The sequence below is a fragment of the Vanellus vanellus genome, assembly GCF_965231255.1.
Source record: "Vanellus vanellus genome assembly, chromosome: 22".
NCBI classification, from domain to species: Eukaryota; Metazoa; Chordata; class Aves; order Charadriiformes; family Charadriidae; genus Vanellus; species Vanellus vanellus.
The window spans coordinates 5,105,472-5,176,584 of record NC_138927.1 but is presented as its reverse complement, the minus strand read 5'-3'; the positions used below and the strand labels follow the sequence as shown (position 1 = coordinate 5,176,584).

Here is a 71,113-nt window from a genome sequence, read left to right as displayed (position 1 = left end):
AGGCAAATATAATCCAGGGGGAGTTTTTAAAGGCACCTCAAATTTTTAGTGCACGGATGAAGTTCTAACCTTTCTTGAAAGGAACTAAGGGGAAAAATCAGGACTCAGTGCTTTAATTGTTTTTTTTCTGGTGGGTTTGTACACACAAAGACAACATTGGATCTCTGCCCTGAGCTCTGCTTAGCTCAAATACAGAAATGTGGCAGTTTAAACCTGCTAATGTTTGTTCATACTCTCCAGGCTGAGTTACATGACAGGAGAGTGACTGCTAACATCCAGGTGGGTTGGCCGGGGAGATAAGAGTTATTTCAACCCCAGGAGAGTAACTTTGTCCTTCGCCAAGTAGTTCTGCAGGGAAAGCTTTGGAAGACCCTTTTCTGTATGAGTTTATGACCCAGCCCAAAGCAGAATTGTACGGAAAGCATGGGAACAGCAAGGGATGGCTTGCCGATGCCTTACGTGTTGAGGCATTGCCACCGCAAGGCAGTGTGGATGCTGACCATTACTTAAGGGCTAGTGCCATTACACACTGTATGTTTACGGGTACAGAAGCTTGGACATGGCAAAGGGCAAAGGAAAGTCGGGCTCTGGGGTGTACTGTATACACAGGGGTTGAGGACAAAAAGCAAAAACCACTGGGTTTCCCTCCCCGTTCTGTTTTGGGGCAAGTCACCACACTCTTTCTGAGCGGTATTTCCCCCATTATATAAACAGTGTGTCAGTAAGAAAATTTTAAGAGAAAATAACTTTTTGTTTAAAAGAAGTAAGTGCCAAAGACAAATTCCCATTAATTTTCCCCCTTTTTGAACAAAAATATCTATTTTTTTTTCTTGTTTCCCCATCCTGTGTGCTGTAGATTAGCTATCTTCTGGAGATAATTGGGACTATTTGAGCACTGATTATACGTTTGCTATTGCTCAGTACTATCTGGCATCAGCCATCATTTCTAAAGGGTCTGCACAGGTGCCTTGAACTTGGTAAAGCTAAGTGTCCTTTTTACCTGTTTTCTGTAGTCACTGCAAAACAACGTGAGGGATTACAAAATGCCTAGCTGAATCAACAAACAGCAATAAGTAGCGCTTGACATTGCCGTCCGTAGAAGCCCATTACCTCCTCTAATTAATCCTCACTTCATTAGGCAAAAAGAAGGCCACTCATGGGAGCGTGGGTGTGATGAGGATACAGCCACGGTAACTCCTCTCCCCGCTGCTGTTTGTTGGTTTCTGTGGCCCTGGAGAGACAAACAGACCCGCCCTGAGCGCCTGCGTGGGTTTGGCAATGAGCACATACTGAGCAGAGTACTTTTACCATGGCGTTTTCTCATCAGGAATTAAGTCCATCTCATCCATGGTTGTTCTGGCTTTCTTTAGGCATGGAGAGGAACCCTCTCTCCCTCTGGGGCAGGGGCATGGCAGTGAACCTCCGCCTGGGTGGACACTGCCGCAACCTGTGAGCTCCGGTTTGGGCTGTGCCATTACACAAAGATGCTTCTTGCATCACTCAAGATCCCATTCCCTATCTTCAGTCCACGCCCTCTTCATCCTATTTAATTCTGCCCTTACCCAGCAACAACCATTTAGGCAGAAGACACCCTTCGTCGCACCTCCACTCCCCTATCATAAACGCTAGTTTGAAGAGAGACGGTATTTTGCCTGCATAAAACGTAGAGGGTCGGCGCCTTCCGTTGTCCCTTTCCTTGGATGATTTGACAACCCACACATCTCTGTCATTAAATCTCTCCACGCAAAGCCTGTGGTAAACATCTTTGAGAGGAACGTAGCACAAATCTACTGCAGCTTTCCTCTAGCCCGAGCCCAAAGGAGACCGCTCCGTGCTGGAAGACGGCTCGACCAGAGTGGCAGGATATGTAAAAGCAGCCATTGGCTTGCAATGGGCTGTCTGTTGTGAAAGAGGATTTTTAGCAGACAAACCTGTAGTTATGAAATGAAGTCTGCCTCAAATATAACAGAGGAGGATCATAGAGGCAGTTACTATAATTACTACTAATGATACTTACACTTACCCATACGTTAGTTCCATATAAACCTTTTTTATTCCCTGTGCAAACAATGAATAATTAGCAGCCTCTATCATTGCCTTTCTGAGAGTTACATCATGTTCCCTGGGACAAAGACCATCTCTTTGAACAGCACCTAGCACGGAGATTTCTAGGGCGTTGAGTGTCACTGTAATAAAAGCATGTCAAAATTGCAAGTGAATTCATTAAGATCAGGAGGGACGAGTTATCTGTAGGGCAAAACTGTTCCCAGTAGACCTCTTCATTAGTTTTTTATTGGTAGTGTAATTTTCTAGGGCGTTATTTCACATTATGGAGGAAATCTGTCTTAGGCTTGTTTCTTTTGCCACTGAAAGTGTAAGGCATTTGTTGAGGGGTTCTGATGGAAGACAATTTTGCTGTTTCAGAGGTTTGAAAGGTTTTGACACTCATCTGCAGTTGTTTCCCTATGACGTACCTTTCTCCTACCTCTGTTTTGGCAGTTGCTCAGCCTTATGTGAGTGAAATGTCTCTCCCTCAGCCTCGATGAGGTGTCAGGCATGTGCTTGTGAAAACAGCACACAATTTTTCTTTCCAACATCATTTTTCCTCCAGACAAAATTGGATTTATTGCACAATAAATATGTTCACTATAGCTAAGGTGAGTTGGTGGTTAAAAACAACTGTGGTTTACATCCCTTTTCAGACCACCAAAGCCCAGCCCTCCGGTTTGTGCTGATGCATTACTGCTGACAGCAGTAATTTTTAGTGACAGATACAGAAATGTCCTTAGGGAAAATAGAATAGTGATGGAAGTTTCCTGTGGGAAAAAAGCTTTTTTCTTCTTCTTCTTTTTTTTTTTTTTAAGTGCTTTCACCTTTTCTGTTCTTTGTCTTTAGGGACAGTTTCCTCAGAGGAGTTCAAAAGCTCTTGATCCCATTACTTTCACCATGATTTAAGGTCAGTCTGCATCTTACAAGGAATAATCAGCTTCTTTTAGGATGAAACCTGAAAAATTGGCTGCGCTTTCCAACTGTGTTGGATCTAAATGACAAGCCAGCTGTGGTCTGTATTTGTTGCAATCATTGGCAAGACCACACCTCTGTATGAAACATTGTCTTTTGCATAGCAACTGATACTGTGAGTTAAGCTGGATTGCACAATTTAGACTCTAATCTTGACTGGAAAGATAGCATCAATTCTGAGTCAGAACCATATTTTCCCGTATCTCAGAGACAAGATATTTTTGCACAGCAAATGGCAAAAATTTACATGTATGTAAATATATTTAATCTTGATCCCACTGCTCCTAGTGAGTCCTGGGTCAGGTAAGTCTCCCACTGAATGCAAATCACTGTTTATGTATCGCAGTCTGAACAAAGGCTGGATAGGGCCCCGCTCACAGGATCTCACAATCTAAGTGCAAAGGAAGAATTGCAGTAAACAAAGGGGAGGAGACTCACAGGGGAGGATGAAGGTTACAACACCGGGAGATCCTGAGATTCACCTGTTGTTCTAAACCATTTAGTTGGGTCATAGTCCAGAACCAAATATTTTCATTAAAAAAACATTGCTAGGTGATAGCGTTATACCTACTTACATGATTTGTAAATCACAATCTTGTCAGAGCACGGAAATGACTAAGTAAATAACTGCCCACAGCTCAGGCCATATTTACACGGACAGGCGCATGCAATCATGAACCTCATCTGTCCATACCCTGAGCCAACAAAATATAAAGTTGTTTCAGCCTGGAAGTCCATTAGCCTCATTAACATCACATGAACTTGTGCTAACAAGTAAAACTTGGCACAAATATAAACCACTTTTTTTCTCTGTTTGTCTAATTGATCAGCATAATTTCGTTAAACTCAAAGACAATTTTCTTGGCCTGAATGTAGCTTGAAAATTGTTGCTTTTGAGTCAGACCTAGAAGCGTGTTTGAGTGCCCAAAAGCGTCTCTGTTTTTTCAGCTGCAGCAGCTGGTTTATAAAAGATAATGCCTCTCACTCCAAATCTTTGCCTTGCTTAAGCACACTGTGAAATCCTGGTTCCGCTGCCATCAGCAGGAGTGGTACAGGATAACGCCCCTTGCTGCAAATCTTGCCTTGACTAAACACACTGGGAAATCTTGGTATCGGTAAGAGTTCTGCACTCAGCTTCACAAAGTCAGGATTTCTGCTATGTGGAGAAGTGTACTTTTATGTCACATCATGTCTTTGACCTGAGAATTATTGATCTTTTGAACTGATTTGGCTGTTGATGCCGTTCTCAGAATATGTTCTTTTAAGGAATATGGTGAAAGGGAAGAAAACAATTAATTGATACATTTACTGCCTTGCCTTTGAGTATTTTGCTATAGTAACGGTAACTATTACCTCTTGATAACAAGGTACGTGTATCTTAATGGGAAACTTAATTGCTGTTGTAGTAGTGTCTGCAATCCCAGGACCCCTGTGCCAACTCAGACCAGAAGGCAGTCCCCGTCCTAAAGAGAGTACAGCTATGATGGGATGTGTCATCGGTATGGTCACATTGTTTTCTTGCTTCTCATTTGAAAGAGTATTTAATGATAAAATTCTTGGATTTTGTTTTGATCAGGATAGTGACTAAGATATTCATGCTGCAATTAATACTTGTTTCTTTATATTTGATTATAGTGTGCTTATGAGAAGTATAAGGGTAATGGCACATGTAGCAATCCATTGTTTTGTTTCTAATTGGTGAAGCTGTGCAGAGGAAATGACAAACACTCATGTTGCTGTCCCTCTCTGAGTCTGGATTAAGTTCTCAACTAGTGTAATTGTCTTCTGATACAACTTGTAAGTTGTACTGATTTAAAATACCTCATCACCTAGAACCTGACCTGGGTCTTTTTTCTGGCAACATTTTTAGCAGGATTGCCTAGGATGTTTATTTCTCAGCAGACAGTTTGTTGTGGATCCTGTTATCTAAATATCTGAATCATCCCTGCATTTTTAACAAGCTCACTTCCAAATAAACAAGTGCAGTAGAGGACTGATGTTATCACTGGATAGGATGGAGGTAAAGAGAGTTTTCCTCAAAGTCCTATAGCAAATCTGGGGCAGAGACCCAGAGTTCGGGGTAATGCTGCAATCACCAGCTTTCTCCCTGGCCATAAGGTGCTTTGAACTCTGATCTGAGTGGGAGGAGATGGAACGACTGAGCCCGCTGATCAGGGAATACTACAGTTACTTTAATTGTGACAACTAAGTGCCAGGATTTTGATGAGGTGCAGTGTATTCATTAGAAATTGATGGTTATTACAATTAATAATACACTGAAATTAATTACTGGGAAGAAAAATTATGTCCGTGTTCATCCATCCATGTGAATGACAGTAGAGATGCCTTCTGTGGCACTTTCTTCTCTTGCCATTTGTACCGTTTTCCTGAAGCGACTGGGGTTTCCAGTTAATTCTCAGAAAGACAGTTTAATGTATTTATCTGATACATTTCATTCCCCCCTGCAGCTCCATCTCCAGTCAACAAAGCAGGAGAAAATAACCGCTCAACCACCCCTTAATCCACTAAGAGTAAAGGCAGAGACACTCTGAACTAGCCTGACAGGAATGATGACCGACAGAGCAAGCGGCTGGGGGCCCTGGAGGGAAACCTGCCAAGCTTTGGTCCTATAAACCACCTAATCCCTTTGTATCTGAGTGCCTTTGGAGCTGCTGAAAGTATTACGGGGCAGAAGATGCTGTTGTGCCCATTTGCTAGACTCTGAGTCCTGATGTCTGGGTTTTTAAGCTACTTATTATGAGGGTGCGGGGAGCGATATTACAAAGTCGCTCCGGGCCAGCTTAGGTCTGAGAATAAGATTTCTTGGAAGCTCAGGTTTGTACCACTTCAGGACTGCATCTGCATAGACCATCATTCTTCCGCTGAGAAATGGATTCCTTGCAGGTATCCTCAGCGAGCAGGCACATGTGGTGTGCGTGTAGCCATGCCTGACACCTCGTAAAAATGAGAGTCTATCTGGACATGCTAATTCATTTGAACCAGGCAGGAAAACTGAGGCAGAAGGACTGACCCTATAGGTAAGTGTTGAAAGCTGAAGTACTGGGCAGGAAGGAGATTACTAGAGGAGTTCTTCCAGAACAATTTTTGGGTTCAATCTTATCCATTTTTTATCAGAATAAACAAAAAAGTGTGTACTGATGAAATCTGCTGACTGTCATCCAGACTTTATCATGAAAAGCAGGGGAGGGTCAGGGTGTTCTACAGAAAGAGCGGTGTGACCTTCAGGACCACAGCAGTAGAAAAAAGATGACATTCAAAGTACAAAATGCAAATTCATGCATTAAGGGATTAATAACTAATCAGCTATAAACAGGGAATGTTTAATTTGGAGATAACAAAAGAAGGGAAGGACCTGGGTGTGCTAAGTGATCACAGCAGATCTGTGAGCTATGGGAATTGGGCAGAAGTAAAAGAAAGCCAAATGTGATATTAGGATGCATTGGGGGGAGGAGAGTATTACCAGGGGAGCTAGAGAAGAACAAGTGCCCTTGCACAGAGCCAAGGAAAGCTTCGTCAGCTTCATCAGAAATAATGTCTATAGGTGTGGTCATCAGCGGTCAGTGGAAAGTGGATTGACAGTGGGACAGGTTCAGAGTGGGGGTCCCGGGACAACCAGCCTGCAAGAGTTGGCTCTGTGGCCCAGCAAAGACCATGCCAAATGGGAGTATGATCATTCACTGTAAATATATCAAGGGTGAACATTGCGAAAATTAGAACTATTTCAGAGGAAGGACAATACTGACATAATAATAATTCACTATTTTAAGTGGCCCTGGGTCGATTTAGACTGACAATAAGGAGACAATTCTGCCCACTAGAGATAACACATTTCTGAGACATCCAGCAAACTTCATGCTCTCCCCGTGTCAGTAGATTGGCAGCGTTCAGGAGGAAGAGGAGCCCAGACAGAACCACAGATCCAGCTGCCCAGTCTTTAGCCGCCAAAGGGGGGAATTTAAAATCAGTTCCAAAGACACATTATTTGGCCAGCCAGCATAACAGTATTGGGTAGTCTGCTCCAGCTCAGAGTCAAAACACAATGGTTTGGCCTGCATGTTTCTTTGTGTTTGATATGTTTATCTCTGGTCCTTGGAGAGCATCCCTGTTGATTTGTTAGGAGCTGAGGGCTGGACTCTCATCCAATGTCCTTTTTATTTGATGGCAGTATTGCTGCCTGACTTATCTGTTAGATTTCCTTACCAAATCAAGCCAGTGGCGTGTCCAGTGCAGTATCTTTTTTTTAACATCAGTGGTTGATGCCTGATATTTTTGCGGATGGTGAAACTCCTACAGAATGCACCCAGCTTCTTGAGCAATGCTGTGAATGGGAGGAAAAACTCCTCTGTTGTCCCTAGAGGCCACCAGCTCATGCCCTGAAGCAGGAGGTTTCATTACCCTATTTTTTTCCCTTGGGTTATATGACTGCCAGTGTTATTTGCAGTCATAAAATTTTCCAACTCAAGTTTGAAACCCAGTCAACATTGTTTGTCTCAGTCGCCTTCCTGCAGCTGCAAATTCCTCTGCTCTGCAATGCACTGGACACAGCTATTTCCTTTTAGGGGCCCGCCATATGCTGCCCTTTAATTTCACTCAGAGCCCACTTTTTCCCACAGGTCTGGCTGTGGGTGCTCAGCACCTCGCAGGATGGAGCTCGCTGCTTAGGGATGGCCTTAACGTTAGCAGGACTTCAAAGAGAGGCGCACCAGCACGGATGGGAGTCACAGCTATGGGGCAAATAGCCTCCCCTTAGCAAGTCCAGGCTGGAGGAGCTCTTTGCTGTGCTCATCACCATGGTTCTGGTAGCAAAGAGTGCCGTTTTTGCAATGCCCTCCCATCAGCAGGGCAGCCCCCTTGGGAGCTCTCTGAATCATTTTTCCATAGCACAGGCCAAGGAAATTCAGCTGTATCCCCACATATTTTTGTTTCTCTTTAAATGAACCTTATGCATTCAAAAGTCAGGAAGAGCACTGCAGAAATTGTGGGGTTCAGTTAGTTTTATTTGTTCTTTGATTCTAGATTTATTTCTCCCCAATAAGTAAGGATGAGAACTTCCTTTTTTTTTTTTTTTTTCCTTTCTTTTGTTCTCAAATTACTCAGATTCTTCCAAAATGAGAGGTTTGCAGGCTCTGGGACTATATGAAAGAATATGAAATCTTTTTATTTCAAAGAAAGAATACTATTGAAAGCAAAATCATATACAAAGATGCCCAAGAGTGGCTACTCTGGTAAAAATGGAAAGCACCAGGTGCTTCCGCATGAAATGGGATGTCTAAGCCAGCATTGGCACTCTTTGTAAGAGATGTGACAGGGATGGTCACAAGCTATCCTGTAGTACAAATTTTTCTGGAGTAACCTACATGAAAGGGAAGGCAACAGGATGCTATATAGAAGGAAGAGATCCAGAGATCTAGGAATCCAAAGATTTGCTTCCCATCTGTCTCCTGAGATTCTAGATTTAATAAAGACAGGAACTGAAACTGCTGCATAGCTCTTGTAGTGGCTCCAAGACAAAGACGTGGACCTCAGCGAGAACCACTTAAATTCTCACACGGAGCGTTGACTCTGCAGGGTAGCACCGGAGTGGGAAGAGGCTCCACACTTAATGAAAGGAAGGTGTTCAGTGCGCTGGGGTGGAGGCCAAAGCTGGCTCCCTGGGGATCCCTGCTGCAGAGCTAGAGGTGGTTGTGGGGCCTGCGTCAGCTCCAGCTGATAACGGTAGGAAGGCAATTACACACCTGCCAGTACATCTGTTACAAATAGCTCCAGAGGCTGATTCATGGGTTGGTTTATTTGATGCTTGCCTTTTTTTTTTTTTTTTTTCTTCTCTCTCTCCCCGTTTTTCCCCCCCCCCCCCCTACTGCATTTCTGGCAATAGCAGGGAGGGACTGGCTGAGTTTGCTTGCTTTACTGACGGGAAGGACTGCTTGGTTAGTATATGAGCATCTACTCTTCGAAAACAAAATCTATCAACCATACAGACGTAACATCAGCCACAAAGAATGCACAGAAGCATGTGAAGAACGGTAGATGCAGCAGTCCAGGGCTACCATCATCCTGCAGCAAGAGAAGGTACTTAAAATTTCAGGGCAAGCAGGTAGTTCACAGAGCCCAACAGCTACAGCATCTGAGGGCTGTGGCTGCTTTCCTTCTGCTTGGATCTCCCAGGGAACGACAGCGCAGGCACAGAGTGGGGGTGTTATGCCAAGTAGGTCTGGTGACTGTGGAGAAAAAGTATTTCTGCTCCTCCAACACCCAAGGCTTTGCTTCTTATTGTTTCCCTCTTTGCTGTTGGCAGAGGAGAGCAGAGGGGTTACTGTCGTTCCTCCTGGCTCCAAATAGGATTACAGTTACCTAGGCTGATCCTTGCTGCCAAGCACCAGGTTCACCCACACTCAGATCGCAGGTGGAAAAGTCATTTTCCCCAAGGCCCTCGTGGTAGGAATATGGGGAGGGCTCCACCATAATTTTGAGCACTGGAGCAGGGCTAATGTGGCCTGACCTCTGCTGTCCCACCATCCCAGGCTTTTGCTGTGGCACGGAGATCCTTCTCAAAGATGTTATTGCTGCCATGCAGCTTTGTTAGGGGTGTCAGGATCAGGAGCCATGCTGGTCTGGCATCTGGGGAAGGTCTGAGCCCAAGCTAAAGCAGAGCTGGCAAATCAGACTGAATCTGGCCCTGGTTCTTCCCCTGAAAAACATGTATTCATTGTCAAGGACATGCCATACTTTGTCGGAGCAGACTGTAATGAATGCTAGTGCTAAGGGGGTGTGAAACAGTCAGAGAATCTGGCCTTTTTGTCTTCAGTGCCACGAGCACAAACAGAAATACCTGGGTACAATGTTTTTACTTTCATCAGGACTCTACAGATGTGAAGGGGCCCCTGTTCGATCCTTCGCAGAGATAACTCAGAACATGTAAATAAATCCATCCCTGTCTCTCCAGAGATCCCAACTCAGATGTTGCATGCTGTAAACTCAAGCATTTGTAGCTCTCATTTACATGATCAGATGGGGAAGGGAGGCAGGTTAGTAACAAAGGGCGCAGCTGCCTGCCCCACATACTGTCTCCAAGATCAACAGATTCCTTCACCCCCCGAGGTGCTGGAGTCTTTAATCTAAAGCTCCATGGAGATGCTCCATGCAATTAGTACCTATGCTTATTACTCTGTCTTGCTCCATTCTTACCCCAAAGCTGTCTAGATAAAAGGGAAGACTTTTAAAGCTCAAAGTTTTCTGTGGCAGTTTCCTACTCTGTGCAGTATTACCCCGCCTCTCCTCTCCTTACTCCTTTCTCCGTGGCTCTGAGAATCTCCCAGGTTTGTTTGTGGTTTTTCTTTTTCACAGGAAGTTCAAACTCTCCTTTCCCTTATTAGGATTGTCTGCAATTCCATCTCCTACACATCCATCTTGCCATCCTTTAAACTTCTTTTATTCACACACCTTTCTGCGTCCCGAAGCCCAGGTAGTTATTATCTTTTTCCCCCACTGGGTGGCTGCTTATCTGTTTATTTGCAAAACTGGATGGAGGTCTTCTAAGAGGAGATATTTTCATTTGATTTCCAGCTGTCCTTGCTCCAAAGAGAGACAGAAACTTAGCAGAAGGAAGATTTTGGGAGTTTTTTTTTCCTAGTCCCGACCAGAATCTGAAGACAGTGCGGCAGGAATCAGTAGTGCTTCTTGTTATCTTGGCTCTGCTGCTCTCTCATGCTGCATTCTTGGGCAAGACACTTCATCTTTGAGTCTGTTTTCCCCAGTTATCAATAGACAGAATCAGATGGGTTGGTCTATCTCCCAGGGACGCTGTAATCTTTAATTAGATGGTCCCTGTAGAGTACTTCCAATATGCAGCTTTCTGTGGTAGAGCTAACTGTTATTGTCCAGAGAAAAAAAATATGCTGGAGTAAGTCCTGGCTCTTCCCAAGAGGCTGAGTAAAGGGTATGATATGTGCTGGAGAAGCAACAGAGGGATGGGGATCAATTCTTTTTAACCACAGACTCCTAGGGGCTTTGCATGACTTCTAGTGGGTCTGCAGATGGTAACTGAGAAAAGGAAGCTTATTGTCAGTTGGTTTAAACTGATTATATACAGAAGAATGGAAAATTTATAAAGATTCTTGTCTAAAAAATGTTGGAAACTACTGATGGCTAGAAATGGGTCAACACTGGGGTGGAAGAAGTCAACAAAGACTTGCTCAAACTTTCATGTGAGTTCCTTTGTGACTGTACACCTGTGGGGTATTCTAGGGATGGGTCAGCTCCCAAGAATAATCCGGGAACTAGTGAATTTTAAGGAGCTCTGATTTTAATTCATATAGTTTAGTTTCTGTGGTTTACATCAAAAGACACCAAAATGCTGGGAAAACCTCTGGAGCAGCCACACCTCAGTTTTGAGAAGGGCAGTTCATTCACACCTACTTCAGCACTCTTCCTTTTAAGCTGTATTAATTGTTTTAATAAACAAAACAGTTTTCTTTCTAGAGCATTCTATTCTTTTAGCTGCTAGTCACTTAAGAGGTGTCCCCATGTGCTATGAAATTGTCCTTGCTTTTTCTTTGTCTGACTCCGTTCATAGATTTTCATTGAGTTTGAAATGGGCAAGAAGGAATAGGTTTCTTGGTGTCCAAACGATTCTGTCACTGGCACATTCTCAGAGGCGATCACTGCTCTCAGCTCTCCAAATCCTACAGCTGTACACCCAAATCGGGCAGGTAGCCATGAAAGTAGGGAATGAGGTGGCTAGTTACCTGATTTGCATGCACAAATTGACAGTTTTATGTGCAAATGCAGCTTCTTAGAGATGTAACTGGTTAGGTGTATTTATTTCATTTCTCTTTAAAATATTCCATCAGTTTCTTCTGCCACTTTCACTTGCTGAAAATTAGGGTCAATCCAATTAAGTTGGTGCAGTTGCCTCAATGAAAGCTAGTATGAGCAAGAAGCGAATTGGGTTTGTTGTCTGTGTGATGGTTGTCACTAGAGAAAAAATTGGTGTGCGCTGTGCTGGGATAGTTGACTTTGCTTCATATTTGAGATATTTCCCATCCTAAGTATAGGAAATACTTGAACAAAGTCAACAACAGTGCAGTCAGCACACAGTTCTCTTTAGATGCCACCATTATAGCTGCGTGTTGTGCTGATGAAGTGAATTCCAGATGGAGCTTGGAGAAGTGATGATTAATTTCCAGCAGTTCCAAAGAGGAAATTATACTCGTTAAATCAATCTAGGCGAATTTCAGCTCTTGCATAAAAGACACCCTAATTGCATTGGTGAATTCGGAATGAACTGCAGTACAGCGTGCAGGAAGTTCACACACCCCTTGTACTATCATTAATGATTGCAAAAGAGCCTGAAATGTTTACTCACTCGGCCAATAACATGTTTGTGTTCCCTCTCTTTTTTTTTTTTTTTTTTTTTGACCTTATTTAATTGCAACGGGAAGGGGGCAAGTATATGGCTAAATAACAGCCCCTGTGCTTCAGATCAGCCTCTGATGAAGTGGACTGATGCACTGAATAAACCCTCGGCTGGTGTTGCTGGGTCTCATTGCACCACAGCAGCCGAGCTGGTGTAAAATCTGCTCTTCAGCTCCAGTCGTGACACCAGATCGCTGTAGCTGAAGATCAGTGTCTCGCTCTCTGCTTGGGAATGTCAGTCATGGTTTGTTGTTATTTTCAGTCTGCCCTATTTTGCGCTGTCATTAATCATGGAGAGGTAGATGGGATGGGGACGAGACTGGCAATTCCTTTTGTGGCGATAGTCACGCAGCCGTCGGTGTGTAGTCAGCCTGCGCGCCGCTTTCTTTCCACTGAACCTTTCCTTTCCCAGAAGCGGGGTCAATGAGACATTTAATTTATTAGCTGTGCATGGTGATTTACTGGCATCAAATTAATACGAATTAAATTCACAAGGAGCCTGTGGAGAAGAAAAGCAGCTAAGGAATGAGGCAGCCAAGTCTTTTGTGGGTCTGTGACTCAGCAGGTTGCAATTAGGCCACGTAGGAGAATGGAAGGGGTGGCCACTGTCTCTTCCCATTGCAGAGCCTCGTTGGGTACGGCAGTGGAGCTGCTTCAGGTTGACCACTGGGTGCTTCGTTCAGCCCCTCGTGCTTTGGGCATAGGCTGGGTGAAGATTTTCCAGCAGCCTCTCCTATTTTTTCTTCCCTTTCTCTCTCTCTCTTACAAAATGGCAATACTTATGAAAGGGCTGGGGTGGAGTTTTGTCTGTGTCCAGGCTGAGTGCAGTTAGGTTGTGTGTGGTCCCTGTCACTTTATGGGACTTGGGTAAACACCAATTGCTTTGTTATGTGCTGAATAGGAAAGCTAGCCCCAAATTAACACTAATGTGAGGTCATTTAACCCTTATGGGAGGTCTTTTGAAAAAATCATAATAGGGCCATGCAGGAGTCAGAACAAACCAGTCACAGACCCCAGTGAGGTTTTGTGCAAGATTGACAAAGTGCACTATTATCACGCTGAGAAGGGGTCAAAAATGTAAATACTCAAGAGACCAGCAGAGAGAAACTTTCCTCCTGCTGGGCTGATTATTCCTAAAACAGGTGCTGCTCCCAAATCCCCATGCGATGGCTACAAGCTCCCCATTTTAATCCCGCCGGGTTTCAGGCCAGGAGAATTAAAAGTGAATTGGAGTTGAGATGAGCGTCAGCATCTCTCAATCCAGTGTATTCATTGACATAATGGTTGCTGGGTCAGGGCAGCTCTTCCTGCAATTTCATTGTCCAGCCCTTGAAACAAGAGCTAGTCTTTAATTGCCATTGAAAATAACTGTGTGTGCCTTGTCTGGGACATGTAGCAGCCTGTGAGTGATGGAAGCTCTTACAGGCATGATGCAGACACCGGTGTCCTTCTTTCTCGGGCAGCTATGGGCTAGGGATGGGTGAACATTTCCAGCCTGCCTTGCTCCTCGTCAGTGGGAGCAATAGCCTCTGCTGGTCAAGATGTCTGAAGTGGGAGTGTGTGGGGGAGTTTGCTTTCAAGCAAGGTCCATCCTGGGGGAAAGCTGTGATGACCTATGGGACTAAGCAAATTATCAGAGGGCCACAAACCTTCTGTAATTGGGGACCCTCATTTGCAAGATTTATTAGAGCTGTTGGTCAAGGGACAAAGGTGGGGTTATGGGAGAAAAGCCCAGGGTCAGTGGAGGCCATGGGTGCTCCTGGTGTGTACTGGGTGAGGCAATGGGTGCACACAGGTCCCAGCCAAGGGAGGAGTGTGGACCAGGCTGTTGTGCAGTGGCACAACTGGAAGGTGGGCCCAGATAGCCCTGCTGTAGGGCTATCTGTAGGTCACAGAGTGATGGAAGGAAGAGTGAGAGGGTGTAACACGCTGAGCTGGAGGGAGGGACGTGACTGAAGAAGCCTTGCTGCATGCCATGGAGTGGCAAAAGCAGCAAGGTGGGTGTCCCTTTTATCCCCACTGCCACACAGCGGAGTGTGTGGGGCCGTGGCTCTGCAGGGATTCCTTGTATGACCCTGTGCTGGGCGTTCCCGGTGTGCTGGCCCTGCAAGAGCCTCTGTGGCTGGGAGAACGGGGGTAGGTTGGAAACAGGAGAGCCTCCTTCATGTGACCCACTGTGTGTGGCTTTCGGCTGGCCAGCCCAGAGGTGAAGGCTGTACTGTGCAGATGTGAACAATTTGTGTCTGAATTTTCATGGGGATCTCTGCACTGTGCTGTGTTGCAAAGTAAAGACGTACCTCACAGTGTAGAGAGGTTTTCCCGACTTCATGAGAGTGCTGTGAAGATAAACCATGAGAGTGTGGGGCACTTGATGGGATCAGAGGCCACAGACAGAGCAATCTGGAGCTGCCAGAGCCTTTTCATCTGTGTATTGGCATAGAGAAGAACTGAAGGCTTTAACCAGCTAGCTTTTTACAGTATTAAGCACATTTAAAGTTCCCATATGGTTTATGACCACTTTAAGTCCAAAAGTCAGGAGAGAAAGCTCGGTTACTCATTCCTGGTGAAGACCTGGCCGTACTTCCCTGAGTACCAGTGAGTGCTGGCTCTCTAATTCCAGTCTTCCCGGGATGATTCCCTGGGTTGTTGTTGAGAAATACCTTTCTGCCAAGTAGTCGGCAGGACCGGAAGCTCCAGATACCTTCTCATCTGGAAAGGCAATCAGACAAAATGCCAAGCCCAGGGGGCAAAATTTCAGTCTTGGTGCCAGTCTTGCTTATTACATATCTGGGTTCTGCAGCCTGGTAGACTTTCATCATATAATTTATTTGCTTCTCAACATCCCTGCAGTTATTAAAAGCATCGTACTCACAACTGCCACCCAGGGTTTCTCTAATTAGTACATCTGCCTTTCGGGGCAATTTTGGATTGTTCATTTTACAGCTTGACCTCAGGCAGCGAATGGCCAGAATTCGATCTGGGTTCCTGTTAGCCAGGGGAGCTGCCTGGGGTCTTTAGGACACAGGAGATCACAGGGAGAAAGGATCTGATACTGCAGGGATGGGCTCTGTAGAAATGTCAGCCAAATGTCATGCTCGGGTCAAGGGGGAGAGTCTCCAAATACCCTTGCCTGCATGCTGCCACACAATGCCAGCTTGCACTGCAAGGCTCTGCAAAGGACAGTTTTTCCTTATGTGGAAGAAAAGAACAATCCACAATCCAAAATCTCCCATGGGAAAGCTCACAGTGGCCCTGCACTGCTCTGTTTGGCACTTGTCTACACTCAAAGTTCAACACTGGCTCCAGACAGTTGGCTGGGATCCCCAAATTCATCTCGTATAGGGGGATTAAGTAGCTGGGTGCAAGAAGAACTCCCTAGGTTGAGTTGTCTTCCCCATTTATGGTCCTCCCGCTCCTTCCAAAGCTTGGTTGAGGTGAAGATGCAGTCTAATGCGATTAATCCCATCAGCTGGAATGCAAAGGCAGTGCAGACCTAAGACAAGGAGTAAGCCTATCGCTGCCTGCCTGCTCAGCACCTTCAGGTGCAAGAGCCCGAATGGAGAGGCAGGTAGGCCAGGTGGGAGCCTCATCTCTCGTTTGTCTGACCTTTTCTTCAAGAATGGATGAAATACGTTTAAATTCTTTTTACAAGGCTTTCTCTTATAATTTGGCATCTTTCAGTTGAACCCAGTCTTCGGTTTTGCCCCTCTCCTCTGAGCTCTGAATCTGGTTGCTCCCAGGACTGACCCAGATTGGATCTTTCTAGTTTATCCTAAAATGATTTCATTCCCTGCAGCAAATCAGAGCAGCAGACCCTGATTTCACTGGCAGTGATTAATCCTAAAGCTACTATAGGAGCTCACAGGAAAAAACCTCGCTGTCAAGGTTATAAATCCTTCGGTTCAGATTAAATTGTAACTTCCTTTTTGTGCCTTTTTAGGACTCATCCGTATTTGGGTTTTGGCCACAAGTACCAGTTCCGGCTCCAGTAGAGACACGGTTTATGCTGGTGCAGTATAATTTGTTTGATCTTGTTTCAAACTGGGGTAAAAATGCATTGCTATAAGACACATCTCCACTAGTGGTTTGCGTGGGTGACTAGACACTCAGAGTAGGCAAATTTTTCTAAGACTCGCATAAAATTGCTTGCAGTACGGTCATGGCTGCAAATCCCATGAGAGCCCCGGGGGTGGCATCTGTCCAAGTGCTTAGTGCGGGACTGCCCAAACAGGCCTCCGACGGGAACAGGCACAAAGGTTGTGAGAGGCAAAGATCAGGCACACTGATGTGCAGCGAGCAGCGCTTTGGTCTCCTGCTTTCCATTTCAGTGCCTTAGAGACAAGCCGTGGCCACAGATCCTCCCTGACTGTCAATGACGAGTGCCATTGCTGCTGAGACCCAGTGTCAGAGGTTTGCAGGTACATTTGGTTTGCCATTCTCAAGCAATCGGTGCCTGATATTTGGATGCCGTATAATATTTGTGGGCAAAAAGTGAAAGTATCGGCTTAGAAGGGAGGCTGATTCTCAGATCTTGAAGTAAAAGAGGATTGATTTATTTATTTAACACAGTTAAAGCAACAGTTTGTTTTGTAATAGGTATGTGCCTCTTGCAGGAGGCATTTTCTATGAGGAAGGAAAATCCCCGAGCCCCTAAGGGCCCAGCAGCCCTTAAGTGCTAACTGCTGCCCAAGACGTTCTTGGTGCATCTCTTTAAATGTTGCAAAACTACCCAATATTTTTCCGCTCCACAGAACGACCGGTACCTTGCAGTGAACTTTCTGTTAATCCCCCAACAACAACCTGCCCTGAGAAGAGAGTTCCACCCCTACAGAGGCTGACTAAAAGCCATCTTTAAGCCATCTTATCTCCTGGATTTGCTGTGCAGGCAGGCTCATGGATTTATACATTTGACCTAGATGCTGGGCAATCTAGAAAGGATCTAATAAGTTTGTACAAGGTTTGGTTAGATTTGTTATCTGGGAAGGTGATGCACTGATGTGATTTGAATTTAGGTTTCATTCAAGATGGCAAGATTTTTCACCGTAGATATTGGATTATGGCCTGGCCAGGAAAAGTAAGCAATATGAGCAGGTAGAGTGAGTCAGAATTAAGTGGGCCTTTATTTGGTATCAAATATGATAGACAGGTGCCAGCTAGGAAGCAAAGACAGCTTGCCCACTACCAGAGGGTGGAGTAGATGGGTATCTGTTTTTCTTTCTCTCTCTTCTAGACTTCAGAGCCACAGGGAGGATGTTGGGGAGAGACAATGCTGGTGGAGTTTCAGGTCTCCTCCAAGCTGCCATGTGCGTGCCCGTGTACTGTAGCTCTGGTAGGGAGAGATCAGAGCGGCGCCCAGGTTCCTGACAGCTTTTGGTCTCTGTCAGCAGGAGATGGGCTGTGGTGTGTGGGCTCTGGCAGGTGAAGACCTGCTACCTGGCTGTGATTACCTGCATCCTCACCAGATCACAGCTTCATCCAGGGGTGGGTGCAGCTGCAGTGTGGATGGAGGGGTGCTGTGTAGCTGAGGAGGTGCTGGAGTGACTCGGAAGGTCCTGTGACCCCGTGATAAAGCTTCCCCTACTGTTACTCTGTGCTGGCAGAGTGCCGGTCGCCGAGGAGGAGTGCAGCACCAAAGGGGAGCCAGAGAGCCGCTGACTCCCTCATGCCGTCAGATGAAGATGACATCCTGCAGCAACTCCCTTGTGCTGTGCTTGTACCAGAAGATTGCGTCCAAAAGTTCGAGTTTCCTCTTTCACCAGCCCAGAACTGTAATTTATACAGAAGGCTTCAGCGGTGTCAGCTTTGCTTGGGGTTTGCTGCAACATCCGACACACTGTGGGCTCTGCATATTTGGGAAAGGGGGCTCTCCTTTTTCCTTTGATGACTGCACGTTAGCATGACAAAGCTGGAGCCCTTGGGGAGGGAGCAGGGCCCACACTGGGCCTGTTTGCTGGAGATTTTCAAAGGGAAATCCCTCCCTGCCTGTAAAAAGCTGAGAACTAGAGCTCCAAGTACTGGGTGCTTCTCCCACATGAGGTTGTTCAGAAGTTCGTGCTGCGTTCCCTGTGCAGTATGTATCAGCCAGCGAGACGATAGCGCGGTGACTCACGCAGGGCCTTTGGCAGGGGTTTCCAGTTTTCTCAGTGGAAATGAGATTCAGTTCCCACAGTTGATGTACCAAGCCCCTGCCCAGCCTCACTTCTTCTCCCCTCCCTCCGCGTTTGCCTTTTCATTTGAATGCTTCAGGAGCAGAAGGTGTCTCCAAACCAGGCCTGGGATCTAAGCACGGAATCCCAACTCCAGGGACAATTTTAGAGTCAAATCAAGATTGTGGAGCCAACTTCTTCCTGTTCTCTATAAATAATCAGGCCCAACAGCTGTCTCCTCGAGGTATTGTGAGAAAGTCAGCTCCTGCCAAAGTGCTGAGACAGAGAAAGGCAGGACGACTGTTGCCGTGTGCCAATTCTAGCCGTCCCAAAACATCCCCTGTACCAGTATCCCATGACTGGTTCAGAAGAGTAATGACAGGTGTAGAACAGAAGTGAGAAATAATTAAAATCTGCAGAGTGCTTTGATGATTCCAATACTGACCAGCCTTAGCACTATGTCATGAGCCACGGTCCTGCCAAACACAGGGCTGGCTTGGAAACCACAAGCCAGGTCCCTGGTAGATGTAAGACTGGCTTTAAAATTGCTTAACTTTGTGGGGTGTGTGAGGGAGTTATTTTCATTTCGGTCTCTTCATTCCTGAGCCTATAGGGATTGTGTTTTGAGGCATTTTGCAACAATCATGAAGGACAGAGATTTTTATGTCGAGAAAACTTTCACATGATTATATGATTGCAGGAAGTCAGGCTTTAAAAAGACAACTAAATAAACTAATAACAACAGCAAGTATCAGCAGATTTGTGATGAAACTATGAAAGCTGGCAAACTGGAGACCTTACGAGTTCCAGATGTTACACACAGATAAGTATCTCTGGCCTGAGCTTTTCTAATTACCTACAGAAACTCACTTGTCACGTAAAGATGTCTTTCAAGACTCCCTGAGCAGATTCATTATAGTCCACCAGGACAGACTGATATTAATTCATACTATTTCCTTTTATTATTTGCTACTTAGGATTTACTGAATGAAATCCCATTTCTGTGCTGTGCTTAGATTCAAATCGGAACTGGCATCTCGGCAACTGCATGAACTGAGCAGACACCGGGATCCAAACACTCTTTGTGCTTCAGCTGGAGTCTGAATCTGAGCCCAGTCTCTGCTGCTGGGATCTAACCCGCTGGCTGATAAGGGTAATTTATTCTGAGCAGCCTGGGACACCTCTCCCAGTGACATTTCCATATCTCTGCTCATGAAGGGCTGATTAATGGTGAATGGAGTCAACTGAGGTATCTGAGACCAAACTCATCTCTGCTATAGCGTCACTGGCTGACATCAGATAACTTCCCGAAGGGAGGCAGCTTTGATCAGGCTGCAGCAGTGGGGGAAATGGTTGGGAGCAATACCTGATGTTTTGCATCTGGTCCATTTTAAAATCTCTTTTCATGTTTAAAAATAAGTTTCTCTCAGTGAGGAATCTCAGCACTGTGGTAACTGTGGGCCCAGCCCTCAGCCCCTCCTTGCACTGCTGGCATCATTGACAGCACCTTCTGCTCCTGGTGTGGTAATCACTGGGGAAGAATTCAGCTCCTTGTTTTTTGCAAGAGGAAACGTGCTTTTGTGTTTTGAGTTGTATGTGTGAGACAGTTGATGGAAGTTCCGTGAGTTAGGTATGGCTGAGGAGCTGTAGCATGTGCTCACTGTTGAGTGCTGGGGTTAGAAGACAAAGTCTACTTGGAGCCAATCTGCACTCCCTTTTAAAGAGCACCCAGTTTTCCTCTGTGAAACCTTCCCCTGACTCCTTCCCTGTACATATTTTTTGCTGAATATCACAGGAAGCCTGAACTTGGGCAGCAAATTTGGCTGAAATGAAGAACACCCGTGCTACATCCCCAACCACCTCCCTCCCTCTATAGTCTAAACTGGCACATCCGTTCCCCGCTGTGGGTTTCTTCTGACTGGATTTGGATTGACAGGCATCAGCTAAAGTCAGCTCCAGAGTGAAAGCACAGCACAAGCTCAGATCAGAGCACGCAGAGAGAACAAGTGTGTGTTCCTGGTGTGGAGGTACCAGGGGACTTTGCTGCAGCTTTGCAGACCCTGTAGGACTTCAGTCCTCACAGCTGCCTCACATGGCTTTTTCCAAGGATCCATGGCACTTGGATCCTTCTGTAGCTGAGATAAAGTGAAGCTTCTTCCAGAGAGAGAAGCTGGCTGAGACGTGGGTCATGTTTGTTTATTTAAACTGGAGGTGGCTGCCCCCAAGACTGTTAGTTGGGTCAGTTGTTTGCAACCCAAACTTGTTACTGTGTAAAAACTGGTAGAACTAGATAAAGACAACAGGAATTTTCCTATAGCCCCCTGGGCTACAACAGATAATAACAAACTGGCCTGACTCTATTAAAAACACATTTAAGCATCGGGTCATGTTGTTCAGAGGTACCAGGATCCAGCAGAGCCAGACGGCTTCCCAGATACCCTACAGATAGAGGTATTCACCTAACTGGAAAATGACTGCTGGGAAAGGGTCAGTGAAGGGTTTGTCTCTCTCGCTCGCTGCAGAAGGCCAAATTCTTTTTTTCCTTTTCCTCGTTATTACTATGACAATAGGGCTATAGAGTGACTTCTGTAGCGTCTGTTGTGCTATGTGTTGTACAAACAGAGCAAAAGGGCAGTCCTGCCAGATGAAGAGTTGCAGCCCAGGGAGGTTCCAATTCAGGTTTTTGTTCTGCCTTCCCAAGGAAGAGGCTCTGGGAGGCAGAGGGAGTCTCACTGGGAAAGAGTGTCTGGTCTGGATATCAAAGGTTTCTACAAACTTTATGGCACAAGCTGTATTTTTTGCTGGAAAAGCACCTGAAGCAGCCACATCTCCCTTTGGAGAACAGCGCGCTTTAACCTGCTTCAGGCTGCTTCCTCTTACTGCGTATTAATTGTTGAAGTGTTTTAATAACCTTTGGTCAAAGACAGCTGAAATTCCTGGCACATCACAGGACAACTGGAAAGGATGTTTGACAGCTGTCAGTGGGAAAAGCTGTGTATCCTAAAGGGATAAAAGCCCTTGCTTTGAAGTTTCTTACAAGTTATACAGAAAAGAAGCCAGACTGGGAACAGGGAGTGTGAAATGACTTATCCGAGGTCACACCGCAAATCGGTGGTGGAGGGAGAAATAGGAGCATCAGGGCGGCACGGGCACAGGGCCGTGCTGCACCTTGAGCAGCTCCTCCAGATGCAGACCCAGCTGGCTCCTGACATGGCAGTGGCATCTGAGGGCTGGAGACCCGATGAGTGATGTTGTCCTCAATCATGGAGCTGCTGATCTCTTGCTAACGAAATGCAGCTAATCACAGTCTGCCCCTGGATGTTTAAAGAGGATTTAACAATCCAAACACAAGTGCAACCCTGTTGCCTTAGAGAGGGTGTAGCTGTGAGCAAAATTTGGCCCTCTCTTTTAAACTTTGCAGTTTGTCTTGACTGCTGTGTGCTTTATTTTTAGAGCATCATAAAGGGCTTTTGTTCCAAGGTATATTTAACAGGGGAGTGGAAGGGAAGTGGGAGGGTTTTGTGCATAGAGAATGTATCTCTTGGTCTCTTTCTTCTAACCCACCCCCTCACCAGATACTCTTGGAGGGTGGAGTATAAATGAAAAAAAAAGAGAAAATAATAATTAAAAATACTGAAATCATAGTCAAAGGGATTGTCTAGGCGTCCAGGCCTGGAGGCCTCTCAGGTGCCATAAAACATACATTATCACAAAAAAGACAAGGTGCCCAAGAGAATGGAAGAGGCAGGGCAAGGGTGGTCCCGTCTGGCAGGAGCTGGCGGGTGTTGGAGGCAGCATGGTACCCAGGCAGTGCCGGCCGCCCCTGCTTTCCACCAGGACACCTCACACCTAGGCTGGTGTGTGGGTGCTGGGGTGCTCCTGATCCTCCTTCACTGGCAACAGCGTAAACCTAACTCAGGGGAGGCTGCGAGGGTCCTGTCTGTGGGAAGATGGGTGATAGGGAGTTGGTAACGTTTTCATCTGACCTTGGAAAGGTGTCTGAGAGAGCAAACTCAAGCTGATGTTACCATAAAGACAGACATGTGTACGGGCCCCATGGTGCTTACACAAAGGGGCTGTTTCTGCTGTGAGTGATTTTACTGAGGCGCCATAATTCCTGGAGGCTGCGGGTAGGCGCATAGCTAATTGCATAAGAAATAAGACTGTATGTGAGAACGAGCACGCATCTTCCTAGCTGGCAAAGTCTCTCATTCCGCCATTGCAAAAAGATCCTTGCAGGAAAAAGAGGAGGTCCTGGATCAGTGGCAGCAAAGCTAAGAAGAACCTTAATGCTTAAAAACAGAATTAGTAAAACTAAGAGAGACAGTCACAGATGTCTTTTTGGAGTCCCAGTGAATTTGTTCAAAGGAGAATCTGTGTTTCTGTCCTTTCTGCCAGTCCTTCCCAGCTTCTGAAAGGGACCTTGGGGCTTCTCAGGCAGACTCCAGACACACCGAAGCAGGACAGGACATGTAGCCTCGCCGGTGATGGGCAGGCAGGACCAAAATTCTGGTAAGCCCAGGCTGGCCCTGGCTGGCCCCACTTCCACTCAAGCTGTGGTGCAGGAGCTGTGAGTGCAGCAGGGGACAGCTTAAACCCCCAAAGGTAGGAAGAAGGCTTTTTCAGCAGCACACTGGTTACAGAGCTTGGCTCCAGGCAGGCAGAAGGGTCCAGTGGCTTAATTTTTCTCCTGTCTCCTATCATAGAGCAGCAGACAGCGTCATCCCTGCTGTTGTGCAAAAGGCCAAGTCAGAAAACCTGAACGTTTCCATCCAGAGGTGGATTTGGCCTGGCCATGCTGGCACTGAGGCCCACAGTGCACCTTTCACTAAGGCAAAGCTGCTCAGCTGTGCCAGACGCATTTCTCCTTCTCTTTTCTTTGACACAGGCTTTTTCCTGCGGAGGTCAGAACCCCGTGCCCTGCCAATCCCCTGCATGGACTGGCTCAGCTGGTGTTTTCTCCATCTTCACTCTTCTTGCTGGAATCTGGTAAGTCTCACTGAAAGGTTAGAAGAAACTTGGAAATCCCCTAAGGGGATGTTGCTGCTCTTTGCACTATCCAGAGTCAGGGAAATACTCTCTGCCTGGATCCAGGTAAAGGACAAGTACCCAGGAGTACAGCTCTGGTCATCATGAACTGGGCAAGGTTTTCTTAATTTAAAGGTATAATCAGAATATTGATCAACTGATGCCACCACTGCATAAGATTTGTGCTTTCCTTGGCTGGATAAGGCATACATGTTATTTTCTTTTCTTTTTTTTTGTACTCTCACCACTGCATGCTCTCTGCTGTGGCACTGATTCTGATCATCAGCCCTCATTCAGCTGATTTTTGGGTATTGCTGTCCTCTGCTGTGCAAGGTCTTGGCAGCTGGTGCTCTCCAGTGATCCTCAATGGAGTTTGCGTTGCTCCAGACCTTTGGTTTTCAATTCCCAGAAAGCAGACTTTGTCCCATCCCTAGACCCCTGGCAGGCAGGAGTTTGCATAGCAGAGGGGAGGGCAATAGTTGCTGGCTGGGTCAGGCAAAGCTCAGCCCAGCGCGTCCTTATCAGCCAGTGCAGATGCACCGTGGTCATTCGTCCCGCTCCCTGCGCTGGCCATGCTCTGAGCCAGAAGCCATAGAGATGTGTTGGAAGGGTGTTGTACCCAAATTAATATGCTCTGTCTTCACATCTACCTGTGTAGACATGCCTTGTTGCTGCCTGAGTGGGCTGGTAAGGCCATTTGTCACCAAGTCGGGAGAGCTGCACTTACTGTTATGTGAAGGGAGACTTACAAGCTTTCTTGTATTCACCTGCTGGTGCAGGGCACTGAGTGGGACAGATCCAGTGAGTGAGACAGTGATGGGGAGTGAGAACGAGTGGTGGAAGCCTTTCTTTTTCCCTTTGTTTTAAGGCTTGTACGAACTTGTCTCATAAAATCCTCTTCTGCCTTCCAAATCCAGTCAACGTGAGTCACCTGCTGAGCCCATCCTTTGCCTCCTCATTGCAACACGGATGACAGAAACCATCCAACAGGAGTGCTTGAATCCATGATGAGTTTTGTTCTATTGCATAAATCTTTTCCCCGTTTACAGGTGAGTTGCTACAGAGCTATTGCCTGGGTGGTATTCCTGCAGCCGGTTCCCAAACGGTGTGTGTCTGGGCTTCCCACTGCCGCCCCGTGTGTGCTGGAGTAACGCTCTTGTCTGCGCTGCAGAAGGCAGGATAACGTGCATGAATGGTACGGAAAAAGGTTATCCCGCAGACCTGTTTTCCTTACATACACAGTGTAATGCAAAGATCCCCTGAGTCAGTATATCTGCTGCATGTCTTGGCATCTAAAGTTAGGGGGGTTAACGTTATTTTTTTAAGAGAAAAAAACCAACACCTATGGAGACTTTCTAGGGTGAGCAGCTAAGAGAAGGTGAGAAAAGAAAAGAAAGGGGTTAGCCCGTCAGTACTATTACCATATAGGCATGAGGGGAAACTAAGACGCTTTTCTTCTTCCCTAATTTATTCCTTTATATATATGTATGTATTCTTGTCTGTATATTTATATATAAAGAAACAGCAAAGGACAAATCAACCTCCAGATTCATAAAAATGACAGCTTTTTGGCATCGCAGTACGTGGAACACGGCCACCAAACTGAAACTAATTATCACAGAGATGAATAACTGATTCCACTCCTTCATCCTACCTTTTTTCCCCCTGAGGGGTTTCCCCTCCTTCCCCACCCACCTCCCTCTCCCCGCTGTCCTCAGGGCCGGCAGGCAGAGGGTTACGGCTGCACCTGCCTGGGTGTACCTGTCCCAGGGCACCTGTGCCGGCAGCCAATCCCCCGCCTGCCAGCCGACCTGTCAGCAAAATACCTGTACGGGAAACCTCAACATAAATCAAACACTTCACAGGCAATGTCTGTCTTTAGCAGGTACTAGAAGAGAGAAGTCATCGGAATTTACTGTCTGCGAAGATTTGGAAACTGTGGGGAAATATGTCTAATGAACTTGAGTAAGTAAAGGGTTTTTTTCCTCTTTACCCACTTCTCTCTCTAAAGGGTGAGTGTTTCTTCTGAGGCTCGTTAAGTGCTTTGGGTCAGAATGAATTGGAGTCCTTGGGTTAATCCGGCTGTCCAGCTGTTTGCAAGTGGAAGTAAAAGAATGGGATGAGAGCTTTTTTCAGACTTTCTCTTCCTCACTAACCTGTTGCTGCTTTTAGGAGGAATCACTTCTTAGTGTTATTATTAAAAGTTGTTTAAAATCAGGATCCTTTTTTTTCTTTTTTTTTTTTTTTCCTCCAGATTAAAATTTGACACGTAGGGTTTCTGTCTAGAGGCGAGTCTGTTCTGCCTCCATCCAACAAAATCTAACGTAGGCTACAGTGAATCTGTGGTTTGTTGGGGTTTTTTTTAGAAAATATCTTCCAAAGTACTTACCAATTTTGGATGAGTTTCTAGTTTTTTCAGGATGGGGGTTGTTGTGTGGTGTTCCTTTTTTGGTTTGGGGTTTTTTTTTTGTTTGTTTGTTGTTTTTTTTTTTTAAAGTAAATGTATTCACATTATGATTCTATCAAGTAATTATTCTATCAAGATTATATTCTTTAAAAAAAAAAAAAAAAAACATAACAAGGAAAAGCACTTAACATTTTGTTGATTCTGTATAACTCTTGCTTCTAATCTTGAGTCCTCCAAAAAATTTTGGACTTTGGATACTGATGGTATGCATTTGCACAGCATACCATGCCTCGCGCCTCTGGAATAAAAGCAAACAAATGTCGTATTGGTATGACATCGTGTAGAAAAGGCTGGAGGAATATTGAACAATGGTAGTGATGCTGCTGTCAATCCAGTCTTAAAAAGCTATCTAGGTATATAGCCCTATATGAAATAAGCGTGTATAATAAAATATATAAAGCAATATGTTTTTCAAGGCCAGGTTGGACGGGGCTTTGAGCAACCTGGTCTAGTGGAAGGTGTCCCTGCCCATGGCAGGGGGAGTGGGAAGAGGTGGTCTTTAAGGTCCCTTCAAACCCAAACCATTCTATGGTTCTATGATATGTCCATCTGTGTAGAGAAATGGTGCTTCAGAAGGTGTATTTTGAAAGAAAACCACATACCTGTATGTGTTTACAAGCCTGACAGAGGCGTTGTGACAGCTAATCTCTTAATAATTAAGAAGCCTGAAAAGGTGCAGCAGTAATTATTATTTTATGTGAATACTGGGATCTGTATGCTTGGATCGATTAAGAATCGGTGACTTAACTTTTTCCTTTCTGAACTCTTTGGGTAACATATACTTGATGCTTTTTAAACTTAAGATTCAGGCCATGTGGTTTACTCTGAAAATGTTACGGAGTGTTTGTGTGTGCGTACACGGTGTGTTGCAGAATTAGATTGATGTATTACTAATTATGGACTGGGGCATTATGTTACCTGATGAATTACATGGTTGCTTGACTCTTCTCTTACTAACGGACTGTTAACCCCTGTGCCTTTCCCATGAGAAAGGGGAAATTGATGGGAGCAGCATCCCTTTTGTGATTCAGATCTCAACTCCAAAGACTGATCAGAATGCAGAGGTTACTGTCTGCTCTCGGGCTTTGGGACGGATCTCCATGTGGGGCTCTCTTTTGTTACCTCCGGAGGTAAAAGGCTCTGTGCAACGTTTTCCAATAGATTGAACCTGAGGATTGCAGATCTCTCTGAATATTTCCCTAGTTCACTAGCCCACAGCTGGGGAAAAAAAACCTATCAGGAGCGTAACAACTCCTCTGACCCACTGATGCCTTGTTAGAGCGGCAGGGGCAGGCACTGTCAGCTCCTGGAGAAACTGTTGAGGAGCAGAATAGGCCTGGAGTACCTTGCCCGAAAGCTCCCCAGGGGCTGACAGGGAGCAGCGATAGGAGATAAGGGGGCTGGGTACTTCGGGGTACCAAAGGCATAGCTGAAACGTTCAGCTTTTGGGTTTACTGCTCAGCTTTTGGGTTTACTGCGAGGGAAGAAGGTGTCACCAGGGACGGGACGAGGAACCTTGTGAAGAGCTGCTAAAGCCCAACATCTGAGCAATGGGGCTGCTGCAGTAGCTGTTAACCTCTGGTTAATCACCCAGGCCAAAGTCATCCAGGGTGTAGCTTTGTAGACATCAGTGGAAGGAAAGGGCTCTCAGGAGCAGTACTTAGAGGATCTGATAAGGGCAGCAGTGGTGTCTGTGTGTCACACAGCCATTGTTCTTGGTACAGCCCCCACGACGTGCTGAGCACAGGGAGGATGGATCGGAGCTGTGAACGTGTGCCCAGATGTAGCTGATTTTAAGGGAGCTGTGATATCCCCGTGGACTGATGCTGTCACCCAAAATGACAGGGAGAATAAGCTCATCTCTCCCTTTGCCACTGTAATTTCACAGAAAGGACCGGGAAGAGACTAGCGTGGCATGAGAGAATGAGATGTTTTGCCTATTATAAAGTATTCTAACTGATAATTTCCATAGTCTTCTAAATTGAACTTATGTCTAACTTTGCAATGCGTGGGCTTGAAAGAGTTAACCAGGAGTTACTCCCAGTTGTGGTTTTGTGGTCGAAACCATGATCGCCAGAAGCAAATTTTTGTCATGCATAAGGTGTGTTATTAAAACTTGAGTTATGCTCCTGGTGAATGAAAAGTTAAAGCCCTTTTATAAAATCCTGGCAGTAAAGCACACAAGGGATAACCATGCTGGAGCGAGGTACGCTTTCAAGGGAGATGTGGGTTTTATTTTTTTTTTAAGTTATGTAAAGAGAAAGAGAGATTTGTAAATTAAAGAAACAACAATCAAATAACTGCTATGCAATTCACAACAAAGGAGTAAAAGCCCTCTGAATAAACTCTAGACTCAAAGCAGAGATAAATCAACATTTACATAGTATCTCTGCTTCGATGCTTTTGGTCACATTTTCAACTGATTGTTACATTGGTATAATTCCAGAGAAATATGTAGAATAAAGACAGTTACACTGATGGGGATCTACTCCTGCTTTGTTCAGTCTGCTGTTTAAATTGTTGATCATTGTAAAGTATTCATCCAACAATGCACTTGCGCTTACGTTGCACCTGCAAGCGCTGCAGTTCAGCTGGTTGGCAGGGAGACCGCTCGTGATCAGTGCCTCGGATCCTTGAATAGGGTGTGCTCGAGGATGATGAAGGCAACAGCTGAAAAATACGTTAATCGGTGGAATTGATTATATAGCATATGATTATATTCTGGTGGGGACTCTGTTGCTAATACTCGAGGTTCAAAGGCTTAGAAGATGAGAAAATGTGATGGCTTGCTTTTTGTTATTCCTGTAGGTGTTACGTTGTTGTGGCTGGTAGCTGGGATTATGGTATGGGTGAGGGTAGCTCTGATGCAAAAACGGTCCTTGTCCCCAAAGTGTTCATAACCACAAGTGTTCAGAGGAAAAGAGCAGGTGTCATTTACCAAGGTGCTTGGTTCCACCTGCTGTGTCAAGTTTTTGTTTATTTTCATTGTTCTGTCTTTGCTCTCTGAGCTGTGATGTTCCTCTCCAGAACTGTGGTGATTAATAGGGTTATACCTTGAATGGGATGAATCGTATTTGTTTGGCAAAAACATTGTTTTAAACACATTATACTATATTTATTTTTTTTATTATTAAACAGCAAAGCAAAAGGCTTGCCTGACCATGGGGGACAGTGTTCACAGGATACTCTGAATGAGAATATGTGAGAGTACGTAAGCCAAGCACACTATAGGAGATCTGTGCAGCCTGAAAAGTCCCTCCAGGATGGGATGGAAAGAGGAAAACAGAAGGGAAGAGCCAACCCTGGCTGTGTCTCAGCAGGTCTGCAGATAGTCCTCAGTGCAGCTGAAGAAGGTACAGCTGCTGCCAGACACGGGGCAAGGATAGTCTGGTAGGGCAGGGGAGCAAGCTGCACCGCGTGAGGCTTGTGTCAAGTGTCCTGCCCTGACACACACTTTGTGTATCCTCTTGGGCAACTCGCTGGAGGACTCACCTCACCCACCTTCAGATGGCTTAAACCCAGGTGCCAAGTTTGTTAGCTGACTGAGTTTGCTATAGGAAGAGATTAGCACATCCCAGCCTAAAATGGGAAGACGGAACTGTCCTGTGGGCTCTCAGAGCACGTAGGCAGCCTGAGACTCAACACTTAACTCTGAAGTGGCAAACCTCCTGTGAGGTTAATATTAATCTCTGCTCTTACTGCTTTCTTAAATGAGTGCTGAGGTTCACACAGAAATATGTAACATCATTTAGTGTGTTACTGCAGGATCCTCTGATAGGGGGTGATGAGGGGAGTATAGAAGTTTCTATAAACTATGAGTAAACTATAGTTTCTATAAACTATGAGTTGTATGAGTAAAACCAGGCTCTGTTCTCAGTCAGGGCCTCTGGGCCTTGCTGCAGTACAAATAGCCCGTAATAATTGATTACTAGATTAAAACCAGATTACCTGAAGAGCAGTAAAGAAGAAACACACTTTGTTGCAAAAGGTTGCATATCCCTTTATTGCTACCATTGTTTTTTTTTAATCAAAGTCTTGTAAAACTTTATAAAAATATATAAAATATTTTCTATTATTATTTAATAGCCACAGCTCTTAGAGTCGGCGAATATACGAGAATTAAAAATTAAAATAGCAAGCGGCTAGGTTTATGGATGTGGAAGCTGGGGGTGAAATCCATAAGCACTGAAAATGAAAGAAGATAACTGAAAGCACCTCAGCTCTTGGAGTTATGAAGCTCTTCTCATCATGTGCAATCTTTCTTATGTTGCTTGAAGGACCGGGAGCTTCAATGCAATGCATGCGTGTGTGTGTGTTATGTGTTGGTGGAGATGAAGGTTTGTGTTCGTGAATACATGTATACATAAGGTGTCCTTATCTGTCCACAATGAAAATAAGAAAGAGAGTGAAGTTTAGACCGATATTTCAGGAGTGCCAGGTGGTAGCAGATGCTCAGTCAGAGGCACTGTTCAGGGCCTGGTTTTTGTGTTCTCCTTTTGGAGGCAGATCACCCTGAAACTCAGGACACCTCAAAACTGAAACATCCAACATCATAAACTGCTTGGGGAAAAAATCAACCATAATTCCTGAACTGCAAACTAATTCTGTGCTGTAATTTGTTTTGTTAGGCAGGGAAGGCACTAAAGCACGAATCATTTGTGAAATGTGATTGTGTGGGTGGATACCTCAAGGATGATGTTATCAGGTAAAACACAATACCAGCTGGTGTCCCCCAAACATCACTCAACACTGAATCGTCTGGTGGAGCCCTTCAGGCTAGAAAGGCAGGAACCAGTCCAGTGCTGGTGAGCTTCGTAGCAGAGGTTCAGGTCTGGTTCTGTTCTCTCATCTTCACTGAGCAGCCTTGGATACGTCATTTTAATGTCAATCCCCATGCCTCAGTTTCTGCTCCTGTGATAATAAATACCTTCAAAAGCGAGGAGATAGGCTGGTGTAAAAATGGAAAAAGACTGAGCTCAGATCTTGGGTTTGTCTGTCCTAAAGAGCTGTGAGTAACCCAAGAGGGCCAAGAGACTGCCGAGTTCCCTGCATATTACCCAGGTAGCTCCTGACCCTGGAGTTTGTCTGGCTCCACGACGCTTTGGGTTCAGCCTGCAAACTGTTCCAACTGGTTTCAGCTCCGCAGAAGAGTTGGGGTGGGGGATTCAGTTAAAGAGCTTGGTAGGGTTTTGTCTCCCTGAGTGTCAGCACAATGCGCATCATCCTGGTCCCCACCCTCCTCCATCCCACCTGTGGGGACACACCACACCTTCCCCACTGTATGGCCCAAGCCAGCTGCACGGCTAGCCCATCTTCCTGAGCGGTGCTAAGCACCACTGCCTTGCATCCACGCTGAGGACTCTCAGTGCCCTTTGGGGAAATGGGAGCCATTTCTCAAAGATGCTCATGATGGCCCCTTCTCTTTCCATCCGAGCCGCCACACACTTCTCTGCTCTGCATTTATTAAATGCAGGTAGATGCCCTGTTGTGTGCGTCTGTGCAGGGTCTCTGGTTGAGTGCGGTGGGGTTAGCCCATCTCATGCATGTGCTGCACAGGCCACGTGCTTCCAGGAAGAGAGGGACTCATGCACTGTCTTTGTGGGTGAAACAGAGCCGAGGGATGGCTAGGATACATCTAGCTGTTGTGCTAAGTTAACACACTGCACTACCCTGGGGCTGATTGTGCTGCTGAAATGCCCCTGAAGAAATCCAGTGACAGAGGCCACGTTGTTATCCACCTGCCAGAGAAAATATTTCAGTCCTGTAGGCAGTGCAGGTCAGGGGCCATGAGATTAGTGGTCTCCTAGGTCTTTGACGCCTATGGGTCGACACTGTGTTGTACTTGGCATCTAGGCAATGTTTTTCATCATTAGTCCATGTGTTTGGTATGTTTCTTTTTGTTTGTTTGTTTGTTTGTTTGTTTTCCCCGGTTCTGTCTCTGTCTGGATTTTTGCCTGACTGTGTGAATGGGCCTGTGGCAGTATGCTTACTGGTGGCTGTACTGTCACATTGTCTTCAGATTTGCTTTTTTATTGAACTTGCAAAGATAGGGTAAAATCAGAATTTAGCTGAGAAGTTTGGATTTAGTAACAAGGCCACTTTGTGGGATGCTGTTCTGCCTTGGCAAGGGGGCTTGGTTTGTGGGCTAAAATCTGTACCCCAGAAAGCAGTCATGGTAAATGCTGTTCTTCACTGGTCCTGCTCCCTCGGGTGTAGTGTTGATCCTTCCCCATATTACTCTTGGGGAAGAGTCTCTTGGGGAACATCAGGGTTATTTCAATGGGGAGGTGAGTGCAATGCACAGAGCCGGAGCTAATGAAAGCCCTGGTGTGAACTGCCTGGGGTATCTGTGAAATCCTGCAGGCTGGGGTCTTTATTCTGTGGCTTTGAATTCCTGCTGCTGGTTGCCATGGATTCTCTGCTCCTTTGACAATGTGATGTTTCTCTGTAGCCATCAGCATCTGGCATGGCTAATATTTAGGTTGGAAGCCTAATCAGTTATAGGGGAGAGAACAAAGACAAGTAACACAAAGCTTAAAGGCCGGCAAAACCACCCACTGAAACCCAACAAAAGGCAAAAGGAATACAAGCGTTGCTTTCCTGCTTGGCTGATCTCCCCACCTAGACCCTTTGGGCATATTCTCTTGTTTCAGCGTAGCCTGGAGTGTTTATTCATAATCAGGAGGCCACTGTTATGGTAGACTTGGCAGATAAATAGGGGAAACAGAGATTGGGTGGGATGGAGCAGGGAAAGGGGGCTGGTATCACCTTGTGTCAAATTCTAAACTGTTTGGAAACAAATAGACTGCTCCCTTCCCAAAATCATGCACTGCTTTGCACATGACCCCGAGGCTCCAGCGGGGTGAGTCTGTGCACACAAGAAGGGAGGCCGCTGGTCCTACGTGTTTGTGTTTCACTAACCCATCCTCTCTTTGTCTGAGCCACTGCACCAAGGCGACTGCCTGTAAAAGGAAAGTTTGTTTTGCCAAACAGAGAGCAGACAGTTTGCAGTGGACAAACATGGCATAGCCGCATGGAAGGGGCACCGCAGGGAGTGATGAAAGTAAAGTTCACGTCTGTTTGGATCTGGATTTGGACGTCTCTTCCCTGCATCTCTGCTTGCTAATGCTGAGTTGGAAGCAGGCTGTAGAAGCAAACTGACATGATGGTATGCTGTAGCTGCATGAACTGAAATACATCTGATGTCAAAAAGGTGCCTCTAAACATGTAATCATATCTGCTTATCTCCTCAAATCTCCCTCTTTCTTCAGATATGGGTTAGCCCTGTTGATCTTCTGGAACAGGGTCAGAGCAGACCTCTCTGGAAAAGTAAGATGGGATGAAGTCTGCCTTACATCTCATCTGCCGAGCTGTCCTAGCTGCAAACTTTTATCTGAGGCTATTCACCTGGCTCCGCTCTAAGATATTTCAGTGACTATTAGGGATCATATAAACACTGGAAAAGAAACAAGATGGAATAAATGTGCGATGCCCATCATGCCACTTTTGTCCAAGTCCTCAGCTTGGGTGAATCAATGTGAGCTCACTGGGACCGACGCAAACTGGTATTCTTCATAAACTGAATGCAGCTGCAAGTGGTTGAGATCTCAAGCCCCCCACCCCCCAACTTCCCTTTGCCTACAGATTGCCCACCAGGTGGTAAATGCTAAAACATCAGCCTGTTGTGCATACAGTGGTTGTGCCATGCCAAGGTGACAAGGCAGGGAGGCAGAACAGAGTCATACAACAAGGAGTGCTTCAGGTGAGGGCTCGGGTGAGGGAGAAGAAAGCTCCAAAGCTTTTTTTCCTTGTAATATCTGTGCTTTTTTAAGCTCCTGAGTGCTTTGTTGCTACATCTTACCACGGTGTGTTTATCTATGTTGATTACAAGTGATAGGAGCTGAGTCTCACCCTGAGAGCAAGCTCTGTTGCTGCCTATTCTTCCTTGAGAAGATGGGATTGAGAACGGGTGAGGATTCCTGTCCAGACAGGACTGAACAGCCCATCGCCAAGTCGACAGCAGTGAAATCTGAGTCATGCCGATTGCTCGCCTTGGAGACAGCAGCGGCACTGAAGGGGAGGGAGGGCTGCGTGAGAAATGCTAAAGACAACGAAACTCGCAAAACACCTGGTGAAGTTTCATGCGCGGGGTGAAACTGGTGTTAGTGCATCATCCCGACGTGTGAGGGAGAAGAGGAGCAAGCTCAGCATCTCTCTTATACCGGCGTGTGATGGGAGCTGGCGGTGGCCGGAACCGTAATGTGGAAGCAGCCGCTCTCTGTACCAACCTGAGCTCAGGCGCCTGCTGCCACGTGAGCGTAGAAACCAGTGGGAATTGAGTACCTCAGGCCACTAGCACAGCTTCTCTGCTGTGCAGCTCAGATGTGGAGGGACTGTCTGTGGAAGCAACATATTCTTTAATAAAAAGGTGACAATGGCAGCAGAGGCAGCCCTTGATGGCCCTTGCGCTGCTCTGGGAGAGACTGTGTACCATTATAGGGCTGCCACTCTGCTCAGCCAGGAGAGCTCTTGAGTTACATCCCGGAGCGTCACCAAAGCTATCCATGCACGATTTATAGGCGTATTCCCTGCTGGAGGCATGGCAGTGTGAGAGTGAAGGAGTGCATGTGTAGGAGTGAAGCTGTATTAGTTGAACTGCCAGGGAGGATGGACCAGCATCTTTTACCCCATCCAAGGTCCACCTCCACAGCCTTCCAGTTTCCAGCAGAGGAGCATCCACTGAGCACCTCATTTTTCACCTTGTCAGCATGTGCAGCTCACACCAAACAGGCTGGCAGTATTTGTCGTGGTTAGCAATAATTGGGAGTTTCAGAGATGCCAGACTCCTTTCAAGAGGAATTATTGTTCTCTGAATGATTCACTTGAAAGTCTAGCCCAGGACTTCTTATAAACATACGGAGAATAGCGTAATGGAAACAGCATCTTCCTTATAAAAATGCCATTAAAATGTAGCATTCATTACCTAAATTCTCCTAGATTTTCTTTGCCTTTCCATAAAAAAAAAAATCAGCAATTGAAAATGTTCTGCTCTTGGGAACTTTAGAGATGTAAAGAAATATTTCTTCTTATAGTGTTGTTGTTTTTTTTTTAAAAAACCCAGTCTGCCCTTCCTGACATTTCCATTTTGATGAAAAAGTAGTTTTTGTCCGCAAAGCTTGTTTATTATGATGAATACTGTGAGCTGTTGTGGTGACACCATACGCACATGGCTGAAGGACGTGACAGGAGTACGGCCGCTGATTCATCCTCTCCTCTGAGCGGGATGAACCCGCAGCACGGAGCACCAAGGGAATGCGCAGAGGTGCTTCTGTGCTGGCTGCTAGTAGGATTTGCTGGAGGAAAAGGAAAGATGACCAATGTTTGGGTAATTAAGTGTCTGACAGTTTATTAGCATAAGATGGAGAGACTTGGAGAAAGTGCCAGAAGAGAGGACAGGCAGGGCATTATTTTGGTATGTTGCTTCTCAGCTCACGTAGTCCCATGAGCCTCACCTTTGTCAGGAATTTTTTAGTGGAAGGGAGGGTGTTGTGATCTACCTGTCTACTTCCCTCTAAGTAAAATCATATACAAATGATTGAATAAAACTAAGTTAGATTGGAACTAAATTTAAAAACCATGAACTACAGCAAAGAAAAATGATGGGGTTTGGTTTCCTCTGGGTAGGTCAAGTTCTCGGAACAATGAGTGATCACTTACATTTGTGGGCTGCACTGGCCTTTAACTCTAAATTCAAGGAAAAATTTTGCAGTCTTGCGATTATGTTGCATTCAAGTTACTGACACAACATCCCACCTTGACAACACATGACCTGGCTGGCTGGTAGTGTGTGTTTGCTGAGGAAGGAGCAGTTGCAGACGATGTCATGGTGTTCTGCATCCCTGGGGCAGGAGGAGGGAAGCAGAGGTTCATCTGCCTCTCAGCACAGCCCCACCAGAGAGACTCTGGCCTCATTTTGTACATAGCTACAGGCAGAACTGGGAGTTAAGGACCAGGAACGCATCCCTTCTCCATTCCAGCAGTGCCTTCGGGAAGCCCTTCGTGTGTTCAGTTGGGTGGCATGGAAATTGCCGTGGAAAATTAGTATTCTTCATTCCGTTTCCTCTGTCTGGCTCAGTTTTAGATCTGTGCGTCTGATGAAGAATGACAGCATGAACTTTCAGAAATTCCCCTATACCAATGAAGACGAAGCCTGGAAAACCTACCTAGAGAACCCCTTGACCGCAGCCACCAAAGCTATGATGAGGGTGAACGGAGATGATGACAGCGTGGCTGCCCTGAGCCTCCTCTATGACTACTACATGGTACGTCCCCATTGCCACTGGGTGTCTTGGGGGAGTTTGTCCCAGAGGAGAAGCGTGAAGGTAAAATATGTGCTCAGCCACCTTAGGAGGGTACCCGTCTCCTGAGCTTTCCATGTTGTTTGCAATGAACGTCATAACACCCCCAGGCATAGAGTGTCACTGTTATTCCCAGTGCGCAGATGGTAAACTGAGGCACAAACCACCATTATCCTGTAGAGGCAAACCAGGACAGGGTGGAAAACTGAACCTTGAACCTGGGTGTCTTGAGTCTCAGCCTGGTTGGGTTTTTTACCTGACAGCTTTCCCATAAGAAACAGGAATGCTTTGAGAGACATGGAGCTGGAATAGCTAAGTGCCTTGCAGACCCTAACATCTTTATTTTTCCAGTGTTGCTGTAAGATGGGGCTTCAAGAAATGTCGATATGATTTAGGCCTAATTGAAGCCAATAGGACTAATGTTTCCATTCACTTGGGTGCTTTTGGAAGCCCTTCCCAGAACAAAATGATGTGGCTTGCCTAAGGTTACCTTGGGAATCCATGGCAGAACCAGCAAGAAAGCCCAGGTCTCCTGTGTCCTCACCCGGTGTTTATTTTTCACCCAGTGTTTTATCTATGAGACTTCACTTGCTACACAGACAAGGCTAATTTTGCCTCTGTTTTCCATTAATAAAATCTAACAATAAACAAACTCTTTGTTCTGCCTTGTTCTAGGTCCCAAAGGAGAAGAGGATTCTTCCATCTGGTATGATGGGACGCAATGAACTAGGAAAGAGGTTAGCTTCATTTTTTGCTCTCTATAGCTGTCTAATTCTCCTGCAGCTGCTTGCATGCATGATGGGTCTCTTAGCTTGCATAAAATAGACATCAAAGCACGGTGTTATTACCAACAACAGTGGAGGTTATTAACCCTGAGACATATATTAAAATTCTTTAGGCCAGATCCCAAGCAGGTATAAATTGAGCTACACCCATTTACACAACTGAGGATCTGTCTAGCTATGTTCAGAGGAGTTGCACTGATTTGCAGCAACTGAGGAATTTGTCTTTATTTCCTACTTTGTGACAATTGGAAAGGGGAAAGGGATTAAACATTGGCAGCAAGAAGGGAATGACCAAGTCCTCTTCCATTTACTAGGTTGATAAGGATTTCTGTTCCACTTGTTCCAGTTTCCCGGGATTCTCTTCCAGTGAATCCCATTTGTCCTTTGAGGTTTTCAGATAATTAACTATTAAATTAATGGCTCATTTGCCACTGTGAGTTCAGTTCCCCTTCCTGGATGCTGTGTACTTTGGCAACCTTTTATGGTTGTCTGTTTTTAACTAGTTGACAGAATAAGCCTCTTGAACGATGCTTCATTCCTTCTTCATAAGTAAGCCGAGTTAAGCTGTTTTCTCCTCTCTGAAAAGCCATGGCATTCTGGATAGTGGTATGGGTTTCATTAACTATGGAAATCTCATTATATACCTGAAGGTGAAGCTCTTGAAGCATAGTGGGTGGGAGCTACTCATTCAGCTTTACTTCCCTTGGGGGTAGCTCATGCTGCCAAGAGGTGTGTGGGTTGCTGATGTGGGGGTTGGTTTGTTTTCCGGGCACGGTAACAGGGGCAATAAGCCACCTTTTCCCAGCTCAGCTGGGGCTGCAGAGTCAGCAGGGTCACAGTCACTGCTGCAGAAGGGATCCCACTTCTTGGGATCCTGCACAAAGGGGTGGTTTCTGTGTGCAAGAGGAGTGTGGTTTTGTACGTTTTTATCACTTGATAGCTCCTATAGTTAGTCTTTTCTGCTCTGAAGTCTGGGCCGTATACCTCACTTCCAATACTGCAGCCCTGTCAATTTTTCACTGATCTCATGTTCTCTGGGAGTTTTGCTTCCTAAACTCCTGGAGTTTGTGAATTTGTACAAGAATCAGCTTTCCTTAAAAAAAACACACAAGCAAAAAACAACACAAAACAAAACAAAACAACCAACCAAAAAAAAAAAACCAACAAAAAAGTCTTAAAAAAATCAACTTCCAGTGTCAATGATCCCTAAAAAGACTAAGATGGAAAGACCACATAGCAGTTATCTTTCTTATCATCCCTGCTTCTCTGAGTGTTTAATAGCCTAAATAAAGAAAAAATGGATGTAGGCCCTGGATCTGCAGCCCCAAACCACGTCTAAACTGTATTCTCTGATTCCATGTGATCATCCCTTATCTGCTGAGCACCTCTGGCTCTTGCTGATGGCACTGAGAGGTGTGTGTGTGGGTGGAGATCACCCACGGGCCTGTCAGATCTCCCGCATCAAGCAGGAGATGTACACAGCTGACTCAAGGTCACCTGGCAGCTAGACTGTGCAGTTTTCTTCCCAGCAGCACATCAAGGCACTTGCTTCTTGCTGTGACAACTTGCTGGGGTTGTCCACCCTCTGCCCTGGTTTGAGACAGGACCCTTTCTCCACCAGGCACTGCCACGGAATGGAGTACGACCCAGAGATCGCATCCTTTGATGGCTCAGCCCATCTCATGAAGCTCTTGTCTGAAAATGTTTCTATGACCCAAGAATATTGTGAGCCACAGAAGAAGAACGGCTTAAGTCTTGAAGGCGTCCCTACTCCTCACAAGCCAGCCATGCTTCCACCAGGCACTAGCAAGCTGGATGCCACCCCAGACAACTACATGGTCCCTCCAGGGGATGTATACGACAACAGCTCATTGAACTCCCTCTTCGAGACCATCCCTGTAGCCCCACCACAGCAGAGGTGGCAGCCAGACAGCACTTTCAAAGAGGATCCCCAGGAGGTCAGAGCCGTTAGTGGGGTGCATGCTGGCACTGCAGCCCAGGGGGTACTGCATGAGGCGGGCTCTCGTTTGGGGTTTGCTCATGCTGGAGTCAGTGGGAGCTTTGCTTTTGCATTAGAAGCTTGATGCCATTCCCATTGAATTGTTGGAGTTTTACATTGGTTTTGGAAGTAGCATAAGGCTTCGAAATGAGGGTTCATAATTTATCTATGGCCTCTGTTGTAATGTCTGGGAGAAGGTGGATGGACGAAGCAATGAAAGATTCTACTTCTGACTGTTTTGTTTCCACTTGTCTACAGTCGCTGCTCTTCAGTGATATCCTCAAACCCCAGCCAGAGCCACCTTGCCCCGAGAGTTATGCTACGGAGGGTGTTAAGAGGTAACTGCCAATCCATGGTCTTGGTTTCCATTGCACTTGGCTGTGTCCTTCTCCTGGGAAGGACTCCACCCCTTTTCTCACCTCAGTGTCGTGCTTTTGCAGAGAAAAATGGTGTGCCCCTGGAGTCTTAGGAGCAAGTTGCTGTTCCATGACTTTTTAGACACAAAGCAATGATGAATTTTAGTGTTTGTAGTAGGCAGCAGGGATTAGGGTTTGAAATGTTTTGCCGAAAAGGAGTCAAACCCAATCTTAAATTCAAGTTACTAGATGGAGTTATACCAGTTCATGTTTTTAGCTTGAGAGATGTGTGGTTCAGACTGTATTCTGTTGGCCAAACTGATGTAAATCCAGTGCCGACTGCTTCCACTGCTGTGGTCACATCTCATCAGCACCTTGACCTGCATGATGTGGCACTGAGGTTTCCTGTGGGAGGGTTTGCTGTGCATTACAGCCCCTTCCCAGGGAGCGCTGCTTGGTTCCCGTGCTAGAGAGATCTAGGTGGCTACACCATCTTTCCACAGTCTACTTGGAATGGGGTAAATGACAGAGAAAATGAGGATGACAGTTGATGAGGGTGATAAGCAGCCTCCTCCTAATCTAAGGTTTAGGTTCTCACTTTGGGTTTAGCACTGTCAGTTAACCTTGATTTTAGAAGGTGCCACTGCCTCTCATTCCTAAAATGAGAGAGATTTCTTCCGCCTTTCTGCCCCTCTTTCAGGCAGAATTTTCCTGCTCTAGATACCGCATCAAACCTCCAAGTAGGTAACATTATTCCACCTCCTACTTTTTATTTGCCTCCTGAGTCACCTGACTCTGTGACTCAGCTGTCAGACGTGGGGATTTTCACACAGACAGCAGCTCGCGTTTGTGAGCGAGAGGCTTTCTGTTAGCTGTTTGTTTGTGCACTAAAGTTCTCTGGCGCTCCTGGCTCTAGATAAGAGGAGTTGCCAAGCCTATCTTCAGATATGGCATCACAGGGAAGGTGGAGCAGGAAAAAGAGATGGGTTGGTGACTAAATAGGAACATGATGATCTTCAACTCCAGGACACTTGAAGGGTCTGTGTGAAGGCTTTTGTACAGGTGGTCATTTGCACAGATTCCTCACAGAAGAAAATAGCTTGAGCTATAGCCTCATGGTTTGAATGCTCATACATGCTGGTGAATGCCCAAGAGCAGGGCTTCTTGAAAATCAGTCCTTCTTTTAAATTTGCTTGTCGACAGTGACACCTTCCTCTGTGTAACACTATAAATTTTTTCGGTAAAGACTAAAGTTGCTGCCCACAGGATTGAGAGTGCAACAAGCTGGGCTTCTAAGTCCATTTTTAAGCACCTGGATAAACAAGCAGATGTCAGTGTCCTGTGGGTCCTCATGTTTCTATAGGACCCATTAGGACACAGTTTTCCTGGGTCAGCCATTTATGGGTGTGAATTTGGAGACAGGAATCTGAGTTTAAGATGTTTTAAAAGTCTCATCACAGGTACCTATTTTGGTTTGGTTTGGTTTAGGCCTTTGATTGTGCAATGGTTCTGTAGCCATCCACAGAAAAACACTGGTTACAATAATGTACGGGTTTTTTTAAAGCCAAAACCAAACGGTAAAATGAGGATATCCAAGAACTGCTGCTCGCCAGGGTGTTGGGGAGGATCAGTATGTGCTGTGCTGGGAGGTGCTCGATCATAGCTGTAGGGCTGTGTGAGATGGGGAATAGGGCAGAGACTCCTGTGTGTGCAGTGTCTGTAACCTGTAACCTGTAAGGATGGAGACTTGCATGTCTCCTTGTTTTGCTTGTGGAGTGAAACAGCAGCGTGTGCTTATTCATCATTCTCTCTTTGTTCCATACAAGTGACTTTGAATACACTCTGGGGTCACCCAAAGCCATTCACATCAAATCTGGGGACTCTCCCATGGCCTACCTCAACAAAGGACAGTTCTACCCCATCACACTGCGGACAGCTGGAGACAGCAAATGTTTACATTTGTCCTCAAATAAAGTGAAGGTAAGAGACAAACTGACAATTTTGCTGACACATGCTGTAATCAGACATCCAGCAATTGTACTGGCCTGGGAAAAGAGCTGAACATGAAGAGTAATGGCTTTGTGGCTCATGTTGGCTTAAAGCGATGAATGGGATGGATTCAGTCATAGCAAGCTAATCCTCTGATGCACAGCAACAGCCTTCATGTTACCTGGCAGTTGAAACCTTTCACAGTAAGGTCAGGGATGCACAAAAGGCCTCCGTAGCTGATGGCTGTCTGGGGGCCCTAGTGGGAAGACTTCTGAGCTGGAGAGAGGTTCCCCGTCTTGCTCTGGGATACGTGGCCAGGCCTCAGAGCCACCCCCGAGACTAAGCTGAGCTTAGTCTCAGCGAAAGAAACCTGGTCCCCCAACCCCTAGCAGTATTTAAGGGCTAGACTTTGGACATCTCAAGACTTGCGGATTCCTGAAACCAAGAATGCCTAGAAAAAGACCATTTAGGCTGTCTCAGCCTAATACTTATTGCAGCACTGCTAACGTTCCCCCAGCACAGGATCCTCCTATGCCTTGGAGTCAGTGGAAACTCATGGGCAGTGCAATTAGGGGGCATACAGGGCATCTCGGTTTTGCTCCTGGCTCTGTCGCTGCCTGCCTGCATGACTGTGTTCAAGTCCCTTGCCTTGCCTGCCGCAGTTTCCCCAGCAATAAAACATCAACAATGACACTAAGCTGCCCTTGGCCATTGCATGGGTGCACTGGATGGGAAGGGCAATGAGGGCACCAAGCATTAGCCTGCTGTGTATACTGATATGGGATATCCTCCCTGTGTTGCAGAGTGTTGTGATGATTGTTTTTGACAACGAAAAGATCCCGACGGAGCAGCTGAAGTTCTGGAAGCACTGGCATTCCCGCCAGCCAACGGCCAAGCAGAGAGTCATTGACGTCGGTATGAGCAGAGCTGTCTGATTGCGATGGCTGGGTGGGGTTGATAACTTCTAGCACCATTTTACTGCATTTCCAATACACAATAACGAAGTTAAAGCTCCAGAATCTGGCCTGGGGGAAAGTGGGGAGGAGCAGGTTGATCTGCTAGCTTCAGATCCTTTCTGGCTGAGGAGGTCTCAGAGGTTTAAGATGGTGTTTGCCAAGTGTAGGGACATGCACTAGGAGCCCAAATTACATCAAAGAAGAGCCTCAGTCAGAGAGACAGAAACTGCTAAACTATTTTGGCTCTTACAGATGTGACCTATGGTCTCTCGGAGTCTAGGAATCTGAGCTAGAAAAGGGTTTGGTACTGCTCGTCCTTCTCCACTGCCAACACACAGGCTTTACAGGGTGTTGTGCTGGGCTGGACAGAGGTCTTGTCCGTCCAGCTGAGCACCTCACTGAGCACCTTGCAGCTCAGAGGGAGACACACGGTTGTTTGAGTTTAGAAGCCATCTACGTTGACTTTGCATAACGTCACTACTCAAATAGGGGTCACCATCCTTGAGTAATTTCTGGCCTATCCCTTACATATGCACAGTAAGGTTTATCCAGTGGTATGAAGGATGGCCTCTATTACATTACAAGGCTTCTTTTAGCCTTGGAGTCAGTGAGAGGCAGGCTTTTGGGGAGCGGAAAGCCTAGGGAATGTAACCAGTTTTGCAGCCAGAGTATAAACTGCTTCTCCATTGCATTTCAGCTGACTGTAAAGAAAACTTCAACACAGTGCAGAACATCGAGGAGTTAGCCTACAATGCACTGTCCTTTGTGTGGAACATCCACGAAGAAGCAAAGGTACAAACTGCTTGTGGAAGGGATGTTGGAAGCCTTGTTCCCCAGCAAAACTGTAGTTTCCTTTCTGATGGCCGAGGCATGCCCACTCCCCACCCCCCACCCCACCCCCGACACTTCTCAGCTGAAAGACAGGGAGAGTTTAAAATCCAAACAATTCCATTCCAGTGGCCCCAGGTAGTGTTTGTCTGCCAGGACAGTGAGGAAGGACACCATGCTTCTCTGTGTGTTTAAGCATTGCCATTAGCTAATAAACACTGAGTACACCTGAGAATCACTCAGAGATGTTTTTTTAGTGCTGATGGCTAACTCTGAAGAAAGCCTTTTGGAGCAGGCAGCCTAGATCGGGGCTCTGCTCACATGTAAGTGAAGCCTATTTAAATAAACCACAGCTTAGGGAACAAAGACCCTCCTTTCAAGGCAGCATTTTGATGCAGAAATGACTGACCACCCTTCTGTGGCTTGTGTGATGTGGAAAGGAGCCAGGCAGGTCACAAGATCCCTTTTGACCTTAAAATCTGTAAAGCTTTTATTAACATCTTTCTAGCTCTGCTGCTTCATCTGCATCTCTTCAGAGTCTCTGATTAACACTTTGCATCTAGCGTGGATTGAAAGGAGCATATAAAAAAAGATGAAGTAACTAAGCAAAAAAGAAAAGCATAAATACCCCATCTCTCTGAAGCTGGTACCTTGGGAAAACTCTGGTTTGCTTTGGGATCTCAATAAGCCCTTCTTTTAGCCCAAAGGCGACCTTGGTCTTTTACAACCCAAGAGGTTAACAAATGTCTTCAAGGCAAAGTTGTCAGAAATGGAAATATGTCAGGTATGTGGCAAGCCCTCAGGGGCACCTCAGGAAAACTGGATTTAACTCTTAGCAGAAACTCTGTACATGCACTGGCCTGGGGCAGGTAAAGGTGAGACTTCAGAGAACTGCGAGGGCTGGGAGCCGCGACAGGAGGGGTCAGGTATTTGGGTCGTCTGTAGCACCTGTTACTTCTCTTCTTGCAATTAAACTTCACACCACAGTTAAGTGGTTTTCTTTTCTATATATAGGTACTGACTAGATCTGACATTAGGTTTCAGGGCTGAAATCCTCAGCCAAAGCCCTGCTGAGGGAGCTGTGGGAGCTTCTCCAGCTGCAAATCTGTCCCCAGAGTCCAGAGGAATTTTCAAGGTCACACAAATATTTTGGTAATTTGGAGATACAATGTGGATTATATCTGTGCTCAGCTTTTCTACAAAAGTTTCCACTGGAGGTAACTCCATCCTAGTGATAAAGGAGACCAGTGTGTGATGAATATTTATTTAACTAGCAGCAATGATTTGTAATTCCTGAAGCTGTAGTCTAGCCCGCCTCCCTTCCTCCAGGGCACCACTGTCTGAGGGTCCCTTCTTCAAATGAAAGATCAGAAATATCATCAAGAACATCCCCAGGCAGACTTTGCATCTTGTCTGATGCTTGCCTGAGCTGATGGGAGTGGATAGCCGAAGTGTTAATAAAGAGATGGAGAGCTGCAATAGGTGTGGGGGGAGACTGTGGCTAGGAAGGACTGGTGGTTGCATTCCAGTGGGAAGCCAACAGCTCATGTACTTAGCTGACGCTGGGAGGGTTGGAAGGATGTCTCAGGAGCTGCTTTTGTTCCTACTCACTGCTCTCATTGCTGTTTGAGAATGTTTTCAGCACCAACAAGCTGTATCAACCTCTGTTTCTATTTGCAGGTATTTATTGGGGTGAATTGCCTGAGCACTGACTTCTCCTCCCAGAAGGGAGTGAAAGGTGTCCCGCTCAACCTCCAGATAGACACTTACGACTATGGCAATGGAACCAGCCAGCTGGTGCACCGCGCTGTCTGCCAGATCAAGATATTCTGTGATAAGGTAAAACATTGCTTTTCCACCACGTTGTCCAAGAGGAATTTTAAACTGGTGGCCAGTGACTCCAGGAGAAAAAAACAGAAAGGTTTTGAGAGTCTAGAACAGCCTAGAGGTCAGGGCTGAGGAACAGAGAGAGTTAGCCCTCTCAGCTGAGCGAGACAGGACAGCGGGGATGTCTGCAGTGCCGAGGCCTTTGTAGAACAGAGTTATTAGAAAGTTTTTCCCGTATCAGACCTACATGGGATTATGCCTCATAATAAACTCTATTGTTGACAAGTTTTTAAATAGCAGAAGAGATAAGAATCTCCTTAGAGAAGAGGTTCTTCCCCAGCCTCAGAGATCTTTCCATTGAAGAAGAAATTTCTCAAGCTATTTTTGCCTGCATTTTCCATTTTTAAAGGCAAATTTTGTTTTCTTTTTTTAACTTATAAGTATCAGAAAGTTCTGGATGGCCTGTAGAAGGTCTCTGAGATGAGCGTTTTTGAATAAAGGGTGCCTTTACCTTAATGTGCTTACGTCCCAGAGATGGCTACTAAACCCTCTCTTGCCAATGTTAAAACTGTCAATGTCCTAAGTTTTGCTTTATCTTCCCCACAGGGAGCAGAGAGGAAAATGCGGGATGATGAAAGGAAACAGTTCAGAAGGAAAGGAAAATGTCTGGACTCCAATAACAATGGTCAGTGCTAGTGTTTGTTACCTGATCCGAAGCGTGTTGAAATCCATGTAGGCTTGTCCGTTAACTTCCGCAAAGATCTGGCCCTGGGTATTTCCAAGCCTGATGAAATCAGCACCATTCAGAAATAGCTTGTCAGTCAGGTCCTTGCCTGGTCTCCTACCAAGGCTCTCAAAGCCCTTTATTACTACTAACTGACCTTTCTGAATTGTCTTGGGGTCTCGGTGGGAGCCTTCCCTAGGGGAGACCGCACGGGGCAAGCCCTGATGACCTGGTTCTGCAGGGTCCTGTCTTTTTTCTAATATTTCTGTTGGCAGACCTTGGGCAGGTGCTTTCCCCTCTCTGCATGTAGTTGCCTTTTAAACTGCCATCTGAACTGAGATGAACTGGACTTTCCATCTGTAGGTCTGAAAGGCTGTTTGCTCTCTGGCTTCAGAGGGAATGAAATCACGTTCCTGAGGCCAGAGACTGACCTCGAAACCCAGCCAGTCCTGTTTATCCCCAACGTCCATTTTTCAAACCTGCAGAGGTGCGGCACGGTAAGTCCCTTCAAAAAACAACCAACTCATTGCCCTCATCTGTCACCGCCATCATTTCCAAACTGATCAGTCCCCCAGACATGACTTGTGTTATGTAAAAAACCAAAACCAAACCACAATTCTTCGGTGGAAATGTGGTGAACTTGAAGACGTAGCTGTCAGGAGTGGCCTAGATAGTCATGCAACAGTGATGGGCAAGATAACCTTTCCAGGTTCCTTCCAGCCAAATATTCCTGTGGTTTACAGGTATCACCTGTAGCTTCCACAGAGGACTGGAGTTGGAGCAAAAATGTCAGCAGAAAGTGAACTACAGAAAAATGCGACCGTATCGGTCCCTGCCTGTCTGGGACATCACTCACTTGTCCTCTGCCCTCCTCTATCCCCTTCAGCCTGAGGAAACCTAGATCCAGCCTCCTTCAGAGCTCATCAGTGTTCCCTAAAGAAACAACTGTCTCAGTTTGTCAAAGAGGGGGAAGAAGCCATCTGTGACAATACTGTATCGTCCTTTTGCAGTGGCTGCTGTACTGATGCATCAGCGTCAAAACCAGGGACTAGAAGAATCTGGTTTACAACCAAAGAACGCACTGAGAAACTCGGTCCTTGACCCCAGCAGGTTATGAGATTTGACCTGCTTTTGGGTCTAGCTACATATGTGTTCAGGTCTTTTCTAGGTAGAGGAGGAGAATCTAGATAGGTTCTTTATATCAGGTTTAATTTAATCTAAGAAACACATACAGATGTTTAATTGTGTAGGAAAAATGATGGTCTGGGAGGAGGGAAATCATGTTTAAAATGTGCCCGTGTTGCCTTCCCCCCAGCTTCATTGGCACACAATGATACCGTGCAAACTAAAAGATCGATGTTTCCTTTCCATTTCAAGGTGCTCCCTCCTGCTGTTCCCAACTCTGCAAACAGGTAAGGATGCAGCAGTTTGTATTTCCCATCCATCAGCTGCTCTGTTCCTTTGGGTGTGTCACAGTTGTTTGATATCCATAGGCTGTATATGTTTGTTTGACATAGGCTGTGCATATCTACAGGTGCAAAATAACACCGCACAGTGTCTCCCTGATGGCTTTGAGTGTCAAAATATGTGTTAAACTTTGGCGTAGAATGGACTCAAGGGATGCAGAAACACAGATACATCTTTCCCTATCAGTGAGCCACTCCAACATATGTCTGGTCCTGCTGTTCTTATTGAGACAATGTTTGAAAGAGGGGAAAAAAAAGATCACAGAACTATCACTGAAGGGTTCAAGTAATTAGAGGCAGATACTGCTGTAAAATAAACTGGAATGAAGTAGAAATCACACTTGTAATGTGTCTAGAGTGGGGAGAACCAGTATTTACCCTAGGCTTGATCCACTGTCTAGTGATATCAATAGAGAAATGATGACATGAAGGTGCAAAAGGCTTTTGTTTATGGTGTGATGCCAAAACCACTGCTTGCACTCACTGACATGCCTGTATGCACGAGGCAGGAAGTTGCAACTCTGGTAGACACTCTGCTGCTATAATTAGAAAAACAATATTTAATTGCTGGATGTTTGTTGGAGTAATTGGTTGTTCAATCAAAAGTTCAATTGCTGGAATTGTTTTGTCTGCTGCTATTGTTCTGTCTTCTTGAGAGTTTTGTATTCCTTTTGCTCAGGCTGCCCTTAAAACGGAGCGGTGCCTCATTCACAGACGAGTTTGACCCGATACCTCCAAAGCAAACCAAGGAAGAAGATCCTCAGAGAGGTAACCCCTGGGATGGGAACTCTTCTTGAATATAGTGTCTCACTTGATTCAAGTAGCCTTGGATCTTAAATTACATGAGGCCACATCACTCTGTCAACATGCTGTAAAGAGCCCTGATTCAGTGCTGCGCTTTGTCTTTTTCAGTCTTGTTGTACGTACGGAGGGAGTCAGAGGAAGTGTTTGATGCTCTCATGTTGAAGACACCAGATCTCCAGGGCCTCAGGACAGCTGTAAGTGTCATCAAAACACTGTGGCACATGAACAAACTGCAGATAAAAGGGCAATGGTTCTTGGTATATAGGAAGCTGGTTATAAGACTGCTTATATCTCATGTCTGCTTTCTCTTGAGAATGGAAATGGAAATTGTGAGTAGCAGGTGAAATCTACCCACAGGTTCTGGCATGGGCTGTGTGTTGTTAGTGCTGCAGTGGGGAAGAACACACCTTATGGCAAGATGTTTTGTTCAGATCATAATATAAGTCTCCTCTTGTGACAACACATTCATATTTTCCATTGTAAAACACCCTTTCCATTCTCAAGGCGGTAGATGTGCGATCTGAAGCCAATTCTGGCCTCCTGCTGGAATTCCCTGCGTTGTGTTTGAGGAGCACACAGACATATTTCTGTGATGATTATCAGCAGCATCTCTGATAACCCACCTCTCTTTGGAGATTGCTGGGAAGGAAACAAACAATAAACCTTCCAGATTTGGGGTGGCTTTATGGCTGCACTTTAAGCTCTGTTGGTTTTACAAACTTTTAGAAATAGAGTCAGCACAGAGGATTCTTTGCCATCTTCTCCCTCCCCCATCCCTCACCACAAAGAATCAAAATCCTCTACAGAAAATGTTTGTGAAAAACTACAAAACTCCTGTCATCCTAAGACTGTAACTGTACTTGCCTAGGAGAGGTCTGCAGGAAAGCTTTGCAGAACAGCTAAAACCTGCAAAAGCTACAGTGAGATGCATCCACAGCAGACAGTCAAACACCTTCTGTAGTTTCTCTCGCTTTTGGATGCATCAGCAAAGGAAAAGCTCAGCGCGCTCTGTGCCCAGCGGGCTGAAGGATCACACCCCAAACAGGCCAGGCAATGAGAGAAAGAAAATGAAGATTATTCCCCAAGGTTCCTGGCCTGGCAGGAGCTGTCAGAGAACCAAGACCAAGCTGCAGCCTGCCCATCTGCCCACTGCAAGACACAGACACGTTCAAATTGTCCCCGTCAGATCATTGCTTTGGCCCTTTTTTCTTGAGTAAAAGGGAGGGGGGATCCTTTGCTGCTGAATGGCCCTGGCTCAGGGTTATCTTTGATTTTTATCATAGGATTTTCATTTTACAAGTACAAAGAATTGCCATGTTTTCTCTCGCAGATTTCAGAAAAATATGGGCTTCCTGAAGAAAGCATTTATAAAGTCTACAAAAAATGCAAAAGAGGGTAAGCTAATCTGTCATCTGCTTTTATGCTGTGCCTCTAAAACTCTTTGGTAGTCTGCCATAGGCTGAAATAGCATTTTAACAAGATAATAAAAAGTAAAGCCATGTGAGTCTGTGCTATTTGGAGCATATAAAACTTGGATCTTTCTGGGCTTTAAAGATTTGGGATAATGCTTGCTTGTATTGTATCTGTTTGGAGTGTAAAGTCTCCCAAGGGAAGGAAGTTGGATGAAGGAGGAACTGTTTGGGTAGTTTAATGGGTGATCCTTTGTGTCTCAGCCTGAGGTTACGGAGAACTTATCTTACTGCCATCAGAGAGGTATAAATGTTTGCTTCTCCAAACCAAGTGCCTAAATGTCCCCAGCTCAGGAAGAGACTGTGCTTGCTAAACAAGAGCATGGGCAGCCCAGGAGGAGAAGAGGGGAGATCTGAAAGGGGAGTGTCTGTTCCCAGCTTTGCCGTCCCATCCCTGGACCAGGGAGGTCAGTAGGAAACTTCACACTCGCTTTGGGAGGTGATGGGTCAGTCCCTTCTGGGCACTGGCGGCTCTCGTGCAGCCCTAATACAGAGATGCACGTCCCACCTCAGACACTTGTCAGGTGCTGCTGGGAGACAGGCGTAGCTCTGCAGGGGGTGACAGGTGAGGTTTGCAGTAAATGTGAAATGACTTCTTGAGTGATTTCCACGTGGTGTTTATTAGTGACAGATCCATATGGATCTCCCCCATGGCTGAGAGGGAACGGTGCTAGTTTGCATGAGCTGAGGACCAGCTGCTGAGTCTTCCGTGGAGGACAGTGGTCTTGATGTGGAGCCAAGCGCTACTTTCAGAAATGTTTTCTGGACTAAGAACTCCCTATGGGTCGTCCCCATCTCTGGCAGTGAGTTCTCCCTTCAGCTGATGGAAAGGGAACGACTCATAAACTCCCAAGCTTATTTTCATAAAGCCAAATCCAGAGCCCTTCTTGCAGACCCAGCGAGATATAATCAGGCTTTGCAAGCAGCAGTGAGTGCCTGGGAGATGAACTCATTGTTGTTCCTGGCCCCGGTCCAGAGTTTGAGCATGGGGAGGGACACGCAGAAAAGCAAGGCTGATGACAGGGCCCGCGTTGTGCAGGCCTGCTGTTCTCACTAGCACGGCCCCCCAAAGAGGTCCTCTGCGTAACAAAATGAAGGAACAGAGCCCACGGGAGCTGAGGGTTAGTCCAAAGCTCTGCTTCTGCATTTGCTTTCTGGTGACAGCGACGTGAGAAGGTCCTAAAGCTCTTTGGATGGGATCTTCCAACTCATTTGGTGTCACCATAACTTGATCCCCGTGGGACTTAGCCTGTTTGCTTCAAGGGGAACAGAGCTAATGTGAGGCTTGGAGGCAGCTGCAAGGTGGGAGGGACAGAGGCCGTGCTTTCTCCTCCATGCTGTGATGTGGTGTCACTGCACTGGGAAGCTGTTAAAACCCCTCACCTCTAAATCCACAGCTGAGCAACCTTCCCCATTTAGGAGGGTTTTTAGATATGGTCCTAATTTTGAGATGATGGATGGGCCATAGTGAGGTATCTGAATTAGTCTGGAGGCTTTTCCACCTGTTTCTGAACTCAGTGCTGTCAGATGCTGCTCATCCGTTAGGCCCAGAAATGGAAATTTTCTCCCCAAAGAAGAGCAACACTGGCAGCCTCAAGAGAGGGGTTGTCCCATACACCTTCAGTCAGAGAGTGCCTCAAGTCTGATCTCGAAGAAAAACTGCCAAGGCCAGGGGTGGTCAGTTCATTATTACAGCTTCAGAACTGAGCCAGAACTCAGGTGTGGTGATGGCCATCACAGGTCATCAGGCTGTCATCAGCCAACAGCTCCTCTCACGTAACTCCAGCTTGGGATGGAGTTTTCTGAACCAGCTGACTGAGCATCCACATGGCAAGAGAGATTGCAAGGACTGATGAGTTTGCAGGTGGACCGGGAAATGGCACTGCTTCAGGGGAGAGGCCACCTCTACTTTGTTTTGCTTTGGTTTTGTTCATTACTTGATCTGATAAGTAGTGAATGTTGTTTAATAATGATTGGGAGGGAAAACAGGCAGATGTCCTTTCCATTTCTTCCCCAAAATGGAGGAGCAAAGAGGTATCTAATAACAAGAAAAGGCAACACCTGGAAATTAGATTAAAAAATAAATAAATTGACACCTAGTTTAATGAAAGCTGGACATGACCAATGCCACCGGTTATTGCTGAAGCGTGGGGGACATACAAGATTTTCTCCAGTCTACTAGATGGCAGGGTCGGACACTGTTTTCTGCTCCCCAGGATTTAATTTTCCTTTGAATCATTTTACCCTACTGCTCCACCCTAAACAATCCTGTCTTGGTAATTACAGCTTGAGGGTCAGATCTTCATCTGGTGTAAACTAGTGAAGCTCAGTGGCTACCTGGATTTACAGCAGGTGAGGACCTACTATCAGCCATGGGCCTTCTTAAGGTGATGAGCTCATTCAGATGAACTTAGTCTCAGGGTGACTCAAGAGCAATAATAAGTAATTTCATATCTTGGTGAGGTTTGGTCTAGAAAAACAATACAGGGCTCAGATTCCTAATCAACACTCCCTTGAATCTTTTGTGGTTGAGAAATCAGATGGAAGCACGGTAGCAAGAGGTGCAGGTGACTTCTCTGGCTTCCCGCACTAAGATAGCCAGCGATAATTGGAGCAGCTCTGTCGCAAGGCTTTTTGTGACAGTCCACCCTGGGATATCCACGCTGTCTCTGAGGGCACCTGTCGGAGGCCGTACTCCCCAGATCCAGGGCCTGGGGATCTGTGCCCCCCGCTCCCAGGCAGCCCCAGCGCTGCTCCTGTCCAGTGCAGGAGGTGAGATGCAGCCATGAAGGTTACGATTCACCGGGGAGACCCCTGGACGGTGTCAGACCCTGTGTCTCAGCCTCCCCCTGCGCTGGGGGGGATGCCCTTCCCCAGCTGTGCCCTGACAGAATTCATAGCCTGTTGGTGAAGCGGTTTGTGTGCTGCTGAATGGCAGCGCAGTGTTGAGCCCTGGGACAAAGCTGACACCAGGACAGACTGGAGATGAGGACAGAGCTCCCACCTCCACCTCTGAAATTTGGGCATGCTGGGCCAGGGCTGTGACGAGCCCGCCCATACACACCGAGCAAATGGGCAGGAGCCAGTCGCTGCACCCGGAGTGGCTGCACTGACCTCCAAGGCATTCCCTGGAGGGACACCGGGGCCCCGTGTTTGTGCTTGTTGAACTGATAGATTTGTGAGTTGCTCAGCCTTTTCTTTTTCTTGTTTTTAATTTTGGCTTATGAAGCATTGCACAATTAATGCTATTGCCCCATTAATGACCCCAGCAGGAACCTGGAGGGGATGTGCTTTCTGCAAAGAAAGATAATTTGTTCTCTTTGTTTCCTCCAAACAGTTACAAATTTCACATCTGATTTATGGGAACACAGTGGGGTGATGCAAAGCTGCCCCGTTACTTCCATTACAGTAATGAGGGGCTCTTGCTGGCACAGAACCGCAGCCTCAAGTTTAAATCAGCTGTTGAAATGTTCCCTTCTCCCCGTGTCTCCATGTAATTGATTCCAGGTCAGAGAAGCTGTGTGATCTGCAGCGGGGTTGGAGGTGTGCCCTAGAGCCCGGGGAGGAATTTGCCACCGGCTGGCCCAGCTGGCTGCACGCTCGGCCTGCCTGCGTGTGTTCCTCGCAGAAAGGGCTCCCAGGCAATGCTCGGGGCACGTCTGCATGGGAGGGCATTCTGGATAGGAGAAAGCCGTCCTCTTCCAAACCACTTCCATCTACTCCCGAAGCAGTCTTAGCTTGTTCAGATAACGCACCCCCAAAAGCACCCAGGCAAGAAGCGAGGAGTGAGCAGTTCTGCTCTAAATTCACACCCTGCCATAATCCAGATTAATTTGCCCACGTAGCAAACGCTGGGCCTAGGCATGGTGAGGGTACAATTGGGAAAAGCTCTGTAGGATGTTCCTTTGTGTTGTATCGTGGCTTTAATTAATTAACCATGTCTGAGTCCCTCAAATTGCGTAAGGTGGATGCTGCAGTGCCTTTGTCTGCCTGCCCAGGGCTGCGACTCCCGGCGCTGCCTGGCAGCGAGGAGTGCGGCTGCGATAGAGCAATGCTGATCAATAACAGGGCAGTAAAGGCAATTTTTAATGAGAGTTTTGTGTGGAGACATTTTGGAGAGGGCTACCCCTGTGCCACGAGGCTTTGTCGGTGATGTTATTCCCAGTTCATGACTGGGAATCCTGAGTGTGCAGTAACGTCCATCCCTCCTGGCTAAGCTGCTCTGCAAACCTTTTGATGTGTCACGTCTGACCCAGCCGTTCTCCCTCTCCTGTAGGATCCTGGTGAACATGGACAACAACATCATCCAGCACTACAGCAACCACATGGCCTTTCTCCTGGACATGGTGGAAGCAGAGGACAAGTTCCAGATCATCCTCAAGGAGCTATAAAGAGCCACAGGCAGCACTTACTGGGACTTCTCTCAAAGCCGGCAAGTTTGACCCAACAGAACTCAGCCAAGTGCCTCAACTTGTTGCCTTTACTTGAATACACCGCCCCTGGGGAGGGCCTCGGCCTCGCCGGGCCGGAGACTGCTTGGAAGATCTGTTATCGATGTGAACATGGAACTTCTCTCTGTCGAGTTTATTATTATTATTTTTTATTTTATTTTATTTTATTCCCTCTGGCAATGGGCCTGACCTCCTGTTTCACAGCTGGGGACGCGCAGCTACGCTGACACGGCTGTCAGAGCCTGGGCAGAGGCCGGGCACTGCCGCTGCTCGCCGTTTGCCTTGGCCCGTGACTGATCCAACCCTCGGCTTTGGCTTTCTCCCAAACCACCAGTCATGCAGAACCTTCACAGCATTTCCAGCAGGGCTGAGCACAGCTCTGAGCTTCTTTCTCTCCACAGACTTTCACAGATGCATTTAAAAGTCACTGTTGAACGGACACTGCCTGCTCCCATGCCCCCCACCCTGCCGCATCTCTGGGTGTAAATACCACGAAGGCCTCCATAGCCCTTGTTTATACATTTCTGATGTATTGTTCCTTTTATATTTTATATATGTATAAATATGCATTGTTTTATATTTGACTCAGTACGGTGACACAGAGCATTTCAAACACAGGCTGCTTCACATTTCTCCATGAACTCCTTTTGTAACTGTGTTGTGGTTTTGTTGTTTTGGATATTCCGTAGTAATAAAGGTTCAAAGACAGAAAGTGAACTGTCTTCACGCAGCTCTGGAGGTTGGAGTTGGGAAGGGCCAGCAGGAGCCAGGGCAGGGAGGTGAGGACTCAAGGATGGTTTTGCACCGCATGAAGAGTTTGTCTGGCTGAACTGTCTCCATGAAGGGGTGAGAGACAGCGAGCGCTGCCTGGCTGCTCCCAGCTGCAGCTGCTGCTTCCACCCGTGCATGCAGATCGGCTCCTCCGGCACCTCGGGCTCTCCTTCCCGGTTCTGCGCCAGCTGCTGCAGACGTGCCGTCACGGCGTTGCGGGCGGGTGGAGGTTACTGAGCAGTTCCAGGCACATCCCTTTGGAGAGATTACGATACATGGATTCAGTGACATTTTAAGCAAGTCGAAAAGAAATGCCCCATTTTACTTCTGCTGGTAGGAAGAGCAGCTCAGCCTCTATCTTTTGGTGAGGTGGCGTTCCCAGGCAGCCAGCTGTGTGCCTCCTCCCATGTGCTGCACCGGCTGTTTAAACTCCTCACACCTGCTGCCTCTCAACCCCAATCCTTCACCCCCTGTGCTGCAGTTGTCTGCAGCTGCTTCCCATTTAGGTAAAAATATACCAAGGGGAGCCCTGAATTTTCTCATTCATCCTCTGACCAGTGACAACTAGGGACTTTCCTCCTCCCTCTTCTTCATCCTCTGCTTTTCCTGTCCATGTCAGAGAGATGCACCTGAGTCCCGTGATTGGGGAGGAAAGAGCAGCTCTGCTCCCACTAGGAAGGGGGTGCTGAAATGCATCAGGCTGCTGAATATTGGATTACTTAAGTGTTGTTATCATGATGAGGAGGGCCTCTAAGAGGAGGCTCAGATAAGTTTGAAGGCTTATCAACCTTTGAAGATCTCTCCCAGTGCTCTGCACTCCTTCATCTTCATAGCACAAACTCCTTCTTCAGCAGGATTTTTCTGATTCAGTGTTAGTTCTGCAAGGATGTGCCCACGGTCTTGCTACAGTAGAATTTTGGCTCCAGTTAAAAACAGGCGCAGCAGGAATCCCCCAATAGCACTGATGGCGGTGAAACCTACAGATCTCCTCATCGCCCTGCTGCGTGAGGTGGGTGCAGGGGCTCTGCTGTTCTCGGGGAGAGCTCTGCGGCAGGACTGCAGGCACAGGGTGCCCTGCCAGCGCTGCCTCCGCAGGGTCCTGGGGAGGGTGAACTGATCCTGCCTGACCACATGGACAAGCAGTAGCTGCTCAGGTAAGAACAGGGGTTGGAGCACCCAGTGCCCTTCAAGACAAAGGGGTGGGGGGACTGGGGGAGCACCGTGTCCTCCACACTGTTGGAGAGGCCCCAACAAAGGAATCAGTACAAACAGCAGATGGACGGAGCTGGGAGTACCCCGATGGCTCGCTCCAGGCTTCTGCCCGGTGCTATTTCTCTCCCCCGCGAGCCGCCATTGCTGGGCCTTGGGGAACCCCCTGGTAGTGGAGGCAGCTTGCTCTGCCGTGCTGTACGGATTCAGGAGGGCTGCAGGCAACTGTGAGCATTTTTGTGCAGGCAGTGTTAGGGCTCTTGGTGACCTCTCATCCCTCCATTAGTCGCTCTAAAAGTCTGATTTGGGGGTAACTTCCTACCAGTGTAAACACAGCACTACCTGTCTGGCTCTCTTCTCAGTTACACCAGTCTAACTCCATTGATTCTAGTAGCATTACTCCTAATTTATGACAGCAAAAATCATCTTGTGTTGTAACTTTAGGTTCCCGGCAGAACAATGATGGGTTTTGCTGGGTTTTGCGGTGCTCCATTTCACACTGGCTATGAACCTGTCTGAAGTTTTACAGGGTGAGAACTGCCCTGGCTGGAGCTGTGCATGTCCGCACCGCGCAAACGGCTTTCCCGCGCGTTCTCTCCGTGAGGTGGAGGCAGAGAACCAGGTGCTTTTTCTGTGCAGATTCTGGGAACCTGACTTTGTCAGGTTTTAAATCACGGTAACTCCGCTGTGTGCAGGGAAATGCTGCTTGCTTCACACCAGTGTAAGGGCAGGGACAGTCACCGCCCCCTGCCACCCCTGCTGAGGGTGGGTGTTTTGCTGACTGGCTTAGTATCGTTCATCCCTTCCAGCAAAGGCGAGTTGCTGTAGAGGTTGCGTAAAGCAGAGCTCCCAAATATGTGAAAGCATTCTTGACTCTTTGCCCGGAGCCCACCAGTTCCTTTTGAAGATTAAGATACGAGTGATGAAGGCGATTCACCTCTGAGCGCGCAAAGGTCGTGTGAAAGTATGAACCCACTTGTGTTTTGCAAAGGGCTCACGCTGACAAATGAGAGCAGCTTCCTCAGGAGCGGTATCTGCTCTGGACAGTCGGCAGCTGGTTTGTGCTGACTCGAGTCAGAAACGCTTGAGTCAATTGGTTTGTAAAACGCACCTGGCGGGTGTGCGGTGGCGGGTGTCTGGGCACACGCATACGGCGGAGGTGTCACACGCGTTCTGCACAGGCATCGGGCTTCAGCTGCGCCGACACCTGATGCTGTGTGGCAAACCCAATGTCTGTCCTCCGAGCGAGCAGGCGGCAGAGGCGCAGGATTTGCCCACACTGCCCTTCTTACATACTTCTACCCTGATATGAAAGGACTCCCCACCAGGGTAATGTCTCCTGCGGGCACGATCAGTCCCGGCACCTATTTTCTCTTTGGTTTGTCAGATGAAAGCACCAGGAAGAGTTTCTGTGCAGTGCCCATTAATTGTATTAATTATTCAACGTCTACAAAACTGGAAGTTTCCAAATCAACTTCAAATTGTCTTCCAATATACAGCACCAAGTACTGCTAATTAGCCGCTGAGCTGTCAGCGAGCCGTGGCAGGCTGAGGACAGGACGACTCACTGTGAGTTAGTGTGGGCTTTGCAGAGTTTGTCAGACATCCTGTTTGAGGAACCCTGCTCTGGTGTCCGGGTTCTGCTGCTCACAGCACTGCGAGCCACCTCCTACTGGAGCTGTAGATGAAGGAATACTTCCCCAGTGTGGTGGGTGAATAACAATGACAGAGATGCATCAAAAAGAGAAACGTGCAGCATGTGAGCTGAGTTGTGCAAGAGCTCTGGTATCCCCAGTGCTGGGTGGAGGGCTCTGCTTTTGGCTTTGACAAATAACACCCAGTTTCTATGCCTTTATTCATGCTTATTCATTCCTTGCATCATCAACCAAGCAGCTGAGGATCTCGTGTGTGGTGTGGTTCTCCATCGCTGTAAAGGGAAAAACAGCATCCTGTGTTTTGTTAGGACACCCACGCGTTGTGTTTGGAGATGCCCTGGCGCTGTGCTGGGTATCGGAGAGGATCAAAGACAGAGGAAAATAAAACTCTGCATCTGTTTCATGGTACCGAAAGCTTTAGTGCAGTCTGTGAGGGTCCCCTCTGCTCTGCTTTCTCACCTATGTCCTCAGGGAGTCCCTTAGATTTGTTAACTAAATTTCTGCTGGGTGAAATGAGTGCTAAAACCCCCACCGTGGCCTGGTATCTCGAGCCAGAAAGTGTCCTTGGCCACAGAATTAGAGTTTAGTGCTGATATTTGGTGCGCACAGACTTCAATTTAGCTTTAGTATGTCAAGGGTTGTCTTGGTTGTACATTGGACAGTGACTCCTGTGCAAGGGACTGCCCGGAGACCCTGGCTCCGAACAGCCCAGGCACCGACAGCTGCTGAATAACCAGCCTTTGATAAAGCTGCTGCTCTCTGACTGATTTAATGGTGAAGTATTTTGCCCCCCTGTAGTTCTGCTCATTGTGGTATAGCACAGAATAGTTCTGTATGTACTGTGCATTCTTGTGGGCAAAGGGCTCAAGTCACCTCTAATCCCATGACTGGGACTTTTGATCCAGTGGAATTTTCTTCCACTCTTTTCAGGCCAGAGTGGGGAGGAGATGTGGGTGGTTTTTTCTAGCAACAAAGCGAAGACTACGTGGATGGCTATGCCTGTGGTGACGGCATCCCCTTGTCCTTTTCATGCACTGACATGGTGTTGCATGCGTTTCTAAGCAAATTGGCATAAAAGATTGATGAAAATGAAAGATGGCATTTCTCCACCATCTGCAGAAGGTATTTCTAGCCCGTTCCCTTCCTCTTTAATTAATTTGGTAACCATCCTTAACAACAGTGGGCCAGATCTTCAGCATGAGTGAACTGCCCTAGCTCTGTTCCTTTAACTGAAAGAAGCCAATGTACGTTGGCTGAGGATCTTGTCCAAACTTAGTCAGCAGAGCAGCTCTTGGGGAGCTGGTGTGTCGTTGCGGTACGTTGCAAGTCTGGGATATGATCTGGACGTGGCTCCAGAAAAGCCCATTACCCCACTTGTGCTGCCACGAGGGCTCTGGAGAGACCAACAGCACCAGTGTGTTCTCTCGCTGTCTGCAGCCGGTACAAAATCTGCAGCTGGGTAAGTTCAAACGCTAGAAATAACAGCAGTATTGCTACTGTCTGCTTTTCCAGCCCTTCAGTAACCTCCCAGAAGGATTTAAGAATCTTAGAAGAAATAAACAGGGCAAGAAATAGGAGTCTGACTAGCTGAAAAAATAATGTTACTCGCCTGGCAACAATTAGCCAACGGGCACCGAGGGACACCCTCTGCCCGGGCTGAGCTGAGCTCTACCTCCACCCCATGATGAGCTTTGTATCTGCACGGGGAAGAACTGCTCAACACACAGAGCCTTCAGCAGGATTTGTCCCTGCATCCGCCCCTCTCTTACCAATGCCACTGTCAGAGGGTTACAGTTCAGCGCTGTCCCTTTGCTGCTGAGGAACAACTGGAGCTGTGACCACTGCCTGCAGGGGTGAGGCAGCTGCCCACTGGTCCTGGCTGGAGGGACTGGTGGCCTGTCTGTGAGTCAGGGTGCTGTGTTTAACCCATTCCTCACCGAGGGTGGGTCTCTCCTCCCACTTCCCCAGGCATTTCCTGATTACAAGCTGCAGGATGTGTTCCTTCTCTCATTTTACTCAGCGTTATGTCAGGAAAGCTCCCGGGAAGCCTGTAGAGGGCAGGACAGCCAGAGGGGCTGAAACCAAGGAGGCTGTGCCGAGGTGCTCTGCAATGCCGCTCTCCAGCTGGGGCGCGGAGGCTCTCTGTACCGTGAGCAGGCACGCTTTGCTGGTTCTGTCCTCCTCTCTCCCTGCAAGTGCTCCTCTCTTTCAATCAAATAGAAGAATATTGCAGGTGAAATGTCTGTTGTACCAACAGCCAGAATTATGTGATAGTTTTACACACGCACCAGAACTCACAGAACCTGTTTGTCAAATGCACTGACAGTCAGTGATACTTTAATAGCCTTTACAGTGCAAACAGGCTTTTTTCAATCCTGCCTTTAAAAATAATATTGTAAAATATGGATGAATAAGTTGGATAAAGAAGTCAGGACTCTAGTGCTGCTTCTGCCACATTGCTGCTGTGCAGTTCTTCGGATGATACTAGACCATCTGAAGGTGTCAGGAGATGCTCTGCTCTGGTCTCAGAAGGATTTAGACACTTGGTGCTCATCATAAACCTACTGCCCCCATTCACAAAAGGTCTTACGTGCCATGTGCTACTGAGTTAAATGCCTTTCAGAAATGCCGTGTGTCTTCAGGTGTCCCCATGCCCTCGCAGGTGAGCTCCTCTAATTTCTGTGCTTCATTTTTTTCCCTGTCGACTGGGTAATAGCGCTGTTTAGTCACATTTGTGTTTTGCTATCTCTAGTAGTGAGAAGTATTTCAGAACAATTCTTATTTTTACCTGGCCCAGGGAACCCTTCCTGTGATTCGCCCCATGTTTGAGACACACGCAGCACTCGAGCAGTCCTGCTTTGGAGAGACTTTGTAATCCCCAAGGTCATACTGCCCAGGCGAAGGAGGATCTTTAGAAGGTGGGATGGCTGGAGCAGAGAGAGTCAAGCAGAATTTTTGCCTGTCAGGAGAAAAAGAGATTTGAGGAACCTGTCCCAAACTGACGAGGTTTTATGTCTGGAAATAAAAGCTGTGGTTTGCCCTGGGGAGGTGGATGCTTTATCCTCCTAAGCCAAAATATTTGGGAAATGATCTGGGGAAAAAAGGGTCCAATTGCAATGCCATAGACGTTTATTTTTGTTTATGCTTTGTTTATTGTAAAATGCAAAGACTTCCCAGTGGTCCGGCCTCCGTAGAGGCTGCTCCAGAGAGAGATAGGGCTGAAACCAAGACAGTGGTGCCAAATGACTCCAACTGGGAGTTCCTCCCATTCTCTTGCACTGACTGAAACAGGAGACGGAGCAGGCTCTAACCCCAGCAGTTGGGCGTGGAGCGTTTTTGTGTTTTCTGATAATACAGACTGGCGATCTTCTCTCCTCGTATTTAATTTGCCCTTTCCTCTAGCCCTCTGTCCTTATGAAACGCCACTTGGCATCGCTTGCCTCCCAGCCTACCGCTTCCCACTCTTTTTACAAAACCCCTGTTAGAAGATACAACTGCTGAGAGATGTAGTAAAGATACACCTGTTGAGTAAGGAGAGCCGTGGGCTTTCTCATGTTCTCATTCTTTTCCATGGTCAGGAATTTATTGTTGATCTTAATCTTAGGCCAGGCAATGTCACTGCATGGTGACAATAAATTTACTTGAACAATTTGCTGATAGGCAGATTTATTTGTCTTCTCATATGGATACCAAGGGGGAGGAGGGCTTGGGAAAAGGGAGTTTCCTTTCATGCCTTTTAGTCACTTTGAAAGAAGTGGTAGGATGGAATACATGGGAATGGCAGTTCTGGCTTGACAGAAGTACTTGAAAGTTTTAAAAGCCTCTTTCCAGCTCTAATTCCCAGCCTTAGCAGGGGCTGAGGAAATGCCCATGCTCTCTGCATGAGGTTTCTTGACCTGCTGCACAGCCACGATCATTTGAGAGAGTTGGGGCTGTTCAGCCTGGAGAAGAGAAGGCTCCAGGGAGATCTTATTGAGGCCTTTCAGTACCTAAAGGGGCTACAAGAGAGCTGGGGAAGGATGTTTTGCTAGGGCATGTAGTAATAGGACGAGGGGGAACGGCTTTAAACTGTAAGAGCGCAAGTTGAGATTGAACATCAGGAAGAAGTTTTTCACTGTGAGGGCGGTGAGCCCCTGGCGCAGGTTGCCCCAAGAAGCTGTGGCTGCCCCATCCCTGGAGGTGTTCAAGGCCAGGCTGGACGTGGCTTTGAGCAACCTGGGCTGGTGGGAGGTGTCACTGCCTATGGCAGGGGGGTTGGAACTCGATGATCTTCAAGGTCGCTTCCAACCTAAACCATTCTGTGATTCTATGATTTCCCACCATTCCTGCCCAGTGGTCCCCAGATCTGACTCTTTAAGCCCAGTGTGCTCCTCTGGGGGTGAGAAAAGGCACTGCAATGCAAAAGAAACACAGCCTAGTGCTTAAAGCTTCTGCCTGGGATGTGAGGGATCTTTTTTCCAGGTCATGTGTGCTCTGGCTTCTTGCTCTGTAAAATGGGGATAAGAAATTACCCCTACATCATAAGGGTGGTGCGGTATTTAATTACTGTTTGTAAATGTCTGAGAGATCATCTGATAAAGGTACCTCTGATACACTGCTCCAGGCTGTTATCAACCCCCACTCCCCTTCAAGGCAGTACACTGTAACGCTTCCACCTCTGAGCCAGTTCCTGTAAACCCGTGGCAGTAACTGGCCACATTGGACCAGGCGACACAGTGGGACACTGAGGGATCACTCTGATGTCTAATGTATTTTCCTATGTCCCATGAAAGCGGCATGTCTTCCAGGCTGGACTTACTCGAACGGAGTTTTCTTTGCTCCCTTGGTAGGTCTATGTGGCTGATGGGTTGCAGGCTCTGGAGTAAATCTGTCCGTCCTTGTTAGGCGGGAGGTCTTTGACTTGAAGCAAGATGTTATACCCTTGGAAGACACCTTGATGAGGGAATCGATGTTGTAGTGACCTACAAGACAAACAGGAAAGGGATGTAAATACCAAACAAGGCCACAACAGTGGCACTGAGGAAAGAGAGTGCATCAGTCAGTGAATGTAATAGAAGGAAAAAGAACCGGTATAACAGGACTGTGTGGGGAAATCGCTTCTGGATTTAAGAAGTGCTGTCCTGGGCAGAGCTTATTTCGAGGGACACTGATAAGGCAACACTAAACTTTGTCCTGAGCATAGGAACAAACGAAGATATTAGCAATTTTAAAGATTCAAACAAACAGGAGAACTCGTGCATGGTATAACTTGTAAGATGAGCTACAAAGCTACGTGCCCTCATGCTCCAGGTCTCAAACCTCAGCAGGCAATGGGCCAGGAGCAGACTCCTTTTGGAGCTCAAGTACTGTGGAGCTTGGTACATTATGCACTACTGTGGCTTCTCCTGAAGCCTCTGGCATTTACACTGAGTTGTGGGGTGTTCTAGTGATTCCTTACGGCTACTCAAAACTGTCAGGATGGTTTCTGGATGGTTGTCTCAGCACAGGTTCAAAGGGACCTACCCACAGCTCTTGGAAAGGAGACTCAGCAGTGCCCTGACACCTGCTTAAATCGAATGTGCCTTAAGAAGCTCCGAGCGACCTCAATTTGTGTGTGATGGTGCTCTGGACCCTGGAGAATCAGAACCAAAATCACCAGCAACATCTTTCCTCCCAGCTCAAGGCTCGCATATATGGAGAAGGCCATTTTCCAATTTCTTCCAAATTTAATCCTCTTGTGGTTTTGGACACAAACACTGTCTGGTCAGAAACACTGTTGCTTTGCTTGCAGAAATTCATAGAGGTCTGTTTCAGAAAATGAAAAAGGGCTTGTGAATGCCTTTGAATTGACTTTACCTGTGGGTAATTACCAACAAAGGAAAACCCACATTTAAAATCCAGTTGTCTCCATTGTGAGTGATTCTAATGATACAGCTGTAGGCAGTATTAGGGCCAAAATCTGGGAGTGCTTACCAATTGTAGGTAGGTCTCTTTGTGACTGCCCAGCATGCAAAGGTTGCATTTACACAGACGCCGAGGACTTGAAACTCTGCAGAAAATGTGGCTTTGTGTGTTTAACTGCTGCCTCCAGACTTCTCTGACATCAGCTATAAGTGTCCGCTTCCGTTCAAGTAACCGACTGAGCACAGAATTTGAGGTGGTGCTGCCAAGACACCAAAGGGGCATCTGCGTGGCAGCCCCTGGAAGGCACTACAGAGAAAATGGGATGTCGCTGCTGGGGCTGCAGGGTGGGCCGATATCTTTGAGCCAAGGATGACTTGAAGAATCTATATTTCGGTTCGTTCAAGCCTGCAGATAACCGCTGGAGTGTTTGTGCCCTCCTGCAGCTTGCACCAAGCTCGGTTTGCAGTGCTGCTGTTATGCTGCTAGTGGTCCCCGAGCTAATGAACTTGGACAGAGGTGCCAAAAGTCCCCGGGGAAGCAGGTCACGCTGCTCTTCTGGAGCGCTCGGCTACCTGTAGCAGTCACTGCCCTGTGCATACTGCAGCACTTCTACAATATATACATAGAAACACATTTCAGCCACAGCTCCTAAGGAGCCTTATGCTCAAAGTGAAAACGGCTCTCCTTACAGAGTCAAAAAAACGATGGTGTCAAAGGTTATACCAGATACCCAGGATCACAGAATGGATCATGGTGAAATGGGACAAAGGGAAAGATTCTTCAGGTTCCCAGGATGAAGCCTGACTTTCTAGAACATGCTCTGGGATTAAAAGCTTTTTATTGTTGGCTGCTGAAATCTACTTTTTTCTAACCAGGTTATAGTTAGAGAAAACATCTAACAGTCAAGGCTAGTTCACTAAGTGGAAGAGTCCAGTTCGTGCACAAGAGTGAGGAGATAGCAAGAAACCTTCATAAAAGATTCAAACACAAAAAGACTGATGCTTTTTACCTGGCTTTTTTCTTACGTTTCCTGTATTGCCCCATCCCTGGAGGTGTTCAAGACAAGGTTGGACAGGGCTTTGAGCAACCTGGTCTAGTGGAAGGTGTCCCTGCCCATGGCAGGGGTGGAACTGGATGATCTTTAAGGTCCCTTCCAATTCTGACCGTTCTATGGTTCTATATTCAGCTAGTGAAATGCATACAATAGTCTTAGTGTTTAACTGGCTTTATTTTAACGTAGGGTTTGGTCCCAGAGCTTTGAGGAGAGCTTGGGACACTGTTTTCTTGTTTCTCACTCATTTTTTCTCCAATATTCATCAACTTTCAGCTGTCACTGCTTCAAAAGCAGATCCTCCAGTTACAAGGCAAAAGTTCCTTTTTGCCTGAGCGAGAGCAGTGACCATGTAAAGACTGCAGGATCTGGCCTTCTTTTTCTTCTCAGATGTCTCTTTGTCTATAGTCATAAATTATCAGACACTGCCATCTTTTAAATAGATCGTTTCCTGTTCTGCTTCTTGTAGGTTAGATATTATCTCGTACTGTAAATCATGAGTCAGTGATTAATTCAAGAAGGCCGTTCCCAGAAGCAAATTCTTACAATGTTAAAAATAATATGATGCGAATCCATTATAGTATGATATAGAAAATAATTATGGCCTGCAAACTAGTTTAATCAACTTAGAACATGCTGGGGCAGATACGCAGTCGGAGTGAGTCATTATAAGAAAGTTCACAGTCTTAGCGTATGGGTTGTGTGAGCGAGCATGATTGCCCCATGTCAGCCGAGTCTCGGTAACTCTGTACATGTGCTCTTTGCACACCCAAATTGTGAGGTAAGACATGTTTGTTTAAAACACCTTTGCTGATGTTTAAACTATATCAAATTACTTTTTAAAAGCATGAATTGCTTGAAGAACACGCACACAGCCAGTTAAGATGTCTCAGCTGATGAGTGGCAACTTATTAAGCTTATTAAATTGTGTCGTCTTCATTCTGTCTTAAACAGCTATGCAAAGTCATCAAATACTCTGAAGAGTCAACATGCCCCGCCTCACCCCACAGTGGATGTATCTGGCATTGAAGTGCAGTTTAAAAGGGGACGGCTCACTAGGAAATGGCTGCAATGCAGTCGTGCTGTGCAGAAAAAGACAAAAACGCTGTCTAAAGAACAACAAAACAATCCAAAAGTAATCGCAGCTATAGCAAGACACCATTGAAGGGACAGAGAAGTCCATTAGCTGTGTGTATGTTATTATAAACTATCTGATAATTGTTAATAACACTTTGTGTTTTGTTAATATCTTCCATATCTGAAAACATTCTGAATTCCTGTGGACTAAAGCTTACAACACCCCGGTGAAGCCTGGTCACCGTGGCATGGGTGGGGAGCATCAGGCAGAGAACAGTTAAGTGACTTACACAAGGGTGAATCAGCAGGAGGTTCAGGAACTGAACCTGAAGGCTAGGTCCCCAGCTGATATAAACTGGCACAGCTCCACAGCAAGTGGAAGGCCACAGTCAATTACATCAGTTGTACGTACGCAGACCTGATTCCCAGCTCTGAGGTTGAACCTCAAACCCCAGTACCTGTTACAGAGGTAACATTCACCTGCCTTGAGCTTCTTGGCAGAAGTTCCCTCTAACCAACCAACGTAGGTTGAATTTCTGGGATGAAAACTCATGGGATGATATGGGTCTTTCGGTATCGAAGCCAGTGGTGTGGCAAGGACAGGGGTTGCTGCTGTCCCAGGGCCAGGGATGGGTTCTTCCTCTCCTCTTATTGAAGAGTTACTGCCCAATGAGTGCTCAAGGTTCACAACAGCTTGGGGAACATCTGCAGCACGGTCAGAGGTGAGACAGCAGATCATGCAGAAATACCTGACCTAGCTGTTTTCTGTCCTCCCTTCCAAATCTCCTTACGTAGTCTTGATTGGGTGCTGCAGTGAGGATCTTCTCGATCTTCCTAGCAATGTGTTGCTGGAACATGCTAGAGTTTCCCTTGCTAAAGTCTTGCTTGGACTGAAAACATGACAAGGTCTTGTAGGCATTTGCAGCTGGATAGTTGGAGATTTTCTTGCATGCAGTGCATGGAACCTGGAAACAGAGGGAGCAAAGAAACTGTCAGTAGCTGAGTTGGAAAGAAACTAGAAGTAACTGAGGCCTGGAATTTACCACGTGTAATTTTTAAGGACAAGTCACCCTCTGCGTTTTAAAACGGCAGAAACTTTGCTATACAGCACTGATGCCTGCAAGTTCTATGAGATGAAATGGGGGTGAGGGTGACTTTTTCAGGTACTAAGTTTCATTGATTTCTTCTTTTTGGGTTGGAGATACTCATCAGCTTGCAAAAGAAACCTTAGAGACAACATTTACATCTTTTGTTAGAGAGAACAGATCCTGAAATTATCCACTTTAGCTACAAATTTCAGATAGCTTAGTACAATATTCTAAATGAGTCCAAAAAGTGTGTGTGCATATGGATCCTTCTTTACCCTTTGATAACTTAACAACAGCTCTGCCAATTTTCCTTGAAAAGGTTCATGCAAATTTAAAAAGGACCACCTCTGGGTGAGACTGAGCAAAGGAAATTTCAGGCCCAGTATAAATGTAAAAGGTAAGAACATATGAAAAAGCAGCTTAGAATAGCTGTTGGACTTCCACCTTAATTATAACTGTCTGACAATGAGAAAATATTTTCCTTCTTGGCTGGATTTTAGAAATATCCCAAATACAATACTAAATAGGTATTGCAGACATAGTCAGCGGAGTCAGTTGAACACCAGATCCATAGTCCACTGAAGTCAATACAAAGGCACTGGGTGACTTCAGCAGCTTTGAAAATCAGTCTGAAATAAAATGCTTCCTCTTATCAGTGAAGTATTCAGTTCCTTTCTTTGACAAGGTGGTGCTGTTGATCTCTGCAGACTGATGAGTGGCACTATAGAGTCCTGGGCCTGGGGTTTCATCTAGCAAGAGAACTATCACACGTCGACCCAACTGTACTAGTTACTTCTGTTCCCGGGCAAACGCAATGAGACACGGGCACAGGCTCACTCCGATGCTAATGGGACAGCTCCTTTCCCCAGTACATCCCCGCTCTTCATCTTTCTGAGCACGGACCGAAACACACCAATTCTATTAGGAGTGACTCTTGAGAACAGGGATGCTGGAACACAGCAATGGTCCATACAGTCCACGTGTATCTAAACAACTTTTAAACCTCGCTTACAATTGGTCTTACTGGCCCTTACGGCTGTGAGTTCCACAAATTATCTACTGTTAATTTTTTCTTTTTTTTTTATTTGTATATCTGTTGCTCCAAACACCTTCCATGGTAAATTACCATCCCAGTTTACAAAGGGAGAATGAACACTGTACAATTACTTCCTTCTTTCAAGTTTAAATTTATTGATTTTTAACTTTATGCTGATATTCTTCTGTTTTATATGATATGGGAGAAGTCACTATTTCATTTTTCTTAATTATCTCACATACATTTCAAGCCATCTGATTTGCTTTCTCTCTAAACAACTTCATTGTGTTCAGTTTTGACTGGAAGTCTAATGATCGTATCTCTTATTTCTACATTGAGTCTATTTCTGCTGTAGCCTTTTTTTAGAGTTAGGGTGGCCAGAACTAAACATAACATTCCAGCTGTAGGTGTACCAACAGCATAAATAATGGTATTATTGTATTTCCTGTATCATTTTCCAAGCCATCGCTTGCACCCCCAAATTTTACGCTTTAATTGTAATTGTGCATTAAGGTAGATGTCTTCATTGTTTCAAAATTATAATCCTTTAATGCAAGTCTCCTGTTCCATGGAAAACTGAATATTTCTGAGTATGAGGTAGATCAAATTTCTGTAGTGTCTACATGGCAATTTGTATAGACTGGGAGCCATAGCAAATTGAAAATCTCACCTGTAACATCTGAGTTGGACCTCATTAATTCAGCATGAGGGCAGAATGCACTATTTGCAGTCACCACACCTTTCCTGACTCTGTCTCTTTGGGCTTTTCAAAAAGAGGACTGGCTGGGATTCTATTTATAGAGCCAAACAAATCAAAAACCACCTGTGTTGTACATGATACCACCAGCTTTTCAGGCGTGGTCCCATGAAGTGCTGAATGCCCTTGGTAGCATGCCCTGCTTCTGCCAATCCCAGGAAAAAAAAGCAGGATTTGAGAGATCTGGGACCCATAAAAGATGAAAGAAATAGCTTTGTACTAACATAAATGTGAAATGATACCAGTATGGAAAGAGCTGAAGTTCCTGATCTTTGAGCGCATTCTACCATTATGTCAACTTCATTGTCTTGTCTGCCAGTTACCAATGGAAAACATCCTGGAAGTGCCTGGAAGCAACTTAGTTCCTATTTTGATGACTTCAGAGCTGGAATCAGATAATGATCAGATGTGTCCCCCCCAAAAAATAGCGTGGGCATAACAGTGAGTGAAAGAGAACAGGATGCATGGGATTGAAGAACGAGGCAATGTGCAGTGCAGAGCAGAAAAGAAAGTAGCTTGGGCATTATTCTACTCATGCAAAGACACGAGGTTGAACAAAGGGGTTTGATTGTGTAGAAGTTTTCGCAGGATGAAGAGGGAGCGGGAAAGATGCAAGGTTACAAGTGGGGAAATGGAAGCTGCATACGGTGAGTATATGGTTGATTAAAAAACCCCATCCAGACAGGACCTGTGTTGACGGCCATACAGCAGCAGCAGCCCTGGAATGACTTGCTCCCCCTTAAGAAACAACCAGAAAGGGCAGGGAGATGAATGGAGGCTCTTGCTCTGCTTGGTCTTGCAAAAGAGTAGACTAAAAGGAAGAAAAGATGGGAGTGGGCAGGCAGTGTTGTCTACTGGAGAAGACGCTGTTGATTTACAGTGAGATCATAGGCAAATCACTTCACCAGTCTGTTTTTCTCCTGCAGCTGAGCTGTTTCTTGCTGCATGCATGGACAAGTGTAATAGTGCTACTACAGTGCTAAAAATAATAAAACCTAAAAATGTGCCACTTCCATTAAAACTGGAAGAGCACTGCGAGGAATCAGATCCCAGGTCTCCAGTTCTTGTTATTTGCACACATAATCCTTGCGGATTTGGCCTTCCTCATAAAAATGCCACCAGAGTTATAAAGCAGGTGGTCACAAATAATATTTTCCACATATTTTTCTTTGCAGGAAAATGCTCCAGGACAAAGCAAAAGCTGAGGTATGTGATGCAACTCTGGGAATTTCAGCAGACCTGCTCTGACCGACGCTGTGCTTCAGTTCAGCCCCTGTGTGATACTCCTAGGATGCCAAACTTACAGGAGATTTCTGAAGATGTGGTCTGAGGGCTTGTCCGCATGGAGCAGGCAGGGATCCTGAGCTAGCTATTTTTTATCAGCCCCCAGAACTCGAAGCAGAACAAACACTGCACTGCTCTGGTCTTCAGCTTGCACCTCCACGTGGCCCTGCCATGTGGAAGCCCTGCCACGTGCTTGAGGTTCTCCACCCTGTGCTCCATGGACAAGAGAGCTGTGCTGAGGAAAGCAAGATTGGTCCAATTTGCTAGAACTAGCTATTAAAATTGCAGTAGGTTTCCAAAGCAGCTGATAAAAAACTGCATCTGCAAGCTCCATTCCCTGGTGTTGCCCAGGCTTGGCTGCTCCTGCTGACCAGCCCGCTGAGGCTTGGATGGAGTCCCATGCTCAGCCCTGCCCCATAAAGGGGAGTTGCTACTCTGGCAGCACGTTCTTGATTAGCACCTTCCAGGATAGCACGTGTCAGGGAGACAGCTACAGAGCCCTTCTCCAATCCAATGCATCCTGCTCTGGGTTTGGCGTGCCCATCATCACCTTAGTGTTGTTGAAAGTAATTGGAGATTAGACATCTACACGCCCTTGGAAATTTACCTCCTGCTAAAGTGACTGCAAACCTCTGTGCCCTTGGAATGCTTTGAATCGTATTCTGGTAATATAAGGGGGCTCTGAGCTGCGAGGTAAGTCCATCAGAAATACCATGCAAAATCCAGTGTTCTAGTACCCTTAGGGATGCGTGAAGGCAGTGGTAAACTGGCAGAGTTACAAAAGTGGGTCAGCTCACCTGTTAGGTATTCTAGGTCATCTAGTAAGAAGCAAATAAGCTCTTTACATTGCCTAAATTACAAGTGGGTAAACTTCATGTACTGGCATTTATCCCTGACTACCCTGCTAAAGGAATGTACTCCAAAATGGTTTGCGCTGAAGAGGACAGTGTCAAGTGCTTTTGGTGGGGGAAACTAAGCCAGCAGCCCCCAAATGGCCTGGTGTTAATGGATCGAATGCTTCCCCTCCCCTACCTGGTGCAGTAACTTTTCTCTAGGGATAAAGCTTAAGAAAGAATCAGCCAAGCCCTTGTGTAGCTTGTGGTTTGGCTTCCTGCCCGCTCTGCCCTTCAAGGAGGAAATTCTCAAAGGGAAGGGAGTGCTTTGAGAAGCTACCTTAAGACTCTGCCTCTTCT

The 71,113-nt window shown here is 46.4% G+C and overlaps 2 protein-coding genes across 3 annotated transcripts in view; one reads left to right on the top strand and one right to left on the bottom strand.

Moving 5' to 3' along the window:
* Positions 1–25,442: 25,442 nt before the first annotated feature.
* GRHL3 (grainyhead like transcription factor 3) lies at positions 25,443–54,049 on the top strand (the record flags this gene model as incomplete). Of its 2 annotated transcripts, none has more annotated exons than XM_082494003.1 (15): positions 25,443–25,595; positions 36,233–36,419; positions 37,131–37,192; positions 38,862–39,198; positions 39,498–39,577; positions 41,422–41,575; positions 42,388–42,499; positions 43,238–43,332; positions 45,049–45,207; positions 45,802–45,880; positions 46,283–46,457; positions 48,065–48,153; positions 48,298–48,383; positions 49,520–49,584; positions 53,935–54,049. In XM_082494003.1, exons 1-15 carry the CDS (start codon positions 25,579–25,581, stop codon positions 54,047–54,049), a joined length of 1,812 nt encoding a protein of 603 aa, XP_082350129.1. In that variant the 5' UTR covers positions 25,443–25,578. The 2 variants fall into 2 exon arrangements, with proteins under 2 accessions (XP_082350129.1, XP_082350130.1); XM_082494004.1 differs by lacking the exon at positions 25,443–25,595 and adding an exon at positions 47,297–47,331 and having other exon boundaries at positions 36,237–36,419; positions 46,283–46,416.
* Positions 54,050–66,439: 12,390 nt separating this feature from the next.
* The window catches only part of STPG1 (sperm tail PG-rich repeat containing 1), a gene marked incomplete at both ends in the record, with an annotated part of 7,565 nt that continues 2,891 nt past the window's right edge, over positions 66,440–71,113 (bottom strand). Inside the window, 4 exon segments of the mRNA XM_082494153.1 lie at positions 66,440–66,460; positions 66,547–66,720; positions 67,364–67,421; positions 67,487–67,592. Coding sequence (XP_082350279.1) covers positions 66,440–66,460; positions 66,547–66,720; positions 67,364–67,421; positions 67,487–67,592 — 359 coding nt within the window.